This window comes from Malus domestica, chromosome 01, assembly GCF_042453785.1.
Source record: "Malus domestica chromosome 01, GDT2T_hap1".
Taxonomy (NCBI): domain Eukaryota; kingdom Viridiplantae; phylum Streptophyta; class Magnoliopsida; order Rosales; family Rosaceae; genus Malus; species Malus domestica.
The window spans coordinates 2502954-2575042 of record NC_091661.1 but is presented as its reverse complement, the minus strand read 5'-3'; the positions used below and the strand labels follow the sequence as shown (position 1 = coordinate 2575042).

Genomic DNA, 72089 nt, shown 5'->3' with positions numbered 1-72089 from the left:
ATGCACACTCGGCATAACCAGTGCATGATTTTGCTGGGCGCATCTTGTAACAGTAACGCCACTGATGGAAGGAAGGCTCACACAACCCACACTCCATCCAAATGATATAAAATCCAATCAAAGTATCCCAGAAACCAGGATTGAGTTGCCCAGGTGCATATCCGATCAAAGATAACATCTTTTGCAACCACGGATGTAAAGGTAGTCTCACCCCTAAAGTCAGTAATATCTGGGTGTAGAACATAACATGACCCTGGGGAGGCTCAGAAGGCCATTCTTCATCATGTACCAAACGTATCCCTACACTACGAGGGATATTACATGACTGCCTTAGCGCCTCAACCTGCTTCTCATTATCTAACAAGTTATTCTTTAGATGGTCTGCTGTGAACTCAGAGCGAACTATGGGTATGGCATCAAAAACAACCCCCTCACCCAACGCCATGGAGGAAGAACTAGCAATAGCTAAAGTTTGACGGTTGGGAAGATCATCCAATGTTTCTCTAGTACCGGACTCTAACAAAGACCCTGAAGACTCCGACATTGCAGACTCAGACTTAGAGCTAAAGCTAGAAGAGCCCTCATCACTAGAACTTCCAGGCTCTGACATCTACAATAAGAAGAAACAAATTCTATCACTACATGCATGATCAAAACATAAGGAAGTTCCTATATTACCCACATGAAGATGGTGCAAAGCGATGCCGGAACCCTTCTCAATCAGAAAGCAATCCGTCTTCCACAGTCACTACAAAACAAGCAAATGAAGACCGTGTCAAGCGCCAAAAAAAAAAAAAAAAAAAAAAAAAAAAAAAAAACAAAAACAGCTTCATCCAAAAAAGCTTCACCCGAAAAGCTTCACCTCCAAAGCTTCACCCACAAAGCTTCACCTCAAAAGCTTCACCCACAAAGCTTCACCCAAAAAAGCTTCACCCACAAAGCTTCACCCAAAAAAAGCTTCACCCGAAAAGCTTCACCTCCAAAGCTTCACCCACAAAGCTTCACCTCAAAAGCTTCACCCACAAAGCTTCACCCAAAAAAGCTTCACCCACAAAGCTTCACCCAAAAAAAGCTTCACCCGAAAAGCTTCACCTCCAAAGCTTCACCCACAAAGCTTCACCTAAAAAGCTTCACCTACAAAGCTTCACCTAAAAAAGCTTCACCTAGAAAGCTTCATCTACAAAGCTTCATCTACAAAGCTTCACCATCAAAGCTTCACCTAGAAAGCTTCAACACCAAAGCTTCACCTACAAAGCTTCAACACAAAACCTTGCTCCAAATAAACAAATTTTGTTCACACAACCTAAACATTTTTTGTTTTACACCCACAAGGGCCCAAAATCTTCCTTCTTATTTATTCACTTATATATGTTCCCAAACATATTATGATAGATCAAATAATAATTCAAAGTCCAAAATTTAGTTATGGACAAAAATACAAGCAATTCACCAGTACTGAAGTTACTACAAAAACTGGAATCTTCCCCAGCCTAGAAATCCAACAAAGCTTCGCCTCCTTTTCCCTATCAAATTTTTGCAGCTGCTGCTTCTCTCCAATGGAGCTGAATTTTGGACACCCTCTAGTTCTTGAGCAGATGAACAACTTTCAAGAAGGAACCATTTCTGTTTGAGCCACGGAAATTAAAGTGTTGAAGCTCCAAGCATGACAGTCGGATTCTTGCAGATTTCGAAGCTGCTGTGATGTTTCGAAGATCTGGAAATATTTAACCATTAGTTCATTCTGAATTTTTGATATGTTATGAAAGAGACGATGAGGAACAACTTCAATGAAGAAAGCATGCTGATCTGAACAATAGAAAATAGAGTTTCAAAGCTCACAACAAATCTGACGGGTTGACAGAAAAATAATAACCAGTCATTCATCATACCTGGATTTCTGGAGTTATACTTCTCCGAGGGATCTCAAATTTGGATATGTTGAAGTTCACAAGCTGAGGAACAACTTCAATGAAGAAAGCATGCTGATCTGAACAATAGAAAATAGAGTTTCAAAGCTCACAACAAATCTGACGGGTTGACAGAAAAATAATAACCAGTCATTCATCATACCTGGATTTCTGGAGTTATACTTCTCCGAGGGATCTCAAATTTGGATATGTTGAAGTTCACAAGCTGAGGAACAACTTCAATGAAGAAAGCATGCTGATCTGAGCAAGAGAAAATAGAGTTTCAAAGCTCACAACAAATCTGACGGGTTGACAGAAAAATAATAACCAGTCATTCATCATACCTGAATTTCTTGAGTTATACAGCTCCGAGGGATCTCAAATTTGGATATGTTGTAGTTCACAAGCTGAGGAACAACTTCAATGAAGAAAGCATGCTGATCTGAGCAAGAGAAAATAGAGTTTCAAAGCTCACAACAAATCTGACGGGTTGACAGAAAAATAATAACCAGTCACTCATCATACCTGGATTTCTGGAGTTATACTGCTCCGAGGGACCTCAAATTTGGATATGTTGTAGTTCACAAGTTAAGGAACAACTTCGATGAAGAAAGTATGTTGATCTGAGCAAGAGAAAATGGAGTTTTTGAAGCTCACAACAAGTCTGACGCGTTGATATACAAATGACGAACAATCACTCATCATACCTGAATTTCTGGAGTTGTACTGCTCCGATGGATCTCCAATTCGGATATGTTGTAGTTCACGAGCTAAGGAACAACTTTCATGAAGATGGTTTTGCGATCTGAGCCACAGAAAATGATGTTATATTGAAGAAAAGCTAAAGGAAGACTAAAGCAAAGCAAAAGAGAAGCTAAAGGAAGACAAAATCATGGCACATGATAATGAGTCATACCCTACCCCTCATTCAGCTCCATTCGAATACACCCATGTAAATGACACAAGAAAAAGGGAGGGAGTAAAAAATAAAAAAAATAAAAAAATAAAAAAAATAAAAAATAAAAAATAAAAAATAAAAAATAAAAAATAAAAAAAAAAAAAAAAGTTCCTAGGCCTCCACTTCTTTGGGCCTAACACATCTTCATAACAAAAAACAATATATGAAGAGAGAGCCCTGGGTTACCACTTCGAAAAGAAACAAGTGAAGTTTTCCTACTCATGACATTGACTACTAGCTAGACACCTCATTCGGCAACTCTCTTCGCCTGAAGACTTGGGGGACTCCCACCATATGCTACTGCACCTTGATACTCGGCAGTCTCACAACCACTCAGTGACTTGGATTTTTCAAGTCTCCAACCGAGAAGTTTTCCTCACTCGGGAAATTAAGGGAACACTACCTCAAACTACATGCTCCACTCACAAAGCTTCAACAATACAGGTTTCAACAAAAGCAAAAAATTCAAAGAACTTTATGAAAAAGGCTTTGGTGTATTTAACACAATATGTTGAAATGAAGCAAAGCTTATTTATTAATATTTTCGATAAGCCACAAATATGTACATATACATGAGTCAAAATAAACAAACAAAAGGGAGCCTTCACAAAGGTTGCTTAGGGGAAGTCTCAGCAGTCGGTAGAGCCCCAGAAAGAGAAAGCACCGGAGGGTGGTTATCCGGAGCCTCAGTACTTGACAAAACCCCAGAAGGAGGAGGCATTGGAGGTTCATCATTTGAAGCTTCATTACCAGGTACAGCCCCAGAGGACGAAGGCAATAAATGCCTTTGGAACAAACCCACAAACCGCTGATGATCAAGTAAAACCTTACCATCAGATTCCTTCATCTGGTCAAGCTTCCTCTTCATGTTTGTAGCATAGTCATGGGCGAGCCGGTGCAACTGCTTATTCTCATGCTTGAGCCCTCTAATCTCCTGTTTGAGACTTATCACTTCAGCAGCCAATGATTCAACTTGGCGGGTTCTAGCAAATAGGCGTTGGGCCATATTAGACACAGAACCTGCACACTGAACACTAAGAGCCAGAGAGTCCTTAACAGCCAACTCATCAGACCGTTTGGAAAGTAGTCTGTTATCTTTGGGAGTGAGAAGGTTCCTGGCCACCACTGCAGCGGTCATATCATTCTTCATCACAGAATCCCCAACGGTAAGAGGACCAGTAGGGGATATGAAGGATGGGCGCCATATGTTGTCTGGAGAAGGCGTGGCTGTCTCTTCTCCAAGGTTCAAGTCAAAACGACGGTCGGAGGGTCCAGACATTTTCAAATGTGTTGAAGAAGGAAGAGGTCAGACAAATCAAGATCTTAGAAGTGCAAGAAATGAGCTTCTACTGGTAGAGATTCAAGTGTGCTGTGGAACTTAATGCCAGCCTCTATAAAAATCTGCACTCGACGGAGCTTCAGAAATCGAAGAGGCGTTTGCTTTCTCAAAAGCTGGGCTGCTCAGAGACCACGAGGGCCGATCTCAGAAATCGAAGAAGCACCTGCTTTTGCAGCCTCGTCAGCACCTGTCACATGCACAATCAACTTTGCGGAAATTACGGGCAATCTGTCGAAGATTTCTAGTGAAGCAGAAAGCACGTGAATCTTACTGATCAATCACCGCTCTCCATATGCACCATCAACTCCTCGGGTACCACATATAACTTTGTCAAAGATCTCTAACAAAGTTTAGGCACGAGAATTTCGAAGTGCCAGCTACCCTACTATTACCCATAAGGGTAAAGGAACAGCACCACTGCTTGACAACTGGAAAGTCCCTATGTGTGTCGACCTCCGTGTTTTGTGGCAAGACAGGTTGGCAAGAACGACCAACCTTTACTCACATTCGAGAAAAGACTCCCAACATAATTACTTTCTCAAAAACTGGAGTAGCACCGCTTTCCGAATCTCGAGAGTCAGATCCTCGACGGGATTGCTTGTTCGAAAACCGAAGAGGCACAACTCTCAGAACTTCGAGAGCCAGATTTCCTTAGATAAAGCTTGTCTGTAATCTCCACACGTAATATCAGCTTTCCAGATACCACATACCACTTTTTCAAAATGCTCTGACAAAATTAAAACACGTGAAGCTGGCAGCTCCCACTACATTGCTGTGACCAAGAAGGGTAAAGGAATAGCATTACTACTTGTTATTGGGAAATCCCTATATACATTGACCTCCCTCCTCAACGGACAGGCAAACCTGCAAAAATGCTCAACCCTTTCTCACATTCGAAAAGGCACCCTCAACATAACCTCTCGAAATACTCAGCTTTATTTCCCCCCGATAATACCTCAGCAAATAAGCCACACCAAGAACAAGAGTATCTCATATCATCAGGGTCGAAAGCAAGAGTATCCCATATCATGCTTTCTCCCTGTCTTTGTCTTTGTCCTTGTCCACACCTGCAGGACAAGGAGAAAGAGAGCAGTCAGTCGGAACCTGAAATCAAACCTCCAATTTGGAACTGACTGCCTGGAGCCTTTGCCTGGTTGCTTACTTAGCATTGCTCTCGAGTACTCATCCTCAACTGCTGTCAAGGTCACGAATTCCACCGGCAAATACCTCATGACAGTTGATCAGATATTGGCTCTTTACACTGAAGCTGCCAAGCGTGGATGAGTCACTATGAAGGAATGTTCTGAAGGACCATTTAAATGCAAAGGTTGCACACCACTTCTGCCATGCAAAAGATTGAAGCAGAAGGTTCAACGGTGAGCTGAAACAGATCACTACAGCACGACACCTTTCCATACCACATTCATTATTCCGTCAACAGCAAAAGTATCCCATATCATCAAGGTCGAACGTACTCTAGATTTGATGGACTTGTTTTGACCCTCAAATTTTTGAGTCGGCCTTATACTCTGAAGGGCACCAGAAAACCCTCCAGCACAGTTCAAGAATAAGCCTGTGGAAAGTTACTTCTTCAAAAGCAAAAGTATCTCATATCATCTCTTATCCATTTGCTTCTCCTTATCCTGGCAGTTGAATGAGAGACAAGGAGAATGAGAACAATCAACCGGAAGCCGACGTCAAACCTCTGATCCTGGGTTGCTTACTTGGAAGTTTGACTGCTTACCTTGTCTGTCACCTCTTTCGGCAGATCTCCTAGCTCGGCGACTTGGGGGACTCCTACTATAGGGTTTGTATCACACTTGACTAAGCCCGAAACTACAACTAAGCTTCAAGTGAAATTGATACATTACCTTGTGCGTCAACATCAGCTAAGGACACCATTCCCGGATGGAGGAAAGGTATTTCCAGAGAAGGGCAGATGAAGATCAGACCACACTTCGGTACTTAGAAGTTTCGTGATTACTCAAGGGATTGGATCTTGCAAGTCCCCAACCGAGGAGTTTCCCTCACTCGGGAACTTAGGGGAGCACTGTTTGTACCATACTTGACCAATCCCGAAACTACCGAGCACCGGCCAACGCTATACTGTCAAGGACCCAGAAGAGTTCCCCTCCGACCAGGAGGCCAATCACTACTCGACACGTGTCAAGATTAGAAGCCAATCAGAGCGCAGCACGTGTCAACATCAAGAACCAATCATAACATGACACATGTCAATGTGACAAAGCTACAAGTTTTTCTATAAATAGGGGTCATTCCCCCACAATATTGCCTAATGCCATTTTGTGTTAAATCATTCACAAGAACTCACTAAATTGAGAGCTTGATCCTTTGTACTTGTGTAAGCCCTTCACTACTAATAAGAACTCCTCTACTCCGTGGACGTAGCCAATCTGGGTGAACCACGTACATCCTGTGTTTGCTTCTCTGTCTCTATTCATTTACGTACTTATCCTCACTAGTGACCGAAGCAACCAAGCGAAGGTCACAAAACCTGACACTTTCTGTTGTACCAAAGTCTTCGCTGATTTTGTGCATCAACAGAGCTGATTCCTTATCTTCTTTGTCTTGGATTTATTTCCTTCATCTTTTCAGCACATTCCTAGCCTCTTGAACTTCAAATTCGTCCATCCCTCTTGCTCCATTCATAAGCTATCCATTTGATGCCCAAAACTGCCTCAAAATGCTCCAAATTGCACTTTCTTGCCAACTTTGTCATATGGACCTACAAACACACGAAAATAGCTTAAAACACTATAATAAACACAAACAAACTATGAAAATGCAAGAAAACAAGCTAACTAAGTCGCATAAATATGCTTCTATCAGTAGGTCTAGTTAGGGGGGTAGTAATATGGGTTGTTAGGTCTTAATGTAGTTGGAAGTAAAGTGTCATTGTTTGCTTTACTGCTGTGAAATGTTGAAATTTTATTTGGCTTATGTGGTACATATTACTTGTGTTGTGATTACTCAGTAGAAGTGGAAGACCCGTATTAAAAAAATAATAATGATAAAAAAAAATCTTTAATTGGTTAGTGTTTTCTTCACCAGTGTGTCCAACTATACTATAGTTTTCCTAACTGTCGAGTGATGGACATGGTTTTGGTTTAGAATTAAATTGAAATGTTGAGATGATTGTAAAAGAAAAAGCTGGCAATCTGCGTGATATTCTACCTACTTAAGTAGTTGACCGCTACTGCATTCAAATGAGTGAGTAAGCTATCTGTTAGCTTGAGTTCGTGCTAATCAAGTTGGAAGCTGGAATGGGTTTGCCACAAGGTGGAATAGGTGTCACACCACTAAATCCAAAGCGATTTGGCTTTACACGTTGCTCTTTGTAGGAAAGATCTTATTCCGTTCTGGTAAGTCTATCCATTCCACTCTCGCATTTCCCCTAGTATAAATAAAGACCAGGGTTTCAACTGCATGCTAAACTCAGAAACAGAGAGAGAGGTTTCATCGAAATCTATGGCGTCTAAATCATGAAACAATCACGAATACATATGTTGTAAACCTGTAGCTCACAAAGCTTTGGTAATTATTTTCATATCCCCTGTATTTTGTTAGTGGCTATACTATGACTTTCTTAATATGTTGTTAATGTTATGCAGTATTGTGATTGACAACTTAATTTTTACAAATGTTTCTTTCCACATCTTAATCCATTTGGTTTTATGCACTACATATTTGTGTTGACAGTTTTCATACGAAAGCTGAAAGGGTTGTGTGATATCAATTGATCTATCAACTGATTCATTTTAAAAAGAAAATCTATTTTGACATAATACCCTTGATAAGTTTATGAAATATCCCCAGTTTTTCCCTACATTTTCTATAGCTATTTTCATGTCTATCCATCATGTTGTTTTTAATTTTATATAATGGTTTATCTGTCATGGATTTGTGAGCTTCCATGTTAGTTATCAAGCTGCATACATTTATGCTATATATGGTTTCAATTATATATGAAGTAAAGCATGTATTTAGTGCTGGAAATGATTATATATGTTGGATATACATACATACGCATGTACGTATATATACATATGTGTTTCATTAGAGGCATTTCTATGGTAATGTTCCTTTTGTTATGAGTATTTTGTTTTAGATTAACCAAAATAACTTTTCAATTGAGTACTGTACTTCATTTCACTGGTTGATTACCATTGTTTCCGTCATGTTAGTTCGTTGGGATTCAACCAATTAGCTGGAGTACGAGATTACCAATCATCATTGTCTTTAGGTAGTGCATGGTGTTCAATGATCTCATGACTCCTATGGTGGTGGTTACTAAATTAAACCATATCTTGAGATAAAGTGTATGAATACTCGTACTAATCTATTTGCTTGGTTCGCAAACATCACCTCTCTTATGAGATGGACTATCTTGAAGTTTTTGGTTGAAGATTGTCCTAGAATTAAGAGTTAAAGGTTGTCTGAGATACAAGTGACTCTCTTAAATGTAGGTTCAAAGTCAGAGTTTGGACTACTGGAAGTAGTCATTTATTCGATAAAGTTTCGTTGAAGAAACAAATTCACATGTGATCCATGTTATTCATTGAATTTTCATGGATTAATTCTATGGTGGTGATTGGAGCACAAGTTTCTGTTAGGGTCCATTAGATGACTTAGGAGTATTTCTATGTTTGCATAGTTTTGCAAACACCACATTTCTTTCAGAAAAGAATTAGTTGGGAACCGTCCTAAATTTATAAGATGGGGGATGTCTTAGAACTTTGATGTAAGAGACTCTCTTAGACAGGAGTTTAAAATTAAGGTTTAGATTTACTGAAGTATTTATTAGTTCGATTATGTTAAGGAGAGGAAACCAACTCACATGTGACTCACTCCTACTCAGAAAGGTAATAGTTAAGTGACATTCTCATTCCTACATGAGTTGGTATTATATACATGGTGATTCATTCCTATACAACTGGGGTTGTATGATGAACTACTTTGTTTATACCATATTTAGGGCCTCCGTATTTAGATCTCGTACAAATACTCGGGGGACTTAAATGTAATTATGTAATAAAGGAATAAGCAAATATGTAATAAGTGAGGAGCCCTTATTTAATAAAAGGACCCATCACCCTCACAATTAGAAGAGGCCAATTCCTAGGCCCTCTCATCCTCAGAAGCTCTCTCTCACAATCCTTTCAGAAATACAATAATCAGTGTGGACGTAGCCCAAACATTGGGGTGAACCACGATACATCTTGTGTTATTTACACTTTCTTGCAGATTCACAGTCGGATTTACGTTGTTCCAAGACCTCCGGTTTTGTGCATCAACATTTGGCGCCTTCTGTGGGAATCGATACGAAAATTTGTGTCGGTTCTCTTTCATTTTTTCACCTCCACCATGAATCTGCAAAATCTGGAAGAACCCAAAAACCTCACTCTTTGAGCTTTTCCAAAAAAAAAAAAAAAACTGTCGCAGACCTCCAACCACCTCTCTCTCCTCTCTCAGCCAGTTACACACTGAAACCAAAAACAAAGAAAGAAACAAATCCACTCAATAAATGTGAAAAATCGCCATGAAAATGAAGGCAAAGAGCTCCAGAGCAAAGTTGGGCTTACCCACCGTCTTCCTCCTCTGCTCCCTCTTCTTCTTCGCCGGTTTATTCATCTCCACCCTCCTCTCCCATGCCTCCGTCCCTCGCTTAATCTCCAGAACTCTGGAATCCGAAGACAACAAAGATCAAAATCCAAATTCCCATCTCAATTTTTCCGAGAAACAAACAGAAAATTCTCTCCCTAAAACTAACACTCAGAAACAACAGAAAGCGGGGAAAATGCTAGATCCGAGAACTGATATGCTGTCGCCACCCTCCTCCCCTACCAACTCCTCCGTCTCCTCCTCCGATCTCGACACCGAGTCTACAGGCTCCTTCTTTCACGATCGGAGCACGACGTTAGGAACACTAATGGGAGTGAGCTTCCCCGCCATCACCTTCAGAGTTCCGAGCCAGCATCGCCACGACCCCCAAATCGAAAACATCAACAACATCGGTAGTACTAGCGGAAGCAGCTCCGGGAAGACGAAGAAGCCGAAAAAGAAGAGCACCGCCGCTTCGTTGGCGGTGGGTGTGCGGGCGGGGCGACGGAAGAGGTGGTGGCGCCTCTGCCAAGATGACGGCACCAAGCCGGCTTCGCTTGGGGAGTTTCTTGAGGTGGAGAGGAGGTTCGGATATGCTGCATTTTACTATACGGTCGCGGAACTGGAAGGCGTCATGGTGGGCCAGCCTAGAAATGGACGGCTGTTGTTCGTCAACGGGAGGGTTCTTCTGCCATCGAATGTTGATGATGGGATTAGGACTTCATCGACGGCTGGGGTTTTCTCTAGATTGCTAGTTTCACTCACTGCCATCTGTGGTGGCGGTGTAGCATTGATGAAAAGAGGAAGTGATCAGCAACAAGCAGGTGCTACTGAAAGACTATATGACCGGCTTCCCCAAAGAATCTGACATGCAACTCGCCGCCGCCACCACCAAGCTCAAGCTTCCAGAAAGTTCAAAAGGGGTTCTGGTGAAGAACCTCTACTTGTCCTGCGACCCTTATATTAGAAACTGCATGACCAAGTGTGAACTTGTTGCCAGTTTTATGGATTCTTTCAAACTCGGTTCGCCTATAGTCGGATATGGAGCCAAAGTTTTGGAATCCGGAGATCCCAAGTTTAAGCAAGGCGACTTCATTTAGGGAATAATCGGGTGGGAAGAGTACAGTGTTATCACTGCAATAGAGTCTTTGTTTAAGATTTAGCACACTGATGTGCCTCTCTCTTACAACTACAGCTTTGAGAAGCCCCAATTTTCAGCAACCCAGAAGCCCAAATCAACGTCACAATTCATTTCTTGCTCAGATCGAAGGTGCAGTCTTAGATCTCAATCGGATTCTGTTGGTTCCATGCAGAATAACCAGTGTTCGTACACCTTCCAACATGGAGATGGCAGTGAGACATCAGGCTATTACGTATCAGGGCAAGGTGTTGGGGTAGTCGCCGACCCAGATCCCATCTCCTGCGAATACCACAAGCACTAGTGGAAAACTAGGCAAAAGATAAGATTCATGTGCTCATAATAATGCATTATTCCGCTTTGGCGTTGTCTGCCATCTACCAAAAGAGAAAAGAGAAAGTAAAAGCAAAAGTAGAAAGCAAAAGAAGATAAAAAGAAGCAAACATAATTGCGGTGGTGATGGCATGCAAAAAAAAAAAGAATTATGGGCGTGACCCATTGAGCAAAGGGTCGGATTTATTTTTGAATGATGTAATTTATTTTCATATCTTTCGGAGACATCTGTATAAACCCCATCAGAGGGTAATTAAAAAAAAAATGGCAAGCCCAAAATAATGGGCTGGAATGTTATGTGGAGGGCGAAGGCCCATATGCCCAAAAGAGCCAGGCCCGCTATTATCACCAACCAGGTGATCAAAAGTACGCTCAGTACTCCAAAATTATTCAGCAGCCTGCCGCTATTATCACCAACCAGGTGCTCAAAAGTACACCCAGTACTTCAAATTATACATGAGCATTACTCATGTCAATCATACATAAACATTCATGAGCAATACTCATATCAATCATACATAAACATTCATGAGCATCACTCATGTCAACATCCATGAGCATCACTCATATCAATCAACATAAACATTCATGAGCATCACTCATGTCAATCAACTTCAAAAGCTTCATTTACAGAGCTCTAGCTTCAAAAGCTTCATTTACAAGAGCTTTAGCTTCAAAAGCTTCATTTACAGAGCTCCAACTTCAAAAGCTTCATTTACAAAAGCTCTAGCTTCAAAAGCTTCATTTACAGAGCTCTAGCTTCAAAAGCTCAATTTACAAAAGCTCTAGCTTCGAAAGCTTCATTTACGGAGCTCTAGCTTCAAGAGCTCCAACTTCAAAAGCTTCATTTACAAAGCTCCAGCTTCAAAAGCTTCACTTGCAAAGCTTCACCTACAAAGCTTCAATGCAGGGTATACAAATACTGCCTCCGAACAACCGCCACTTCGGCTTATACATGGATTCAATTTGAAGTCTCCTGCCAACAGACTCTATTGACCGAAGACTTGGGGGACTACACTATACACCATATATTGGGCCTCAACTGAGCCTCATAAAAAAATACTCGAGGGACTTAGCCCATTATTTATGTACTGAGGAGCGAGCCCTTATTCTATAAAAGGGACTCCCTCACTTTCATTAGAGAGCACCCATTATTCATGTATTGAGGAGTGAGCCCTTATTCTATAAAAGGGACTCCCTCACCATCTTTAGAGAGCATTAACTCTAGCCCATTATTCATGTATTGAGGAGCGAGCCATATTCTATAAAAGGGACTCCCTCACCATCATTAGAGAGCATCGCCGCCTACTGAGCAACCGCCTCGCTGCGAGTATTAACTCTAGCCCATATTTATGTATTGAGGAGAAAACCCTTATTCTATAAAAGCGACTCCCTCAACTTCCAACGCCGCAAGCCGAGCCAACCAAGGTAGCACAAGCCACAAGCCAAGCAGCCTTGCAACATATGCTACTTCTAGTTGAGCATCATTTTAGATTGGGTACCGTCTCATATCAAGTATCAGTTCTAGATGACATCTAGTTACTTCGGCCCACACATGGACTAAATTTCAAGTCTCCAGCCAAAAGACTCCATTGACCGAAAACTTGGAGGACTACTGTTTATACCATATTTAGGGCCTTCGTATTTAGATCTCGTACAAATACTCGGGGACTTAAATGTAATTATGTAATAAAGGAAGGGGCAAATATGTAATAAGTGAGGAGCCTTTATTCTATAAAAGGACCCCTCATCCTCACAATTATAAGAGGCCAATTCCTAGGCCCTCTCACCCTCAGAAGCTCTCTCTCACAATCCTCTCAGAAATACAATAATCAGTGTGGACGTAGCCCAAACATTGGGGTGAACCACGATACATCTTGTGTTATTTACACTTTCTTACAGATTCACAGTCGGATTTACGTTGTTCCAAAACCTCCGGTTTTGTGCATCAACATACTTAAATGTCATTCCTACACAATTTTGGATTGTGTGATGAGTATATTATATTTCATTCCTACACAACTTTTGGTTGTGTGATGAATATATTGAACTTTATTCCTACACAATTATTGGTTGTGTGATAAGTTTGATTAATCTCATTCCTACATAGCTTTGAGCTATGTGATGAATTTGACAAAGAACTTCATTCCTACATGACTTACGGTTGTGTGGTGAGACCAATAATCCTCATTCCTATATAGCTTTAGGCTATATGATGAGTAAAACGAAGTCACGAATGTCGTGTGGTGAGAATAAAAGAATTAAATAGTGGAGCTGAGTGATGGGTCACATTTCTGAATGTTGTTATACTAGGAATCCATTAGGTATACTACTTGAAGTACTATTTCGTTTGGAAACTACATTTAGATCAAGGAAATCGATTCACTCAAATCCAATTAGTGGTGTTGGGGTTTGGTTAGACCGCTTGTTACGTACCAGTGTTTTTCCTGAGATTGAGGCAACTAGTGTTGGGATTGTGAGTTGAGCTTTGGGATTGAGCTTTTGGTTTCGTGATAATTGTGTGAGTAATTGGTTTTTGAAAATAATTTTGTTAGTACAGAAGAAAATGATTTCGCTCAAATGCAAATTTTGTGTTTCATTTCAAAACTTTCATCCGCTCGTTTTGAAAAAGAAAAAGATATGGCCCTTATATTTTTAATTGAAGGGTTATGTTCAATTTTATTGTTGCTTGAAAAGAAAACTTATGTTTTGGCATATTTCCGTTTTACTATTCAGTGGACTTTACAATATTAAAACTATATGTAAAGGGAATAATTTCTAGAGTTGGAAGGCAAAATACATAGAGAATTGCAATCCACTTGAAACGGAAGGGTAATCTCTATGCAACCACTCTGGTTGGATATTCTCTTAGTTTTCTTCAACTACTATTATATATTGAGTAAGGTCTTACAAATTTCAAGGACGAAATTTCTTTTAAGGAGGGTAGATTGTGAGGACCTGGATTTTAAAAAATAAATATATATACTTCTGTGTTGTGTATACTTATTAATTTCAAAAAGTTTTGTATTACTTCTTATTTAATTGTTAATTCCTTTATTTCATTTTTCTATACTCTAATTTACTATTATTTTCAACCAAATCAGTTTAGTACACCATTACGGTAGTATTTGAACTATATATTCATATTATTCATTTTCTTTCCTTTTACATTATTTTATTAAGCTGTTTGTTCTGTTCTAATTGGACCAAAACCATAGCCAATTAAAGGGCTTTTACATCATTCCTATCGATAGCTTTTAGGCGGTGTAAGTTTGCTTGGTCTGATCTCACCTTCCTCTGTTCCGACTTCCCTCTCCTATAAATAGAATGTTCTTGCTTCGGTTTTCTTCGCTGGCTAGATGAAACGTTTCCTATCGGGGTCTACTCTCTGTCAGAAGCTTATCACAGTTGTGGTTTCTTGTGTTATTATCTTGGAGCAATGCTTTGGAATCCAGGTAGGGGAAATACGGCAGACCTTTACGAAGATTGACTTTATTAAATTTCGTGAAGCATTATATTATTATTGGTATTGATCTTGTTGGTTGATTAATATGATCTGGTTTACTAATTGGACAAATACTGCTCTTGCGTGTTTACTTGTTATTGGTTACAGAATTATTGGTGACGTTATATTCGCTGAGAATATGTTGTGGTACATGTGAATGATGAAATGAGATTATTTGTGCATTACTCATGTATGAGAATAGTTGGAAGTTCGGGGTTGAGAAAGGAACTGGAAATGAGGGTAGTTGGAAAGGATCTTTTGTGTAGTTGAGCCAAACTCTTAGTGGGTACCAAGTCTCAGGTGAGCCCACAGTGCACAGTTTCTTTGAGGGTAATTCGGGATTGGCGACGAAGGGTTTTGGCAAGATGACTAACAAAAGGGGAAATTGGGAAGATTGAGTTACAGGGGGTTAATTTGTATATTAGAACATTCAAACCACCACTGTAGAGGTAAAATCACTGTATGGAACGTGCAGGTCCGCGTGTTTTATTATATGAATTAACGGGTAGAGATGAAGAGTATTGTATCGCATTCATGCATTGTTGATGATAATGATTTGGTACTTGATTACATGACTTTATGACACGTAATTCAATATTGTCAATTTACTGTGATAAGGTTATGTCCCTACTGAGCTGTTAAAGCTCACCCTTCTATTGTTATGCAGGTTCACAAACTAAACAATCTAAGAGGGTAGATGGGATGAGATTGGATTAAGTGTGAGGATAGAATTTTGTATTTATTTATTTTAGCCTTGTAAAGAATTATTGAGTTATTTTAAATAAGAAGAATTTTATTTTTCACTTCGTTATTTCAGTTTTATTTTAATTAGTTAGCTTTTATCTCACGTTTCGAATTCGGAGTTATTTTTCCTATTGACCTCGGGTCCGGGGCGTGACACTCACCCCGCTACGCTCTCCCACAAAAGTAACCTTAAGTAATCCAGGACGATGAAAAGTGAATGCCTTTCCATAACAATCTATCTTGGCACGATTGTAGTGTAACCAACCAGTGCCCAAAATCACATCAAAATCAACAATGTATAACGGAATAAGGTTAGCTGGCATAACGACATCCTCTACCATCACTTGACATCCTGGATATACACGATCAACATAACATCTCTCCCCTTTAGGCATAGAAAACTTTAAATCATATCCTAGAGGTGTAGGATGAGGTTGCGTCACTTGAGCAAATGTATGAGAAACAACAGAATGCGTAGCACCACAATCAATTAATACTTTAGCAAAATGACCAAGAATGTTCAACGTACCCATGATTAAATCAGGATTGTTCTGAGCATCCTGCAGTGTCATGCTATGGATACGTCCTGGGTTTTGCTGTTGTCCACCACGACCTCTATTAGCATGAATACCTCGTCCTTGTCTTGGCTGACCCGATTGACTCGAAGATCCTGCACTGCTAGCAGCAATCTCTACTTGCTGGGGCTGTCCCCCTAGTACCACTAGGATCCACCTGCTGAATGTGGCTGGTATGGCATAAACCTCCCTGATACTGTGGGTAACCACCCTGATAATGAGGGTCTTGAAAATACTGATACTGCCCTGAAGTATAAGGAGCGGCGTCGCCCTGATAATGATAAGCACCTCCACGACCAATTTAGGCATAACCACTAGGTCCTGAAACTTGTTGGGTTGGCGCAGGTGGTGGTAAGGAAGGCTGTTGAGGCCTTTGCTGATTCTAAGGGCAATGTACAACCCTATGCCCCATATTTCCACAAGTATAACATCCACTACTGCCTCTCCTACACTCCCCAAAATGCCTATTATTACATCTGCGGCATAAAGGAGCACGTGAACCACCAAAATCCCTCTGTCTTTGAAATCTAGGGCTAGAAAATCTACCACCTCTCCTCTGTACATTAGAGCTCAAACCTCCACTAGAAGAGCTGGAACTGGCACCACTTCTCTTAAAACTCTGGGTCTTACGAGGCCCCTGAGAAGATTGACCTTTACCTTTATCATACTTTCTTTGATTTCCATCTTTTTCTTCTTCATTCTCACTCTCACTGGGCATATTTTCTGAATCCTTAATCTGCAGTAAAACCTCATAAAACTCCTGGTAAGTGGCACAGGGAGTTGATGTCGCGATAGAACATCACTTCTTTTTAGTGCCCAACCTAAAACGACGAAGCATCTCAACCGGATTCACAGCAACCTCCGGATCATAACGAGACAAATCGGTAAATCTCATGTAATATTCATTCGTCGTCATATTTCCTTGTTTCAGATGTGTAAACTCTTGTTTCTTGCGAGCTATATACTCTGGAGGAACGAATCTTTTCTGAAACAATTGCTTAAACATTTCCCAATCAGCTGCTACCTCTGGTGGCATCTGATAAGACTCTTGTCTCCACCAGGATGCAGGCTGCTCTCCTAAAAACCAGGTGGTCATCTTAACCCATCTATCAGGATGAAGGCTCCTCTAACTCTGCATCACAAGAAAAGTATTCTCGACATGATTAAGCCACTTCTTCGCTTCCTCATGTCCTTCATTATCCATGAAATGATTCAGCTTCAGATTATACACAGTCTCAAGAGGTATCATTTGGGGAGGACGGAGCGAAGACTGAATGGCATTAGCTATAGCTTCCCCTAACTGAGCAATATTAGGGAAACTAAGCTCAGCTGAGTGACGTGGCTCTCTACGAGGCGGCATAATTCTGACAGAAGACATCACAATGATTAGAATATTCATGAGATATACAGGACTGCTAAACCTAGTCTCTGAAACCAAATTGACACACCCCAACCGAGATCGAGGCATGCTGGCCGTCACATAAGGGTGACGTAGCCATGTGCACAGTGCAGAAGCAATAATGATATACGAATAAATGAAAACCAACTCATAAGAGTACTAGTTAAGACAAGTGCTAGAATATGTGTGAATACACAATCAGAGCGTAAGTAGCCTAAGTTCAGTCCAGAAGACAAATACTAATTAAACGACACCCAAAGATGCCCTACATTTGTGATAGTCTGTCAGAACCTCCAATCAATCCTCGTGAGCCACCAATGAACAAGCTTATCTAAAACTTGGAGGGGGGCAAAACAGAAAGTGTGAGTGGGTACAAACAAAGCTTTTCAAAATCATTTCATTTATCAATCTAACCGGAGTCACCGTAAGTGACCTATACGGCACTACACTGCACACGAGTCGGAACCACTGTAATGGTCTATACGATAAGATTGAGTGTAATATAATTATGCTCATTGCTAAGTTCTCATTATAGTTGTGCAATAAAACGCGAGTCACCTACAAGTCGGAACCACCTATAGTGGTCTATACGACAAAATTGTGCACCTAAATTGGATCCAATGTGAGCATATGGTGCGGGAGGTGACATCATAAACAGGCATGTACCATATCTCCGGCTAAATCACAATCACCCGGGGTGCAGGTTTATGAGCTCTCAATCACATCTCACATTATCAATATCTCATATAACAAAACATAACTCACCTGGTAGTTACCTAAGCGTCCACAGCACCAATTCATATTATGCATCATATACTAATTCATATGCTGAATATAAATTTAGATACATGGCATTTCAAAGCATACTTTCATTTAAACACATTTTCTGGAAAAATATCAAGTATATAAATAGATACTGAAAACCAAAAGCCCACTCATTGGTATGTCGAAGGGTCGTAACCATCGAGTCGCCCTTGACTGCGCTCGTCCTCACGAACATCCCTAGATTTTTATAAAAAATTTCCAATGTCCCATGCGCCGGCTAAGGCACTGCCAGACATGCCCCCACACGCGACCAACCCTGACGGAATCCTTAACCGCCGTTAGGGAATATTTCGCTAAAACTTAGAATATTCCGTTAAAATTAACCTGACGCCGTTAGCTGCCGTTAAGAATATTATGTCAACTCTTATGGAATATTCTTCTTTCTTCTCCGGTGAACCTCGCCGGTCACCGTCGTCGCCGAAAACTGGAAAATGTTTAAACCTTCATTTCTCTTCCATTTCTCAACCAAATTTCATGAAATCTTAACCAAAATAAAGCTTAGGACTAGAAGAACACAATCTTACCAATTTCAAGCTCCAAAAATCACAAGATCTCGCTAGAGAAAGAGTGATAATTCCGACCAAATTCAAACTCGCCAAACTCGACTTCCCGACATCCAAAACACCTCATTTTTCTTCTCTGAGATTCGTGAAGACGTTCTAAAGCTTCCTAAAGGCTTAGAATCTTCTAAAAACTTCATATTTACGTGTGCATGAACAGTACCTCGAATATGGGTTCTCGGGTTCTCAGGAAAACGAGGGTTTCACGTCTAAAGAAAGGTATTGTTGTGATCCTTAGCTTGCCAAGAACTCAAAGACAGTAACTTTAGCTTCGATCTGTGAGTGATCAAGAGGTTTTGAAACTGGTCTGTACGTTGTACGGAAAATGGAAAGAAAACCTAGAGGAAGGAGATAGAGAGAGTGTCAATGGGGAGAGAGAAAGGGAGAGTGTGTGTGTCCACGTGGGTCACCAACCAAAACCAACAAAATCTTCCTTCTAATTGGGTCCAATTAGTTAGGAATAGAACTAATTGGTCCTCAAGCTTAAGTTTAACTCACACTCCACAATAAAACTCAACATCCAAGGGTATATAAGTAATTTCACACCATCGAAAAATAAATATTTCGAGATGGGCTGTCATAACATCGTAACATCCCACATCGCTCAAGAGAGTGGATCATGTAAGCCTTATATGTATATTCACATCTCTACCTAGCACGAGGCATTTTGGGAACTCACTGGCTTCGGGTTCCATCAGAACTCCGAAGTTAAGCGAGTTCGGGTGAGAGCATTCCAAGGATGGGTGACCCACTGGGAAGTTCTCATGTGAGTTCCCAGAAACAAAACCGTGAGGGCGTGGTCGAGGCCAAAAGCGGACAATATCGTGCTACGAGGGAGTCGAGCCCAGGATGTGGTGGGGGCCCGGGCCAGGATGTGACAATTTGGTATCAGAGCCAATCCCTGGCCAGAAGCGTGCCGACGAGGACCTCGGGCCCCTAAGGAGGTGGATTGTAACATCCCACATCGCCCAGGGGAGTAGATCCTGTAAGCCTTATATGTATATTCACATCTCTACCTAGCACGAGGCCTTTTGGGAACTCACTGGCTTCGGGTTCCATCATAACTCCGAAGTTAAGCAAGTTCGGGTGAGAGCATTACCAAGATGGGTGACCCATTGGGAAGTTCTCATGTGAGTTCCTAGAAAAAAAAACCATGAGGGTGTGGTTAGAGCCCAAAGCAGACAATATCGTGGTACGGCGGAGTGAAGCCCAAGATGTGGTGGGGGCCCGGGCCAAGATGTGACATTTAGCCATTTATTTTATATATGTAAAATTTAACACAAACCATGTTCTATATCGAACAAAACTTAGATCAATGCTATTGACTATAGTGCATGGCTTATATAGCTAATTATATATATTATGTTAATACTTTACATTATAGGTTAAATAACTCAAGAATATTGTCTTCTAAACAGTTTTCGTAACCAAAAATACTTAACAAATATTATATTACCTTCACTGGTAACATGGATTGGCACACCCCGACCTGAATCGAGGCATGTTGGCCGTCACGTGAGGGTGACGTAGTCATGTGCATAGTGCGGAAGCAAAAATGATATGGAGAAATACGAGTGAATAAAAACCAAACTACTAAAGGTACTAGCTAAGATAAGGTCCAAGTGAGAGATTTAGTGTGAAATACACAATCAGAGCATAAAGCCTAAGTGCAGTCCGGCTGGACAAGTACTAATATACAACACCCAAGGGTGATCCTACATTTGTGATGTTCTGTCAGAATCACCGTCGAAATCCCTGTGAGCCACCAAAGCACTTCTACCTAAAACCATGAGGGGCGCAAAACATAAAGTGAGAGTGGGCAAAACCCAAGCTTTTCAAAATCATTTCATTTATCAAAAGCGTTAACCCCTCGCCATAAAACTTGTATAATTTCCTAGAAAATAATATATGCTATAACAAAAATTATGCTCAGGATGAAAATCCATAGAAATACACCATGCCAAAGTATCTCAATGAAATGTCATAAGTAATCCAGTTAAAATATATCAATGCTAAATATCATATCAGCCGGATCCACCTAACATTACCTGCACGGCTAAGTATATAGCTCATAACCAATCTTAATCATATTAAATCCTGCACAAGAGTCGGAACCAACTAATGTGGTCTGTACGACAAGACTAGGTGTAAAATAAATATGCTCTAGTGCTATGATCACGTGAAGGCTGTGCGAATGATCTCGGGTCACCTACGAGTCGGAACCATCTATAATGGTCTATACGACAAGCCTGTGCACCTAACTTGGATCAAAGGTGAGCATATGGTGTGGGAGGTGAACATCACGTGAAGGACTGTGCCCTAACTCTGGGTGGGAGCACTAACACCGGAGTGCAGGCTTATAAGATCTCAATACATCACATCATATCCCGCATAACTGAAGCAATCTTATATCTTTAATTTATGAACTTACCTGGCACTTACCTGTGCGTCCGCAAGACCAATCATAAATATAAGCAACTATTAATGCATAAATAAAATAGGCAGATACTTTGCATGGCATTTCAAAAGGTATAATCATTCAATTTCATTTTCTGGAAAAAATCTCAAGTATATAGGTATATATGGAAAACCAAAAGCCAACTCACTGATATGTCAAAGGGTCGTAGCCCCCAAGCCTCGATTGATGTTTCTTATCCTCCAGATAGGTCTCACCTATATGCAAAATAACTAAATAAATGTTATTTAAAGCACATACACAAAACTAGGAAATAACTTCTCATACATTGCTCAAATAGGGTATTTGAATATACCACCATGACCTACTCAACCTCAGGAACATCCCCATATTTTTAGAAAATTTTTCCGAGCACCCACACGCCCTCACGCGCCGGCCAAGGCACAGCCAAATGCGCGGCTCATGCTCAAGCACGTGCCTGGCACACCAAACCGATTCCCTAACGGCATTAGGGAATATTCCGTTAAATATAAGCATATATAGTTAATTATACCTGACGCCGTTAGCATATTCCGTCAAAGTTGATGAAATATTCTCCTCCTTCAACCTTGGTTCGCCGGAGACCGTCACCAGTGTCGCTGCAATCGCCGGAAACTGGAAAAATCTTAGAACTTCAATATCTTCTTCATTTCTCAACCAAAATTCATGAAATTTGTACCAAAATGAAGCTTACAATGAGTACAACAAAACCTTATCAATTTTAAGCCCTAAAATCCACAGAATCTTGCCAGAGAAACCTCGATAATCCGGCCAAAATTGAAACTAGTCAAACTAAGCTTCCCGACGTCCAAAACACTCCAACTTTCTTCCCCAAGCTTCGTGGAGACGTCCTAAAGCTTCCTAGAATCTTAAAACTCTTTGAAAAGTCCACGATCACGACTGTATGAGCAGTGCTCAAATAGATTTCTGGGTTCTCGGGTTTTTTAAGGATTCACGTCCAACCATCACCACCATTCGACTCCTAAGCTTGCAATGAGTCCAAAAACACCAATCACAAGCTCAATCTGTGATATTTGTAAGGGTTTTGAGGGTTGTCCGTACAGTTTGTATGGAAATGGAAAGAAAATCCAAGAGAGGGAAGAGAGAGAAAGGTCAACAGGAGTGGTGTGTGTGTGTGAGGGTGTGGTCTAGCTTGTCACCAACCAAAACCAACAAAAGTCTAACTTCTAATTGAGTCCAAAAACTTAGGAACTTAACATATTGGTCCCCTTCCAAAAACATGTCACACATAACACATCTCAACGTCCAAGGGCAATATAAACCTTTCACACTGTCGATAAAATAATTCGGGGCAGGCTGTGACATGGATTAGTAGTACAAGTTTTTGTTGGAAATGTGCCCTAAAACCAATCATGTGATGATACTTTACGGACATTTCACATGTTAAACTAATCTAGTTTAATATAAAGGGCAAAGATTATTGTTTGAGCCGTCTCATATAAATGTTATATGCTTAAACGATAAAGTCCAAGGAATATGTGATTGGAAGAATGTAATCTAATGAAGTTAGATTCATGAGACCATTCTTTCGTAGACACATCCTAAATGTTCCTGATCATAGGATTGCCAATTGGGCATTGACAGTCCGTCAAGATCGGTACGTGCTATGTCTTCTCTCAGGGAGAGTGACTAGTCTCGAGTCATTGGTGTGTGTGACATCAAGACAAGTACGTAGGTGCTCAGTAGAGAATGAGTTCACTGAACGTGATCAACGAAGAGTTCTCATACTCATGTCACATGAGAACTCATGTTTGGGATAATGCAAATTAGTCCTTTGACCTGAGGCATCACAGTTGTCTTGTGGTTAAGTCCTTGATCTTTGATTATGTCAAAGTCACCCCATCGGGGTGTCCACGACATCGTTGGGGTTAAGCCACTTAGCCATGGAGGCAAGTGAATGCGCAACAAGGGATCTCTAACCTTCAAACTGTTTGAGGGAGAATACTCTATGATATGATTTAGAATCTCTGGCCAGAGTATGAATGAGATTTAGAAAAGTCGTTCTAAATCACATTCAAGGTAATCATATAAGCACACGAATCACATTGGATAGTAGACATGAATAAATAAACTATCAAACCAAACAATGTGGTCAAGAGTATTAGATTAGAGAAAGACCGTATTGCATTTGTAATCCCAAACTGAATAGGTTTTCTCTACCTCTTCTGATTAGCTTGGGTAACCATGATATGCTGCAAGGTGTCACTCATGGTTTGTGGAAGCCCTAAACGTGTGTAATCACTAAAGGGAGAATTGAAAGTAAGTTTCAATTCACAATCGATTTGAAATGGTTTTAATCGCCCACTGCCTCGCTAAAAGGAACCTAATGGATCGCACACCATAAGAGGTGGAGATTGGAGATTAAACGGAGATGAGTAAGAATGATTAAATGGTTTAATCATTTATTTATGGCAAGGATTAATTAATATGTTAATTAATCAAACGAATAAGTTCGTTAAAGACCTCGGGATAGGTTTTGGACCTTAAGGCCCAATGGGCTTCGAACGTCAAGCCCATTGACTTAAGTTGTATGACAACTTAATGAATAATGATTCACTAAGACCCAAAAGCCCAAACAACACCCCATGGCCGGCCATTTAGAGGAAGGGTAGTGAACTTGCTTTAATTACAAGTTTGCCACTCAAATGAATAAATGTATAAATATGACTTTATAGCCTTTTATTCATTAGGGTTTCTTTTAGAGAAAATTGGTGAGAACTTGTCTCTCCATTTTCTCTCTAGGAGGCCGGCCCCTTGGGGGGTGCATCTTGCAATCCCACTACTCCAAGGTCACTCATTTCTTCTCCAATCTCTCCTTGGTGAAGAGACTTAGAGGTTCCCTACTTTGGGAACTTGGAGAAACCTATTCTTCCATCCAAAAATATAGATTTAAGATGCAAGGAATGAAGGCCCTCTCTTTGGGTGATTAGCCTTTGCTTATGCAAAGAGGAATCTACAAAGGTATAAATCTCAACTCACTTTGTTTTGAGTTGATTAATGGTTCACCAATCTACTAGGCTTTGAATTTCTTGGTTATAGTTTTGTTTTTAAGTGCATGCAAGCATGATTCCGCCTTTAATTGTTAATTGCATGCTTATTGATGTTGCTTAAATGAACTTGTTTTCACAAAATTTTCCTTCAGTTTTCCCAAAAGATTAGGAATATAAATAACAATTCCCCTCAGCCCCACTCACTTAATTCAACCCAAGACCTGTTCCTCAAACATGTTGTGACTTGCCATTTCAGCTAATCCCTCTCTTTTGTTAGCATTGTTACTGTAATTTATATATCGTATATTCCAATTTTGTTGTTCTTTAAAACTAATTTTCTTGCTTTTTCATTCTATATCAATTAAAAATATCATTCGTAAATTATTATTTCAATTATTGGAATGGTATAAGGACTTTAAAAAATTAAAATACGGAAATGTATGATGAATGTACCTATAACGGTGTTCAATTGTTAAAAAAAATTATGACAATTTTTTTTTTAAATTTTCAAGTTGTTAAAAAACATGTAGATGGGTGAAAAAGAGGTAATGGTGAAAAAAGAAAAGATAAACGTGACACACCCCGACCTGGAAAGGTCGAAGCATGCTGGCCGTCACCATGAGGTGACGTAACCATAAGGGTAAGTGATGCAAAAAGTGAATAAAATTAAAACTATTTAGAACTAAACAGTGAAAGAGTGCGCAATTCATGGGTTGAAGCCACTACAATTATTTAGAGCATAATAGACAGGGAGACTACGAAAGAGTAGTCAAAGCAACCAAAGTACTCTTATTACATAATAGTGATAAGTTCATACGTCTAAACAGAAGGAAATGTCAGAACTGCCGTGATTCCTCGAGTGCCACGCAGAGTACAGCTATCTAGGTCCTGGAGGGGCAAAAAACAAAGTTGAGTGGGTCAGCAAAACAATGCTTACAAGAAAACCTTTATCTTTGAATATACTAACCCCTCGCCGTAAAACAAGTATAGTTTCCTCAAAACATACTACGTAAGTATGAAATCCAATATATCAGTCATATAACCAGAAATATGCCAAGTAAATGATGTATCATATGCCACAATAATAATCATGTGATAATCAATATAACTAAGTGCTCATCCATCTAAGCTGACACACAAGTTCGAACAGATGGTTTCTGACACGAACAGGACTGGGTGTAATCAATATGTTCTAGTACTACGATCACATGAAGACTGGTGCAAAAGCACATCACATACTAGTCGGATCGCCTAATGCAATCTACCCGACAAGACTGGCACCTAAACTTGGATCCAAGGTGAGCGAACGGTGCGAATGTGAACATACACGTGAAGGATTGGCCCTGGCCCTGGGACGAGTACTAACACCGGGTGCAGCAAGATGAGCATGTACACAAGTACGTATGAATGCCATGACAGTAATATCACAACCATATAGCAGCATTTATCACAATTTATATCACAATAATGATACTAGGCAAGATAAGCGTAAAAGTGAAGTAAATACACATTTATGGAAACTATAAAATATATATAGGTATAAAACAACTGCCCATTCACAAGTACGTCGCTGGGTCGTAGCCCCCGAGCCTAGCTTGGCCTCGAAAATCCTCGGAATAAGTTTCCCCTATATGTGAAATAACTAAATAATATTAATTAAAGCACATAACGGAAACCTAAATAAAATCCCCATAGTTTGCTCAAACCTAGGGTATAAATATATGATATCGATGTACTCGACGACACAAACGCACAAACGTCAACCATGCACCGGCCGGAGGCCGGACGAGCCCCCACGCGCCGCCCAAAGTGGCGGTCCACGCACGCCCACGCGCCCCCGCGAGTACATTGTACTTGCCTTCTTCTCGAAAATCTGCAGTTTTGCAAATTTTTGGCCCAACTTCCAGAGCCCATAACGAGCTCGATTCTCAACCAAATTCACTTATACAAAAGCCAAATTAAAGCTAGGAATGTGATCTACCGATCCCAATTTACATAAAGTTCGAATATGGTCTGAGTTAATCGGAAATTTGGCTTGAAAGTGGCCAAACGACCACAGTTACAAATTTTCTAGAAACTGAAATTTTCTTCCTAACTTCCAAAGTTGATTTCTAACTCGTTACTTAACCAAACTGAGTGATTCAAAAGCCATTTTGAATTTAGGAATGTAGAGAACAAGTTTGTACCTAGAAGAAGTCCAGTTGTGGTCGAGGTTGACCAGAAAAATGGTTTGAAAGTGACCAAATGGCCACGGTTCTTGAGTGAAAAATGACAGGTTCTCCTTCTTCCAGAGTTTCTGGGTAAAACCACACGTTCAAAACACAAATAAAGAATCAATAACAACCCATAGAAGTGAAATGAAGGTTCTAAGGCTTGCTCAAGGCTTACCCAAGTCATGCATGGCCTCAAAATTGATATGTCGAACTCGCCGAGTCGACCTTCCGAGTTGGTGAGTCAAAACTCGTCCACACCAGATTTCAAGGACATGGTTGTGATCGTGGGACTGAGATAAGCCTGATGATGTAGTTTGTTTGTTCGATCTACAAGCTTTGGAGCTCACTCATGGAGTTGCAGAGGAAGAGAGAGTTCACGGGAGAGAGAGAAAGAAGAGAGAGAGGTTTTCAAATTTTCTTTGCTTTTTCTGATAGAGAGGGACAGAACATACAAAAAAGATGGGATAGGTGAGACTGAATGATGAAGGAAGGGTGCACGGGTAGGATTTAAAAAGGAAACCAAGGATAGGTTTTTAAATTTCCTACAGTAAAAAGGAAATCGAAATCTATCCGAAGTAGATATTTTACACTTTAAAATTTACGCATAATGCGATAGTGAGAAATAAAAAGGAAAGCGATAAGAATAAGTCCATGTCACTTTCCAATAAGGGCATAATCGTCAATACACATACTCGAGGAGAAATTACATAGGAAAATTAGGGACAGGTCGTCACAAACGGGTTAAAAAGGGTAAATGGGTAAACGGGTATTAAACGGTTACGGTTAAATGAGTATGTGGTTATAGGTATGATTAATCGTTTATAAATGGTTATGGGTATGGGTATAACCGTTTAGGCAATTACCCAATGGGTAAACGGTTATGCGGATATGAGCATAAACAGTTATGGGTAAATAACCGCGGTTACCCGCCCGCCATAACCGTTACCCATCCCTAATAGTCCCATGTCTCCTTTGTTGTTTCTTTCTTTTAACTAAAGTACAATTTAGGGTAAATTACATTTTACAATCTCAGATTTGGGTGCAGTTGCAACCTCATACAATATCTTTAAAACATGTCAATCTCATACCTTTAGTTGTTATTTATTTCAATTTCATACAACTGTTTCTTAATCCGTTAAAATTTATGTTAAGTGATGATGTGGCAAGCTTGGAGGCATCATTTTGTTGATATGGCTGTCTCATATATGTCACTCATGAGAAAAATAAAAATAAAATTCTTTTAAAAATGTTAATTTAAGAAAAAAAATCTTTAAATGCTAATTTTCTTTCTAAAAATGTTACCCTAATTTCCCCTCTGTCATCCCCCTTCACCACCCAGCCGCAGCCACATGACCACACCTCCTGCTAATCCACCCCGACCACCACCCCCCAATAGCCAGCTGCCTCCCATCTAGCCTCTACTGAACAGCCACCACTGCAACGACAAGTCAACCCAGCAACCAACATTGGGAAAGTATGGCAGGCCAAGAAGGAGCTTGGGGGATATCGCAAGGAGGAGGATTGACACCGGCATTGGTTGGTGGAAAGGAAGAAACACATTTCTTTTTATTGTTTTTGTTTTATTTTTATATAAAATATTTAAAAAAAATTGAAATAATCTTCTAATATATAGATTATTAATAATTTATTTATGCACTGTCATAAATTTGCTCCAAGTCAGCAAATTGGGGCCTCCAAGCTTGCCACATCATTACTTAACAGAAAATTTAACGAATTAACTAATGATTGTATGAAATTGAAATAAATAACAACTAAAGGTATGAGATTGAAATGTTTAAAAGATGTTGTATAAGGTTGCAACTGCACCCAAACCTGATGTGGTAAAATATAATTTACCCTACAATTTATGTAGCAATAAAAAATTCTTATCACCATGTGACGACTCGTCCCTAATTTTCCATGTAATTTTCTCCCCGAGTGTGTAATATGACATTTATGCCCTTTTTGGCAAAAGTGGAACTTGACGTGGATGTGGTTATTTGGCTTTTAAATTATTTTTCTCGATATTGTAATTAATTAGCACTCGTTGTTACGAATGCGTGATGGGTTAGACTCGAATCGGAGTTGTAACGAAAAAGTTATGTTTAGTAGTGTGTTAACAATGGGTAGATTTGTAGACTTGCGTGCTAATTATTCTATGTAGGAAACTACTGTTTTTGATAAGGCGCGTTAGATTTCGTCTGATTTCAAATTGTACAAAACCTTATCATTTTTATCTTTAAAAACCTGTCTCGTGCCCTTTCTCCCTCACCAACCAATCAGTCACTCTCCTCACTTCCCTCACCCAATCAGACAGCTACCTTCTCTCTTCTTCTTTTTGTCCAATCAAAAGCTCTCTCTCTCTCTCTCTCTCTCTCTCTCTCTCTCTCTCTCTCTCTCTCTCTCTCTCTCTCTCTCTCTTCTCTCTTCTTCTTCTCTCCCTTATCTGTCACTCTCTCCTCCCTGCAACAACCTTACACCATCAAAAAACTTCACAAATCGAACCTTAAACCACCACCATTAAACTCCTCTCATCCTCACGAGTCTATTCGTACAAACCGATCTTCAAATGGACAAGTTTTGAGCTTCCAACTCGGAGCTCCGACTGAGGTGGAGGTTCCCTGTCACTTTCGAGGCATTTTTAGGCCATTTCCGTCCACTTTTTGGACTTTTAAAAGGTATAGACTTGTTCTACCATTCATAAGCTTCATTTCCATATAAAGTACGTCAAAAATGGTTGAGAATTGAAGAAGATATGAAGTTTTAAAAATTTTCCAGAATCCGGTGAAAATTCTCTAGTTTCCGGTGAACCAGACGGTGTCGGACGGCAGAGGACAACCGGAGAAGAAGGAGAATATTTCGTTAAAGTTAACGGAATATTCTGACGCCATTAGGTAACACCATTAATAGTCAACGGAATATTCCTCTGTCATCTGTCAACATGTCAGGCTCGTGGCCTGCACATGGGAGCGCATGTGGTGGCGTGTGCTTGATGTGTACGAGTCCGTGACATCAAGTAGAATGTTTTCGTATATTTAAACCCTCCGTTTGAGCAAACTATGGAGGATTTTCCTAGCCTTTTAGTGTATGTCATAATTAATTAATTAGTAAAGTTATTTCACATATAGGTGAGACTTACCCCAAGGAGTTACGAGGACAAACAAGGCTAGGAGGCTACGATCCATCGACGTATCAATGAGTGGGCATTTTTTTTTATATATTATATATAAATTTTATAGTTTCCACATGTGCTTTTGGATTGATTTTACGCTATCATGCCATGTACTATTTAATTTTAAAAATGCCATATTATTATTGAGATTTTTTTATATTGTCATAGCTTGTTCACATACATTGTACTTGCTCATCATGCATGCTTGTGTTGGAAATGTGCCCTAAAGCCAATCATATGATGATACTTTACGGACATTTCACATGTTAAACTAATCTAGTTTAAATATAAAGGGCAAACATTATTGTTTGAGCCGTCTCATATAAATGTTATATGCTTAAACAATAAGTCCAAGGAATATGTGATTGGGAGAATGTGATCTAAAGAAGTTAGATTCATGAGACCATTCTTTCGTAGACACATCCTAAACGTTCCTGATCATAGGATTGCCAATTGGGCATTGACAGTCCGTTAAGATCAGTATGTCCTGTGTCTTCTCTCAGGGAGAGTAACTAGTCTCGAGTCATTGGTGTGTGTGACATCAAGACAAGTACGTAGGTGCTCAATAGAGAATGAGTTCACTGAACACGATCAACGAAGAGTTCTCATATTCATGTCACATGAGAACTCATGGTTGGGATAATGCAAAGTAGTCATTTGACCTGAGGCATCACGTTTGTCTTGTGGTTAAGTACTTGATCTTTGATTATGTCAAAGTCACTCCATTAGGAGGGTGTCCACGGCATCGTTGGGGTTAAGCCACTTAGCTATGGAGGCAAGTGAATGCGCAACAAGGGATCTCTAACCTTCAAACCGTTTGAGGGAGAATACTTTATGATATGATTTAGAACCTCTGGCCAGAGTATGAATGAGATTTAGGAAGTCGTTCCAAATCACATTCAAGGTAATCATATAAGCACACGAATCACATTGGATAGTAGACATGAATAAATAAACTATCAAACCAAACAATGTGATCAAGAGTATTGTATTAGAGAAAGACCGTATTGCATTTGTAATCCTAAACTGAATAGGTTCTCTACCTCTTCTGATTAGCTTGGGTAACCATGATATGCTGCTAGGTGTCACTCATGGTTTGTGGAAGCCCTAAACGTGTGTAATCACTAAAGGGAGAATTGAAAGTAAGTTTCAATTCACAATCGATGTGAAATGGTTTTAATCGCCCACTGCCTCGTTAAAAGGAACCTAATGGATCGTACACCGTGTAAGGTGGAGATTGAAGAAAAAATGGAGATGAGTAAGAATAATTAAATGGTTTAATTATTTATGGCAAGGATTAATTAATATGTTAATTAATCAAACGAATAAAGTTCGTTAAAAGACCACGGGTTAGTTTTGGGCCTCAAGGCCCAATGGGCTTCGAACATCAAGCCCATTGACTTAAGTTGTATGACAACTTAATTCATAAAGGCCCAAAAGCCCAATAAAACCCTTATGGCCGGCCATGTTAGAGAGAATGGCCTTTTTGGTTCTTTAGGTCACTTATTTGAAGTGACTATATAAAGGACTTTATAGCCTAAATTCATTAAGGGTTTTCTTTTAGGAAATTGGAGAGAACACAATGCTCTCTTTTCTCTCTAAAGAGGGCGGCCCCCTTGGAGGGTGTATCTAGCAATCCCACTACTCCAAGGTCACTCATTTCTTCATCAATCTTACCTTGGTGTGGATACTTAGAGGTTCTCAATTTTGGGAACTTGGAGAACCATATTCTTCCATCCAAATCCATAGATTTTAGATGCAAGGAATGAAGGCCCTCTCTTTGGGTGATTAGCCTTTGCTTATGCAAAGAGGAATCTACAAAGGTATATATTTCTCAACTCACTTTGATTTGAGTTGAGTCTGGGTTCACCAATCTACTAGGCTTTGAATTTCATGATTAATGTTTTGTTTTTGAATGCATGCAAGCATGATTCCGCCTTTAATTGTTAATTGCATGCTATAGATGTTATTCAAATGAACATGTTTTAACAAAATCATCCTTCAGCTTGCACCGGTGTAGTACTCGCCCAGGCTTCATGTGTATGTTCAGATCGCACCGCATGCTCACCTTGGATCCATTGTAGGTGCCAGTCCTGTCGTACAGGTTGCAATAGGCAACTCCAACTCGTATGTGATGCGCCTAGCTCCAGTCTTCACGTGATTGTAGTATTAAAGCGTATATTATGATTACACCCAGTCATGTTCATGGCATAACTTATCTACATGAGCTCATGTGTTAGCAGAGATTGATGAGCACCTCATTTTATTATTCTACTGTTGAGATATTGTGATTTGGTGTATTTATGGATTTATTGTTGATTTGCATTTGATATCATACTTATACATAGTATGATTTTCTGGAAACTATACATATTTTACAGCGAGGGGTTAGTATGTTTAGAAAATAAATGTGTTATTAAACCTTTGTTTTTGCCCACTCACCCTTTTGTTTTTCGCCCCTCCAGGACTTAGATAGCTGAATTCTCTATGGCATACGAGGAATCTCTGGCGGTTCTGACATATCCATAAATAAATGTAGGGGACTTTGTGTATTAAGTACTTTAATTAGTTCTGACTGCACTACTTTTGTCGTACTGTCATCTATGCTCTGAATAGTTGTGTTTTATGGGTTCTTCCCACTACTACACACTCTCTACTTTAGATTAAATAAATGTTAGCTTTGGTTTTAAATTTATCCATACCTTTCTTATGCATCACTTTTCTTTTTGTTTACTTCACTTTCGGGTGACGGCCAGCATGCCTCGACTCCGATCGGGGTGTGTCACACCACAAGACACAATGTCCCCAAACCCTAGGAAATGCCAAGCTGACATTATGTGTATATTTTGGTTTTAACCAAAAAAAAGAAAAAAAAAGAGACATCATATTTGCTTGTCATAGAGAGACAATGCATCATAATACTAGATTAAAAAAATTTGGATTATTCAGAATTGGAATTAGCTCAGAATTTTCATAAAAGAATTTAGATGTTAGAATTCGTACTTCTTTTTTTTTTTTTTTTTTTTTTTTGTCGAAAGGTAGATATTATGAAATTCAAATAGAAACGTTAACATCCGATGCTAAAGTGTTAAACAGAAACTTTGGCTCGAGAGAATCCCAGCTATGGGAGCCCCCGATACAAGATACAAACAAAGCCAGTAGATGTGCTTCCCTATTACAACTTGGGGGGAGCAAAAATAAACTCTACTGACCTCAATTGCATTTGCAAACATTTATATCATAAAGAAGACCTTCAATAACAGCATACGATTGATTTTTACCTTGGAGAATATCCACAAGAACCTTTGAATCTGTTTACACCTGGATAACATCAAAGCCTCTCTCCACATAACCAAGTAAGATTGCACGTAATGCCTCTGCTTCCGCCATCAGACTAGACACATGCAACATTTCCTACAACCCCAGCCGCTCTAAAAATCCCCGCACAATCCCTTACCACCCAACCGAATCCTCCCCGTCCCGTTTCTTTTATCCAAGCGCCATCCCAATTAATCTTAATCTTGCGAAAAGGAGGACAACCCAAGTAGACGGCAATTCCACTTCCACCCTTTCACACCGCCGCACTCCAACCGTCCGTGAACCATCAATTCTCGGTATATCTTCCAACTCCTTCCATTGTTGTTGAAGCATCCTAACAGCATCAATAGGCCCACAATTTTGTTTTCAAAGGCTAAGCTATTCCTACACTTTCGTAGCCTCCATAATCCACAAACTACCCATCGCATTAATTTGTCCTGATCTTGCTCTTCTTGGTATTTGTTGACTAACCATTTCCATTTTTCAGTGAAATTGTCACCGGGTATCAGAGAAGAATCCAATTGTATGGGACTCCCAAACCAAAAGACCCTTGCATATTGATTCTTCCGTTTCCTCAGCATCACCACAATGAGGACAAACAGTATCCAGCCGAATCCGCCGACAATGCAAAATAACAGAACCGCTACAATATTTTTGCAACACCGCCAGATGAAATGCTTTAAGTTTTTGCGTACCTCCAAACGCCAAATAGATGTCCGTAGTTTGTCTTTCTGTTGCCCAATACTTGCTTCCCCAACGCCCTTCCTTCCAAGATCACCATTCCGACTGAGTTGTTGTGCAACCCAATATCCAGACTTGAAACCGAATACACCCCATTCTTTGTATAGTGGCAAATCGATTTATCCGGATAACCAAACTTACTAAGACGTATACCCAAAATAATATGAGCATCTTCACTTCCAAAACATCTACCAACAACCTCACTATTGACTATTCCATACTCCACGCCGTTGAGAATTAAATCCACCACCATCTCCGGAAGTTCCTCATGGCGTGATGAAGGTCTAATGTCCGGGGAGTAGGCAACCATGGATCATGCAAACTCGAATAGTTTTTCCATCCCCCATGCCCCAACGGAGATGTGCCTTTAATACCTTTCTCCCTTGTAAAATCCCCTTCCAACCGCATGATGTACTACGTCCCGTCGGTGCCTCCATGAACGAGGTTTGGAGAAAATATTTAGCCTTGATAATTTTAGCAAGAAGCGATTCCGTGTCCGATATGATTCTCCATCCAATCTTAGCATAGCCAAATTAAAAGATAAAACCATCCAAACTTTACATTAACGATTCCATGTGCCATTTTGTTCCAGGCAATCCAATGCATCCCCTTCTTAGTTTTTTGATCTCTCAACCAGAACTTTGCAATGACCAAAATGATGTGAAATGTCCAAAATGAAACTTGTCACAACTCGTATTTTAAAATAATGTATTTTGTTTATGAAAGATGTGAAATAACCAAAATGCCCTTTGTTACGTGTCTTGAATAAATATGTAGCTTTGAGTTAAATTTCAATTTCTCATATTTTTTTATTTTATTAAATTAGTTTTCGTATTAACGAGTGCATGGGCGAAAGAGGAATCATACATTTTTTTTTTGTCAAACGATAAATTTTGTTAAATTAGAGTTAGGAGAGTTGAGTTACGAATTAAATTGGTTGAAGGTAAAATGGTCATTTCAATTTGGAAATTGTTAAGTGAGACTTAACCACTCCGGCTCTCTTTCTCACTCATTTCTTCCATAGTCTCTCTCGTGGGGTAGTTTATTAGACTGTGTTTCCCTAAAAATTTCAGATGAAATGAATGAGTCTTTATTGGCAGAGGTCTCGAGTGACGAGGTCAGAGTTGCTGCCATGCAGATGGGCAGTTTAAAAGCTCCGGGCCCAGACGGCTTTCCGGGAATCTTTTACCAAACTAATTGGGACACCGTTGTTACGGAGGTGAATGACTTAATTGGGGATATGATGAATGGAACGGACATCCCAGGGGGAATCAACGCTACACACTTGGTTCTGATTCCGAAGGTTCTTAAACCGGAATCTGTGGAGCAATTTCGTCCCATTAGCCTCTGCAACTATTCTTACAAGGTGCTTTCCAAGGTTTTGGCAAATCGTCTCAAAGTGGTTATCCCGGATTTGATTTCTCCTTCCCAAAATGCTTTTGTGGCGGAGAGGCAAATTCAAGACAATATTGGAATTGCTCATGAGCTTTTTCATTTCCTAAAGGCTAGAAAAGCTAGGAGCCAATTTGAATTGGGAATAAAGTTGGATATGCAAAAGGCCTATGATAGGGTGGAGTGGGACTTTTTAATGGCAGTAATGGAGAAGATGGGGTTCGATGAAAGATGGCGAAAGTTGATTTTGGGCTGTGTATCGTCGGTGAATTTCTCCATCTTGCTAAATGGTCAACCGGGATCAAAGTTTGCTCCTTCTCGCGGGCTTCGGCAAGGCGATCCTCTATCCCCTTACCTGTTCCTTCTGGTTAGTGAAGTTCTTTCTCTTCTTATCCAACAGGCTTGTGAGAGGAAGTGGATAAAGGGGGTGCAGATGAACCCGTCGGGTCCAAGTATTTCCCATATTCTATTTGCTGATGATACTCTGATCTTTATTAAGGCTGAGGAAGTGAACCGTAGGAATCTAATTCAGCTGATTGATAATTTTTGCGCGGCTTCTGGCCAGCAGGTGAATAAGTCTAAATCTAGTGTGTGTTTTGGTTCTAATGTCCCTGAGGAGATCTCTCGACATCTATCTAATATTCTCGGTTTTGAGAGGGTGGGTGATCCGGGGATGTATCTCAGGGTTCTTGCTATATGGGGAAGATCTAAAAAACCGGGTTGGCCTATGTTAAAGGTAGGCTTTTGGATAAGCTGCAAGGTTGGAAAAAATCCACTCTCTCACAAGCCGCCCGGGAGATCCTGATTAAGGCGGTGGCACAAGCCATTCCGGCTTATCCTATGAATTTGTTCAAATTTCCTGTTTCTTTTTGTAATGAAATGGATGCCTTGATAACTAAATTCTGGTGGGGTTAAAAACTTGGTGAAAATCGGATCCATTGGATTTCCAGGGAGAGATTGGGCCAGTCTAAGGAGGAAGGGGGTCTCGGCCTAAGGAGCTTTTCGTGTTTCAATGACGCTCTGTTGGCCAAACAGTGTTGGAGATTGATTTTTGAACCTAACACCTTATGGGCTCTTGTTCTTAAGGCCCGTTATTTTCCTAATTGCTCTTTCCTCGATGCTAAGAAGGGTGGGAGAGCTTCTTGGGTTTGGGCTAGCCTCCTAGCTGGAAGAGAGATTCTTGGGGAAGGTGCTCATTGGCAGATCATGGACGGAAATGACACGAGGGTTTGGGTGGATAGATGGCTCCCCCCCATTCCTTTAGGGAGACCGTCCCCATTGGGGTCAATTCAAGTTTCGAAAAATCTAAAGGTGAAGTCTCTTATTTGTCCTGTGAGCGGGGAATGGGACTTGGATTTTTTAAAACCTTTCTTGGCGGATTCTGAAGTTGAGGCAATATTGGATTTGCACACTGGTGATCCGACGCTTAAGGACAGATTGGTTTGGCCTCATGAAAAAAGGGGGTCTTATTCTGTCGAATCAGGTTATTATTGGAGCCTCAATCGATCTATTGATCGCAGCCAACAATCTATCAAGTTGGCCTCCATTCCTTCTACCTTATGGAAGACTGTATGGAAGTTGAAGGTTCTTCCAAAAATTTGAACTTTCATGTGGCAGACCCTGCATGTGGCTTTAGCTACAATGAAGAATTTATATATTCGAAGATCTTCCCCTTCTCCCATATGCCCTCTGTGTAACTCCCTTGATGAGTCCATAGAACATCTCTTTCTTTTTTGTCCATAGGTGGAGGTGGTTTGGCTTGGAGGAATGCTGAATCTGAGACCTAACCGGCAGCATGTTTCGAGCTGGGCTAGTTGGCTCATGCAAATGGGTGAGGCTGAGAATGGGTCAGCGGAGGTGAGGATTAATATGATTTCATATATTGCTTTTACATGCTGGCATATTTGGAAATCTAGATGTGAATTTCAGTTCAACAATCAGGTTATCTACCCCAGCAGGGTGGTTGCTGCTGTCTCCCGATCGGTCTCGGCTTACCAGGAGACAATCTTTAGGCAGAGTTCCCTCTCTTTGCTCAACCAATCGAGTTTGGGTGATGGAGCTCAGTGGTCTCCTCCGAATCAAGGTGTTATCAAAATTAACGTGGATGCCAGCTGGGAGGCAAAGACGGGGGTGGGTTTCACGGGGGTAGTGGCGAGGGATGAGCATGGTCGATTTTTGGCTACTTCTAGGCACAAGATTATGGCTACTGGTGCTACTATGGTGGAAGCATTGGCCATTATGCATGGGTGTAATCTGGGGGTGAGCAACGGATGGAATTCGATATGTGTTGAATCAGACTCTTTCGATGCAATCTCTTGTTTGAGGGATCCGGCAAAGAAGGGCAATTGGGATGCTTTTCCAATTCTCAGGAAGTGCTTTAGATTGGGAAGGGCTTTTCAAGCTTGCCGCTGGTCTTGGGTTCCAAGACTGGCCAACTTGGTCGCGGACTGTTTGGCGTCGCACAATTGTAAGGAAGTATGTGATCAAGTTTGGGTCAATAGACCCCCATCTTCCCTGGTCCATGTTTTATGTAATGATGGCCTTCCTTGCCCTCCGTAGTTGCTTTTTGTTAGTTTGAGAAGGGATGCTTTAGCATTTGGTGCGGCGTCATGGTTTCCTTGTACCTTCTTATTCTCCTTTATGTTGTAGTGCTGTTTGTTTGTTAACCACTTTGGTTGGCTTTCTTGTTCCTGTTTGGCATCTTTGCCGGATATGAATTTCTAATTTCCAAAAAAAAAAAACCCTCTTTAACTCTGCAACTCTCTCTAACTCACTGAGAACCACCTCTCACAATCACCACTTTCTCGTCCAAATCTCAACTAGAAACCACCTTATTTAGCCCTGGTTTGGTACTGAGGTGATTTAAAAAAAGTGGGTATCAAAAAAAATTGGGAGAGTTTTTGGTGTTTGGTAAACACTCAAAATCAGCTTTATTTCAAAGTTTTGGATGAAAATAAGCCCAAAACCTAAAGTTGCAAAAAGAAGCTTCAAAAAGCCAGCTTATTGAAAAACACAGATGAACAATAAAATCTTTAATGAAATTTTCAATTTGCCAACATTGCCCTCCTTTCTCCTGCCTTCCTCACACTTTCAGCACGCCTCTTGCAGAACCAAAAAACTTTCAACATGCCTTCTTGCAAAACCAGAAAACTTCTATCCTAGCGATCTCCCTTGTTCTCCAGGTCGTGTTCTCCCGCTCGGCATCCTTCCTCTGGTAAACTTCTCTTGTCTAAAATTTTGTTATTTATTTGTTTGGATTTTTAAATTTGGGGATGGGAGATTGAGAGTGAAAGAGGGGTGGGAAGAGCATAGGGATGAGTGTATGGGTGTCGGGAAAAAATTGAGTCTTACATGCTTGCTCAACACTCCTACAGGTCCGATTCGTTGTGGGAGGCTATAAGGAAAGATATTACAAATACAAATTGCAGAAGGTCCAGAGGATATTGAAAGCAAAAGGAAGGAAGTAGCATGTCTAACTGCCATGGTTCTTTTTTCCCATTTCAAAAAATTGCTGCTTTCATTCCATAAAGTTTTTGTAAAAGCTACAAATACTTTTGATGAGATTTAGCGTTATTATACCGGGTTTACTTCCATTGAAGTTTATTTTGTCCCTGTTTATTTCAGAGACCTTTGTTCTTTTTTAAAGCTTTCCCATACTTGAAAATTTCAATTGCTGATATATTGGTTAAACTTGCAGGAATGCCCGCGCTCTGCCGCGGGATTTGAAACCGTCTCTACCATCAACCAAAATAATTCTATAATTTAAACCATCCAAACTTGTTTAACATAGTTTTTTGTCTATCATTATATATTTCCTCTCACAATTTTTATGGAATAAAAATCTAAACATTAAAAAATTTAAACAAATTTTTGCAAATAATCTTTGCATTTAAGCACGTTCAAAACCAGTGGCTCTTTCAAATTATATATATACTAAAAGAGAAAACGAACTGAAACACTGTTCATAATACAGTGTGATTCCGTTTTTGCCGCTGTTTCTTTTTTGTTATTCCACCTTTGCCGGTTTGCTACGCTGTGGGAACAAAATGGTGACGCGTGGTTCTTCCTTCTTGATGTTTCGACTTGCTTCTTTCTCGCATTGCTCTCACCGACTCACTTCCGTCAAATCTTTCTCTCGCAGACGAACCCAGCTCGACTTATCTTCCACCTCTTCCTTCGCCGAAGCAACTAAAAACCAAAAACCTACTTGCGGCTTCTTCCTCCCGATTTCGGAGCTTCTCTCTCTTCCACTCTCTCTCTCTCTCTCTCTCTCTCTCTCTCTCTTCCTCCCGATTTCGGAGCTTCTCTCTCTTCCACACACACACACTCTCTCTCTCCCCTCCATTGAAGCACCTCCATACACAGGTATCGTTTCTCCCGTAATTATATATTTAATTATTTGAAAGTTAGTTCTTCTGTGTAAAATTCTTGAGCTTTTGCTTACCTGCAATTTTCAATTTTCTACGATATAGGGTTTTTGGATGATTTCATGATTTAGCGATCCGCGCATTTTCCATAACCCTCTTTACGGAAAGTAAGCAATTTATCCTGCTTTAGATTTTGCCAAAGAAATTTATAATCTGGTGATTTTCTAGGGATCCAGGGATGGAAAAAGCTGAGAAAGCAGGGAAGAAGGTTGGAAAAGCAGGGCTCTTTCATTTGCTTCCAGAATTTCGTCCCCTTATCGCAGTGTAGCTCTTGCTGCAATCTTCGTTTTCAGCCCTATTTCGGGAACCTGTTCTTGGCAAAAACGACATCGTCGTAGAAGCAGCTTGAAGCTCCACCAGGTTTCGAGGCAAGATTTTCTCTGTATAATCTCACCAAACAATTATCAAATTATTATTGTTATTCTTTTGTTTGGAATTTGACTATTGTGATTAATTTAGATTTTTGAGGAAACGGGAGGGTTTAATTTTACAATTTAATTGTTTTCCACTAATATGATTGAATGGTAAATTAGTTGTATATATATTCAAAACAAAAAAAAAAATCTGAATCTATCGCTCTCGAACTTGCTCACCCGGGGTTTTTTTTTTTTTTTAGGTTTTTGTTTGTGGCTCTCGAACTCGCCTGATCCACAAATTCGGCTTTGACCTTTATATCTCCTCCTTGGCTTCTGTTTATGTCTCTGACCTGATCAACTTCAATTGAGCTTGAGTAAGCAGTCCACGCTTGCCTTCTTTTACGTCCCAAGGATAATTGGTATCAAATATTTGCATTTTCATTGTTTGAAGTAGGAGACACCATTTTTTTCCTTGATTTTGTTTTTTCTAAAACTTAATGGTTCTGATTTCAATCCTCCTGCAGAAGATTGAGAAACAGAAGGTTGGAGGATTGGATGATCAAGTATTAACCCATTTTGAAAGAAAAGGTAAACCATGAAAATCCCAAAGTGATATCCCATGACCTACAACTATTTTCTTATCGGTCAAATCATTATTGGAAGCCTACTCGGAGTCTCCATCTCTTGGAAGGTAATTCTAGTGTTGTTATTAATTTTTTTGAATTATTTGATATGGGTTTTGTTTATTTGTGGAGTTAGATGCCTATTTATTGAAATTTTTTCTTTACTGTTGATTTTAGGAATTGATTGATAGGTTTGGTTTCTGGATTCTCTTTCTTTGTTGAATTTTTGATGATTTTAATTCTTAAAAGTTTGGGTTTTGTTTATTGATTGCAGTGTTGTATTAACTTGCTTTTGTTTATTGATTGTAGAGTTGTATTAATTTGCGTTTGGTTGGAAGGGCTACAGAGATTTGATTCAAATTGGTGGATTTGGGTAAGAAAGAAACCTAAATCTTTTCTTCCAGTTTTTAAGAGCTAAATGGACATGCTCTGTTTGAAATACGTATTTAGATTTTTAAGAGCTGATTGGTACTTAAAGATTTTTATCATAAATTATTGTATTCTCTTGCAAAGAAGTTCATTTTTGACACTTACGTAAACTTTAACACCACTTCACTAGATAACTCAATTTCAATTAGAGAAAGACGAAGAGAAGAACTGGATTCATATCTGAGGATTTGGCATCACTTTGAAAGAATTGCTGAAAAAAGAAGAGTTCAGCAATGAATACTTTGAGGTTTGTAATTCTATGTTTCAGGTAAATTGGAGATTTTGAATTAAGTTCGCTCAATATATTCTATGTTTCTAATCTCTCATTTGTTTACCCAATTCTACTTTTGGATTTGATTCTTGACAGACGGGATGTTGTGATGATGTGTAATAATTTTAGTATTCTTTTTTTTTTTTTTTGAATTTGGGAAATCAAATTATCCAATGGAAATAAACTGTTACTTTACAGTATGTCATCAACTTTAGAATGATAACTATGAATGCCTAAGTTATGATTAATGCCTCTATTAGTTCATTCGAATTTGATGTTATCTCATTTGGTCAAGAAGTATATACAACTGTCTTAATACTTAAGATAAATTAAGTACATTGGATAGCATCAATCTCTCTCTTTTTTTTCTAATTACTTTTTTTTTAAATTTATTTTCCACCTCAATTTTTCTGCCATGCCACGTTCATTTGGTTTTTTTTTTTTTTTTCAAAGTTTGTAGGAACTAGCTGAAACTGAAAACCTCCACATAATGAAGATGAAAATGAGCCGGAAACAGTGAAGTAGGAAAATCAAGATTCTGTAACATGTTCATAGTCTATTGAACTATTTCTAATAATCAACATTTAATTTTTTGATCATTGTACTGTGTTGCTCATTTATCTTCTCAAACAGCAGACATGTAAATATTGATTTATTCAAAACTTATTTATATATTAGTAGTATTGTCTTGAACGGTGTTCTTAAAACCCGCAGCAAAGCGCGGGCATTCGTGCTTGTTTTTTCTAAACAAAGAAAAGGAAAAGTGTTCATCACTGATATTGTGCATCCAATGTACTGGTTTCTTGTCCACCTTCTCCTAACCCTTTTATCAATAACACATCTCATTATGTCCCTTAGAGACTCAAAACCCAATTCCAACGGCCATTTAACACCTACTAATATCAATTCCTAACAAAATAAATACAAACGCAAAATCAGCTGCGCTTTCAAATATTTTAAAGGGAAAGTCGGAAAATATTATCAAGAAAGATGCAAACAAAGTATATTCATCACTGATATTGAAGAGAAAACGAAGTGTATTAGTATATTCATCTTTCCCCATTCCTTGTAAAGTTGAGGAATTTTTTCTTAACATCTGAACAAAAAGTAAAATAACGCTAACACACTTAATTACAGCACAAATAAGCTTGTGAACAAATTATCATTTCCAAACTGCCAAGAGAGTTTACGAATCATAAATCTATGTAGAAGTTGAAATTCAATCCAAAATAAACTTTAGGCACATCATCAAAAAACCAGCAGCACAACTACCCAATTGAAAAATGCCTATTTCACAAAACATTTAATGAATATTTTACTTCAGAAATTTATGCAAACCACAATTGAACACACCGATCTCTATATAATTCAGGAACCAATCAAAACAGCTGAATACACATGGTAAAATAAATGTTTCATTTTGATTTTGTATTCTATCAACTTTACATTAACGAAATACATTTAGGGATTAGTACTGCAATGACATTGCTCCATCATCAATTACAAATCTTTTGAGAACAAATAAACATAGTGAGAGCTCGTACCCGAAGTGAGGCATATGATCACACCCTCCTCAAGTGCCTAAGAGTAACTGAATGGCGGGGCAGCCCCTACAGAATGTTTTTTAATCGATTCGGTAGTTAACACTGGCCAAATGCACAATACATATCTTAGAAACTATTGTCAGTTAACTTCTAAAGAAGTTAGAGCAAAAATTACCTCCAATCTTTGTTTCTCTTGTACTTTGGTATTGTGGGGTTGACTTGTAAACGGTAATAGAACTCATGTAAGCCAAATAATAAAAAGCCTTTTTTTAGTTAACTAAAAAGCACTTGTAAACTGAGTGAGATATCTGGTAACCAAAAAATGAATATTGGAAAGCAGACATAAACAAACTTCAATCACAATTACTTTAATACATTTGGATATTGAGGAAAATTAGATTTATTCAATTTCGATATAAAGAAAATTAATTAATGCAGGTACAACATTTGTTCCTCAATGACATGAGAAGTACTCAAAACAAACATTGTTTTCTTTTTGTCTTTAGGCAATCTCTGCAAATCGCAATGAGTTCTCTAACTCATATACATTGATAATCATATTAACTAATTAACTTACTAACCCCTCCCGTTAATTTCACACTTATGCTCCAAACAGATTTTGTAACTAATATCCCAAAAAGGGGGGAAAAAGGGAATAAAAAAACCTTTGTATGGTATACTGCAGTGTTATCTGTGTAAGCGAAGTTAAGCCTTGAAAGGCCAGCAACCTCCTTGTATACTTGGAAACCTCTTGCAGATTTTATGGCTCCAGAAGAAAATAGATCATGCAACATTAATATCATTAAGACTAAAGTATTTTTCCGAAGTGAATACACATGAAAAGTATCAAAAAGAGAGAAAGGAGAAAAAATTATATAAATAAGAACTGCACACCTGTCCTATAATTTGGCCAGGCGGGCATTTTGTTACCGAGGCAAAATTCTCAATAGCCCAAGCATCAGCCTATCAGATGAAGAAATATTCATAAGGGAAAAAGTAAGCTTAAACAGGATTTCATATATATGAACTCACTCTTTAATTACTTGTCCTATTACCAAATAGCTATTGGAAATGGTTTGAGTTATAAAACCTGACTCTAAACAGGCCTGATTCTTATCAAATAACTCTTGAAAATTTGATATGCAAAAACTGAAACAAAGAAATAGATCCCAATCTCATCCCACAACGAACAATGAACCAAAGTTACATGAACAAAAACAATGTCAACATTTCAAGCTGTGCAAAACTAAACCCATTTAGGAAAGCACAAAGTCATACATCCGATCCTGTCTCATTCAAAATTCCAATACTCGATTCTAAAGAATAAAGGAAGCAATAGCACTCAAAATCAATAATTGTAAAGAATACCGAGGGCAATAGCATTCAAAATCAATAGTTCGCAAGTCTCCAACCAGCATAGCAAAATGCAAAGAGAGCAAGTCTCCAACTCTCCAACCAACGTAACAAAATGTCAAAAATCAAAATGCCTTATGGCATTAGTACAACATAAAGTTCAAAATATTAGCAATAAATTTAAAAATTCCTCATCTAATATCATTGAGGGCATAAGTTGGAAGATAAGACAAAAAACAAAAAAGGGTTGATGCAGGCAGTATAAAAAGCATAAGAAAGGAAAGATACCCAAAATCCATCACAAATCATAGTGAAAATTTGTGTTATAGCAACCTTAAATTCAAAAAATTTCTCTAGTTTTCCATGTTTTCTCATCAAACAAACAACAAATTCATATAAAATCAGAAAAGTAAAATTACCAGCAGTAGCGTGCTCCAGGGCTCGAATGATGGCGTTCCTCCACCAACAACAGCGTCGAGATTGTTTTCTGAGGCAAGGATTACACAGGAAGTCCACAAAATTCATGGACATCTGCAAGAAAACAAAACCACCGAAAGTCAGAGATTTCCAAAACCGAAAAGAAATGAGAGAGAGAGAGAGAGAGAGAGAGAGAGAGAGATATTGGAGTACTGTAAGTGTATAAACATATTGGGAAAAAATTACACGGCAATTACTACAATCTGAATAAAAATTCCACTGTTTATTACACAGTGCTTTGGAATTGTGTAAGTAGAGAAAGAATTGGAGTTCTTACATAGTGTTGGCGAACTGAATATCAGCTTCAAGCACCTTGAGAGATTCATTGAAGGACTTCGTTTAACATTTATCAAATGTCAGTAAATTCTGTAACGTACATGGAAAAATCCAGAAAATTAGAGATGAACAAAAATAAGTGAATCAGACGATCGTAATTTTGAAGTATCATCTATTTGCTAATACGACATTTTTCCATCAAAACGACATAAACCCCAAAGAAAAAATGGAAATTGGGAATGACCCATAATCTGAAAATTTACAAAAATTAACAGAAACGGATGAAATATGAGAGAAAGAATTGGAGTTCTTACAAAGTGTTGATGAACTATCAGAGAAAAAAATCGATTTTCCTGATCGTTTTTACTCTTTTCTCATCCCTCCCATCAAAAATCCTAAACACTCATTCACTCCACCCACCTCAAATCCTCTCTCTTTGAATATAGCAAAATTATATGACCCTTTCTCTCTCTACAATCTGAAGAAAAATCTGATCAAAATTTATAAAGTTGGTTTTTGGTTTTGTAAAAGTGTGGAAAGTTAGAAGGGAATTTGTAGAGAGAAGAAGGGTAACCTTTTCAGTAGATGGGAAGCAAAGCCATATATGTCACTCGGTTCGTTCAGAACCAACGATCATCCACACAAAACTTTGACTTACACAAAAACCGATTCAAAAAACCAAAACAGATACCCAAAATTATAACCAAACAATCAAAACCCACAATAAAAAAAATCATATAACAATGCTTTCACAGAAAAATCTCTAAAAAACCCCACAAACCCCAAAAAAAAAATCATGCAAAAATCTCACCACAGGGTAAGTCTAAAAATGTCAATTTTCATGCCACGAAATTGTGATACATCACAATCTAAAATCACACATACACATATCATACATACACATACATCAGAGGGGAGGAAGCAAATAATTTCAACAAACGCGAAGGAATTCCTTACCTGGGAAAGGTTTGGCCCAATGATGTGTACCAACCAGACTTTGCACATCCACAAACTGAAAAATATTGCGCCAATGAGATGCAAATATTTCAAGAAACCTACCAAGGAAATCAGACCATGCATGTGTTAGGTTTATCATTTGTCTGTCAAAATGCGCAGCAGAGACCAAAATCAAATAGATCGGTGTGTTTTACCTCTGGACTTTCCAGTTTCCAGACCGATTTGCAGTGGTGGACTGCAAACGAAGTTGCAGGCCTCCTTGATTTTCTTTTGCTTAACGGGAGAAAAGGAGGCTCTGGGTTTGTTGGGGAGATGATCGAAGCCTATAATTTTGAAAACAAATATAGACGAAGCTCTCGAGTTATAGAAATGGAGGGCAGGTTTGTGTGGTTTTGGAAAGCAAGAGTCGATGCTATTACAGAGATGGGCTTAGTTTTCGGGTTCTGGCTGCCAGAAAGGGGAAAATGAAGGTCAGTTGTGTTTCTGTCTCTCTCTCCCACCCCTCTCAATCTCTCAATCACTGACACCAACCTTGATTTGAGGAGAAAAAATCAACCCTAACCCCACTTTTTGGCGGCCTCACTCCTCTCTCTCCCTTCCCCTCCCTGCCATCCCACGCCCCTCTCCCTGAAAACCCTCCACACACACAGTGACAGAAATGTAAATAATGCAAAATCGAGGGCCCATTTTAGAATTATACTGGTAAAACCGTAAATATATCGAAATATGTTCAGAGACAAACTTACCCTCCGACCTTTTGATAATTACCCTCCAACCAGCCCCATTTGGCTGTGGCATTGTGGTAAATAGCGTGAAATCGAGTAGCAAAGTTTTGACTGTAGAGTCAAATCATTCCTCAATTTTAGAATAGACTAGCAAAAATGCCCGCGCGTTGCTGTGGGACTTGAATGCACCAGCCTTAACCACATGAATAAGACATTTAACCTGAAAAAAAAAAATAAAAATCAACATAATCATGAACAAACAAAAGGGATAGATAAGTGAAAGGTGTCGGTAAGATGAGCAATTCGACTTTTATATAGATTCAACCGAGCTGATTACAAAAGATACAGTTGCAAAAAAATGCTCTATTTCTTGAGAAATAGAAGCAACATGCAATTAACACTTATATTGCCCTTCAAGTTAAGATGGCAAAATATGTCTTGCAGGCCAGGCACGTGTTTTAACAGCTAAACAAAAAAGAAAAAAAAAGTGTGTTGTTCTTGTTTTAGAAGCTAATCATTCAAGCACTAATGTATGGATTAATGTAAAATATCTGAGATCCTATTTGGTTTTTTTTACTGATGCTTCAACATCATCCCCCTAATTCATATCACATCCATAGGTACCTGAGAACGCTTATTCCCACCACCATTGCATTGTTACTTTAATAAATGGATCCTTTTCGATACTCTCACGTCATCGGATCTCAATACAGAAAAGGGCCAAATATTTTTTAGGTTCAAAACAATGCAAATGCCATTACAATAGCACTAACCCTTCTTAATTTTCGACACCGCAATCCTCCTAACTCAATAAGTAACAGTCTAATTCTTTCTTAGCCAATACTAAGCCGAAATTTGTCAATTCCATAACCGACATAGAAAACAACTCCAAATTCTCATTTCCAAACTGAATTTTTTAGGTAACTCATAAATAAAAATGCATTATTATATAATAATATACAACACAATTTATCAGTGATATTAACTCTTAGAAGATTGCATATTTGAGGCACAACTAAACCTGATTTAGAGGATTGCATGTACACAACTTTGGGATTTGCTATCCTCTTGTCAACTTTGTCATTGGTCATCTCATCAATAACCTGTTGATTTTACAGATCAAATTAATAAATTATAAGGTTGTATATAAAAGTTGACTAACTATGTTGATATAAACGGCAACTTTCACTCCAAATTTCTATTAAATCTAGAGAAATAATGTTGTAAGCATAAATCTATTTCTAATTTTTCCCATTAAATTACTTACATCTTTAGCAGCCTGGGCAAAACCATGTATAAGTATAAATAATAAATTATTTCGGATCAACAAAGTTTGTCCACACTTACAGCAATGCCAATGGAACCAAGTCCAAAAAGAACAACTGAAGATCCTTATTTCAGTTTTGTTGCATTCAAAGTGCCACTCAAACCTGATTTTGGAAAGAAAGTAATCAGCATCATATCGACTTTTGATACATAAGTGAAGACTGTAATGTTTTGAGTGTTGAATTTACCTGATTGTTCACAATGAAGAAGAAATATCACCAACCTTGGTATTGTATATTTCTGCCCAAAAAAAGTTTTCCAAAAAATATGACAGGTAGGATAATTAGGTATTTGTGTGTTGAATCATTACAATCATTTCTAAGTCAAACTAATATTCTATTTGGGTTGGAATCAATTGTATGCAAATGAAAGTATTATAACAAAATATAGATAATATAATGGAATGATTTCCTCACCATTTTAGTAAATAAAAGAAAAAATGCCCGCGCTCCGCCGCAGGTTTTGAAATCGTAACCCACAATTTAACAACCATTTCTAAATTATTCAGAAATTAATCCGAGAAAACTTCAAATTGAAGAAAAATGAGTTCTCAATCAGAGAAAACTTCAATTTCATGCAAGTTTTTTTGTTGTAATTTCAGAGCTTAACAATGCAAAGATTGGAATTTGCATTTGGTTCTAAGAAGATAAACTGATAAGCAAAATGAACTAAAAAAATATAATCTATTCCAATATGATTATCCGTTCTTGTTCAAAAAGACAAAACGAAGAATATATAAGCATCCAAACATCAGTTAAAACTAAACAATTAAAAGCAATAACACTAAACCATTTCATTAAAGACATAGATAACATATTTGGCTCTTTGTACCTAAAATAAAAAACATTTGCTTTCCTATATGCTCTGAAGTTTGCATAAATGTTTTTTACCTATGATCCATGTGAGGAGTAGAATTTCCAGTCACAATTGACAACCCAAGAGCTCTGTAAATCAAATATATAGGAAAATATCAATAAAAAGTGAATTACAGTTTCGAAAATCAGAAAGTAACATTTATTTGAAAAGATTCAGACTCATTTTGGATATAGATAAACAATGGCATGTTAAAAACCAAAATGATAAAGCATTAGACATTCAACATTTACGTAAAAAAATAATAATAATATACATGTTATCCATCAATGTTTTGGTAACAAATTCCCAAATTGCTCTCCATATTGCCCAAACCATTGAACCAAAACAGGACAAATTCACTGCAAAAATCCCAATTCTTCCTACTTTTGAATGAATCAAGCATGCCATTTTAAGACTTCGTAAAAAAGATTATATAAACCAACTAAAAATCCCATTTTTTCCTACTTTTGAATGAATCAAGCATGCCATTTCAAAACCAATGTAACTTTTGTTCTCAAAACAAATTCACAGAACACATAGACAGAGACACCAACTCAAATTGCAATTTCAAAACAAAAGTAACTTTTGTTCTTAAAACCAAGAACCACATAGAAGTCAAAAATCTAAATGAAGGAAAGTCTACCTTCTCAAGGTGTATTTCTTCACTTGGTATTGCACCCTCTCTAATCATCTCACATGGTACACCGCAATGCTTCCTGCAGTTAAGAAATCATCCAACTTCAATACACTATGAACCTACACCTAGTAATGTCATCGAGTACACCAAGAAACAAATTCACATCTCAGATTTTTTTACACCTAATTTGGCAGCTTAGAGAGCAACCATCAATAGTCCCATGATTTTGGAAAATTACACATAAAACGTTGTAAATTGTAGTGTGCAAATTATTTCTGAGTGATAGAGAATGGTGCCTAGCACAATAAAAGTAGTGTACTACAAAATAATAGAAAGGCAATACCTTTACACATTAATACTTATAATTTTCATTTTCTATGTAGTTTAGCATGTTTTTTGTTAGATGATCGACCTACACACACACATACGCATATGTACATAGATATATACAACATAGAAAATAAACACAACTAAGATAAGGACCACCATCAAAATTGAACGGAGAATGAAAATACATATCACCTTCTTTCCCATCTCTAATGTTATGTCATAAGTCCCTAAAGAAGCAACTGCCTAAAAGATGAAGAAAACCAGAAACTCGTAATAACCATAGCAAACAAACCCAGAAAAAGAAAGAAACAAATAAAATCATTCAGATTTTGTATACTGTTAGTTTCTTAAGTAGTCTTTACATATTCATTCAAGAGTATGCATGTATTAGAGCGCTTTAAGCAGAACGGCAGTGTAGTATTCAAAATTATATTCAAATGATCATTGAGGATTTTTTACAAATGAATCTTCCACTATTCTACTTAAAAAACCACATACTCAATACCAAGTGAAAATTGCATCGTTTTTATAAAACATTGAAAAACATATGAACTGATGCCCAACTTTGATTAATCTGACATTAATAGTTAAGTAATTCAACATTCAGAGCTGACAGGAGAGTATATAACAACATTGAAAAACATATGAACATGCCCACTTATTTGACATTGCAGTTGAATAATCTCATGTAAATTCGCATCAAAAGAACCCATAAATTTGACTAAGAATTCTCCAAAACCCACAATTTAAATGAAAAAAAACCCACAAAGTTAAACCAAAAATTCTATAAAATCATGAAAAATTTAATAAAATCCCATTACATTAATCACAAATTTGATCATTCAAATCTTCACATCCAATAAGTTTAGAAAGATACCTAGCTTCCTTGCAAAATCGTATCTCTACAGGCCAAGGCTCAAATTCCCTTGCTGCTGCCTTCATTCGATCATTCGATAAATCCTGATTCAAGCAGTCACATATATATATATATATATATATAATAAGTTGATGCACTCAATGGGCATGAACTTATCAGAAATTATGAAACCGATTGAACACATTTAGTGTAATGTCCACAATTAAATAATGAGCATGAAAATGACTAATAGGGGTAACACAAACTGCTCAACTTAGGAATTAAAGCATCTAATATTTAGAAAATAATTGACAATTTTCATGGTCAAATTAATAAGGAAAATCATAATTAAATAAACTCGATTGTTTCAACTGCTAATTCTGACGAAGCAACAGTAGTTCGACATATTGCTTCTAATAAAAATTATTATATATCAGTGCTGCAAATTAGCAAAATAATAATGCCTTTAGACTTTTTGAAAACATTTGATAGTGCCTTCAGGCTTAAATTCACCAATTTCATAACCTTCTCCATCAGTACCTTCACCTTCTCCGTCCCCCCCCCCATCACCTACTTCATCAACCCTCAATATCACCAAAATTCTAAATGACCATCCAGACTTCATAATAATTTTTTTATTTGGCCTAAAATAGGAAAAAACCCAAAACAGAACATATACAGAACTTTAGACATGAATATTTCAAGATATGAATTTGAGGTCTACTACACGTCATTAGACATGCATTTTGATATTTTCATGCATATACTTCTTGTCACAGCCCGTCCCGGAGATACATTTGACGGGAATGTGAAATGACGGATTTACCCTTAGTGGGTATTAAGGTAGTGGGTGACGTTATTTGGATTAATTTTATAAGTTGGATTAAATTTATTGGTTTGTAAATATTGTGATTAGGGATTAAATGGATGGTGAGGATTGGTTTTGGTTGGGCCACGCAGGACCTCTCTCCTTCTCTCCTTTCCCCGTGCCTCTTTCTCCCTCTCTCTCCTCCATCTCGACTCTCTCTCTCTAGCCCTCAAACGTACGGACCACACTCACAAACCTTACAAACGTCACGGATCGAAGCTATTAAGGTATGGTTCTTCATCCTTTTGACGTTCTGAGTTGAATGGTACTAGTTTTAGGAAGTGAAACCCTCGAAATCACGTGAAACCCGAATCTCCATTTTTGGTCACTGTTCATGCACTCGTAATATGTTGTGTTTCAGGGAATTCTAAGCTTATAGTGAGCTTAGTGAGGTCCCAAGGAAGCTCGGAGTGCTTCGTTGGAAGGATTTGGATGTCGGGATCACAAGGGTTAAGTTTGGCCGGTTTTGCTTGGATTTTTCCGGTGAGATTTAGTTGTTTTTGAAGCTTAAAAGTAGTATATTGTGATTCTACATGTTGAGGGCTTCAAATTGATATATTATACGAAGAAAATGGTTAAGAAACGAAGGAGAACGAAGCATTTGAAAATTCCCCAGTTTTCCGGCCACCGGAAAAACCAGTCCGGCGAACTCGCGAGGAAGAAGGTGCGCGTGGGCGCTCGTGGACCCGTGCCTTCCTTGGCGCGTGGGGGCGCGTGCCAAAGTAACAAATTATTTTAAAAATTTGTCGACGTCCGTGACGTCGAGTAGATCAATGTGGTATATTCATATACCCAATTTGAGCACCGTATGAGAAGTTATTAAGAATTGTTGGTTAGGTGCTTTAAATAACGTTTTATAGTTTTTGCATTTAGGTGAAAATGTGAATTGACGATCTGACCGTTGGATCGTAACCAAACTTTGATGCGTTGTAATACGTAATATTTGAGGATTATAGGACTTTACGGATTGGGAATCCGATTTGCGGATCTTCCGGAATTGGAGTTGTAAGTCCATAATATAGAATGTTAACCGTCACTTGGTTTTGTTAATTGACGGAGATCCGACCGTTGGATGGTAATGAAATTTTAGGATGTTGTCCTAGAGATAGATTGTGGACCTCTGGAAGTTATGGATTTAAAATCTGAGTGGCAGATCTTCCGGATCGAACTTCGTAGTGACGTATTTTATATAAGTTATATATTCTATCGATATGAATTCTGAGGTTGGATTTGATTATTGTTTTAGGCGCCGATCGTCATGACACCTTGGCGTATTGTGCTAGGGAGTTGTAGGGCGAACTCCAGGTGAGTGGGCAGTTTTGATTTCGTATTTTACCTATATACAACTGTTTTTCCCAGAAAATCCGTTTATGTGAAAATTATGAATCTATTTGCCATGCATGAAACTGTTGAGATATTTAGTTTGATAATTGATATATATATATATATATATATATATATATATATATGAAACGAAGCGGTGGACGCTCAGGTGAGTTTATTTATTTTTAGCTGAGTTATTTATCAGGGATTGCATTGAAAGCTCATGACCTGCACCTAGGTGATAGTGCTTATATTGTTATTCACCACACCGCACGCTCATCTTGGATCCAAGTAGGTGGATGTCGTATAGACCATGTGAGGGTTCCGACATGCTAGTCGTACAGATCACTAGATGTGATTCCGACTAGTGGGTGACCTTAGTTATGCGCGCTGATGATTGATGAGAGAAGCACTAGAGCGTATTTATACACCTGTCATCGTACAGACTACTATATGTAGTTCCGAGTGACGTGCAGAGTTGGACCTTACAGGTCACCGAGGTGACTCCGGTTGGATTGGATGTTGAGCTTTAGAATCAGCCGTACAGGACCACTTCAGGGTCTCCGGTTGATTTATTTTCACCTGATTTATATTGATGCATCTATATTATGTTTTTTGGACACTTGGCATGTCATATTTTTCTGAAAAGTGTTAAAGGATAGTGATTTGAGATATTTGCTTATATATATGTTTATATATATGCTATTTTCTGGGAAAGTATACAGGTTTTACAGCGAGGGGTTAGAAATGTTTTAAATGAAAGATTTTCGAAAAGCTTTGTTTTGCTGACCCACTCAATTTTGTTTTGCGCCCCTCCAGGTTCAAGTTAGCAGAGCTTTGGTGGCCACGAGGAACCCAACGGCGTTCTGACAGAATTCACAAAAGTAGGACTCACCCTCTGGGGTTTCCATTTTAGTAATTGTATTTTAAAAGCTTCCGAACTGTGTAAATGGTTATGTCACTCTCACGTGACGGCCAGCACGCCCTCTTTCGTGACGGAGTGTGTCACTTCTTGTACTCAATGCATTTCCAGAGGAGAAGAGAAGGAGACCATCTCTTTATTTATTCTGTTCCAAAATAGTAGCATATCTCTGGCTAGTTTCCTTGTACGAATTGTAGCCCCCTCATCAATTTAAGAGATCTACTGACCTTCAATTTCACCTACAAAGAATAAAAGAGTCGACAGTTCAGTATAAACATTACAAACGCCATCTGATGAAATCTAAACCTTACAGACGCCAGAAAAGGGTACAAATTTTAGAGAGACAACGCTGTCGAAATCTTACAGGAACAATCCTAGGTGGAGCAAATCTTTCAAAACCTACCTCATCCCTCCCTCACTCTCTCTGCAATTCCCAACCAACCCCATTCCTTCCTCACTCTATCTCTTTAATTCCCACTCTCCCATAACCCCATATTCAGCATCACCACTCAACCCATAATTCTATCTCTGCATTCCCACTCCCCCATGCCCCCAAATTCATCATTTTTTTCATCTAAATTACCATGAAAAAGTGTGATTAATAATCTTAACAACGTGCTCAAAATCAATCCCAAATTATCTGAAATGGCATACACTTCAAAACAAAAATTTAATTCTGCTACAGGACCTAATGGACGGCAGAAAATGGTAAGGGGAGACGGGTTAGGACAGTGGAAAATGGACCAGGTTTTTTTTTTATTCATTGAGTCCATCATTTTGTAAGTGGTCTGCCAACTCCTTAATTTAATAAGATTAGTTTAGGACTTTGTGAGCATGGGTGCTGCACGTTGATAACAAAACAATTTAAAAGTTGAGAAACCTTACCCACTCATCTATTGTATTAAACCTTAAAGATACCTCCCAATATAAACATAAATTAAATATAACTAAAAAAATACAGATAAAACAAACAATAATCAGCAAACAAAAACCCTAAACATTCAGATTTTTCAGATTCAGATGAAACCCAATTTCCACACAATAAATTCAAAATCCCATTAAAGAAAATCAAATGCTAAATCCAAAACCTGCATTCTCATAAAAAAAAATATCACTAAAAAGAAAAACCCAGAAAAGTTAAAAAAAAATTAAAAAAAAACTTTTATAAATAAAGTGAAATTTGACTCAAACCTACGAACATAATTACCCTCTTAACTTTTAATAATTACTCTCCAACCCAGACACAGATTTGGTGGCTGTGATGTAAATATGACAAAATCAAGGGGGAAAATTTTGACTGTAGCTAAGCTACAGTCAAATCCTTCCTCAATTTTAGAATAGACGAGAAAATATGTTCGCGCGTTGCTGCGGGGACTTGAATGTATTAGTCGCAACAGGCATAAATAGTTTTCACACAAAGCAATTAAAAAGACATAGCACCTAAGAATCAATGAAAAATTGGGACATCTTACTCATATGTGAGAGTCTCAATCCCTATTTCAAATCCCTATTGGACAAAAGTTCTAAAATTAAACTATATATCTAATTTACCAGAAAACTTTGTAAAATTGATAGTTTATCTGATATAAGCACTTAATTTTCCTATTTAAAATAGTTTACCCATTCTTGATAAGTAAAATATAGCTTAACCTTAATTTATTAACAGCTTAATGCAGTTCAAAAGTATTTCCTGTTGTGGCGAGAAGAAGCTATAGCCAACGCGCCTTAACTTTTAACTTTTTCCAGATGCGTATGTACAGTTTACCTACACCCTCATACCATGTGTCTTGAGCTGTTATATATCCTCCACTTGCAGCATTTTCACTCTTCTGCACGGGAACCTCGACAGCAAACGATTTCATCTGTTACTAGTTAATGGAGATGTCTTCTGCATGACTGGATTACAAAGGGAGAGAAAAATAGTATTAGAAAAACACATTATACTCAAAATCATCACTAAAGATATTTTCAAACAAATCACAATCCATTACACAAAGTGGATCCAACTCCAAGGCAAGACTAAGCAAACACACAAACTGTATAAAAACCCAATAAAAGTAGAAGTGTAACAATATTGTTGTGCATGTAGATTTATTCTCACAGATAACGAATATAAGAATTTGATGATCTTGTTACTCAAGCTCCAAGGACAAATGAAATAAAATTCAATGGTTAAAATTAATCCTTATGTAAATGTATTCCCCACATCTATATCATTCAAGTACAACGAAATTCAGTGGTTTCAACAAAAAAAAAATCTTGATTGACTTGAGTTCAGGACATTCAAGTACAATGTAATTGAAATTTGTGCAAGAGATTCCATGAAAACATAACATACAAACAAAACTTAATTGAAAGCAGAAAGAAAAACTTGTACATGAGAACTGATAAACACATTATACCATAAAATGGCTCTACTTGGTTCCTGTATTTTGACCTGGAAACAATTTTGGTCCCCTAGAAGTTGCCAATGGCACCCGAATTGTAACTGGAAAACAACTTAGACACATCTATGAAAAATTAAAACTCGAGGCACCAAAGTATGAGAACAAAGAAACCAAAATTGTTAAATTTACCCTTTTATATCATACATACCATTAAAAATTTGTTTAGAGATAAAAATGGTAGTCATAGTAAAGAATCCAACCTAACCAAAGAAAGTGGATTTCCTCACTTTCTAGTACTATTATATTTACCGTGCTTGAGACTATTCAAAGATGAAAAAAGTGGAAATTTCATGCAATATGAAAACAAATCCCTGATAGTTAATACTGCTTACCGTAGAAGCTAACAATCTTATTTCGTACGAAAAACATGAAGATCACTAAAAGACACCAGAATATAACTTTCATCAATGACATACTTTATGAGAATTTTGGATCCAAAAGTGGCTCCAATAAAATAAATTTAGGCTTGTATATACAATATATTAACATGTGAAAAAAACATGCATACCTAATGAAATAATGAGGAGAATGGCCTTTGACCATTTGTTGTCTTTGATACAACTCTTTTCATCCATACCTTCATGTTTGTATCCTTTGGAACATTAACATGAATAATTTCTAGGTGAATTTATGCATATTTCAATATCTAGAAAGTAAGGAACCATGGACGAACATCAGTTAAAATCCCAATTTTTAAATTGGTTGAATTGGGAAAGAACCATTACATTCACACGATGTTGAGACAAATAACCTTGAAAATAAAGCACTACACATAAAAGCAGCAAGAAACTAATGTAATTTTCAGCTTCTAACTCATCCATTTGATCAACATATTGATGGAACAAATGTAACTTTCAGTTTCTAACTCATTCATTTGATCAATATCATCCAAGTCAGAAAAGATAGAACATAAAAATGATTAGGATATATAAATAGGGGCTTCATCTGAGTCAATATCAGCCACCATTCCCCAAAAATTTGATGTGAGAACTCTGCCAAGCATCTATGAAGCCCCTTCGAAGAAAGACACTTGTTAAGGAACAAAATGGTGAAGAATACGAACGGTAAGTAGTGACAATCATCAACTCACCTACATATCCAGCACAGTAGCCAATGTCTTCCTCTCCTTTAGCAATATGCAAATCCTAATCTGCAAACAATAATTTGGAATCTTGAGATACCAAATCGACTTCAACAGGGTTTGAAGGTTGCATTTTTCATAAAATTTAAAAACTAAAAGCAACAACAATATTAATAAGTGAGCACTCACCAAAAAATAAAGGAATGGAAAGAGCGATGACATTGTCAGTGCTACAAAACGATCATCAAACAATAGATCAGGGTTAAAACATTTATAAAAAAGTTAGAAGACGGTGCAGATATAAACATTACTTAACAAAATTGATAAATGATTTCTAGTGTGACAAAGCAATCAAATTATAGGATCAGCTCTTCCACCTTCAAACACGCTCATCAACACCATATTAATTTTTACATTTTTAGGCAAGGGCAAACTACCAGAAACGAAAAGGACTTGTACCTTTTATCAAAGATCTACAGCCTTGGTTCCTCCGCCATTGCTTGTCTTCTCCGGTCTGGGTTTACTTTCTTGGCAGTCTCTTCCTTCCCTGGTAGTTTTTTGTCCAGCAAAGAGAAAAAAAATTAGGATTAAATTATAAACGCAAGGTTCCTTGATTCTTGAATAGATTAGCGAATAGTTAATTATGATTGGTTTTGGGTCCAAAGAAACCTTGTTAGGTGACGGTAAATCAATATGAAAGTAAACGATGTTGATTTCAAAATGGATACTGATGAGCTATTCATTGAAAGAACTATTAAATCTGTTAAATTACAGCATGAGAAGTCTAATATATACAAAAAGCCGCATAAGTAAATATATACCAACAGAAAAGTGGGCTAATCCAACCAATCTCACCAATGGACATTGTCACCCGAGCAATTGTCGGACTAAATCTTTGATGAAACAAAAAAATGCTGAGGAAAATGATCAATACCCAAAATTCCATTCTAAACAAATATATGGACCAATCTGAAGATGAATATAGAGCCTTGCCTTGTAAACCGTCTTGAAGCCAACCAATTACACAAATCTAAATAAGAGATGGTAGAAAAGGAATAAGAAAAAAAAAATTGTGCACATGAGTTATGCATCTTGCTTGAATGCTATTCATCAATGGTAATTCCCAAATCCAAGCAAACACCAAATCAAAACCCCAAAGCCAAGCAGGGCAACCACATATGTATTAAATTCACAATAAAAAATATGTAAAATTGAGCAAAATTTACCTCCATCGAGCAAAATTTAGCATCTTCCATTTTCACCATAGCAGGTGGACTCGTCTAAACCCTAGCTGAACCAAACCAAAATCAAGATTACTAAAGTTAATTCCAACTGTTGATTTCTATAAAATCATACCTCAAAAGCTAAAACAAAACAAAATTGAAGGGTTTTACATGGATTTGCGAATGCAAGAATTTGAATTTCCATAAACCCACCATTGTAAAACCCCCAAAATCCTGATATTTATACCCAAAAAATAAAGAAAATTTCCAAGACATAAAACCCTAAAAACCAAAAACCCACAAATCTGCCCTCCTTGAGGAACCATCCAAGATTCAGATTGGAGAAATCGCACAGAAAGGATTGGAGATCATCACATACCGACTTGGAGAGGCAACCTTCGGGTGAGAATGGTGATATTACATAGAAGATAAGGATAAAAAAAATAAAAAAAATAAAAGATTAGTGAGTAATGACATACCAATTACATGCCCAGAAGCCTCCCCAGTGCGAAAGCAAGTAAAAGCGAAACCATAATACAGGTTTCTTTGTGAAGATAACTTGTATGAAGAAAGGTAATCACTTTAAAACTTATTTCCATTAATAAACAACAACGTAAATTTTGCATGAAACACATTTCCAGTTTATTTAGAATGACACCAAGAGATTTACCCCATACGATTTACAGCCAAACATATAGCGTAAGATATAGAAAACATCTGTGTTTCTTATTCTGACTTGTATAAATGGTCTAAACTAAGAAATTATCAAATTTCTTGAGTTTTTTAAATTTTTAATAGGGCAGTAGCTTTCCTGGATGGAGCCCATTTCATCCAAGTTCTAATTATAATTGTTGTAATACAGAGTTTAGTGCAAAGGAGTTTGATGTATAACTATTAAAAATCACATAAAATTCGGTATCCATGTAAAGAGTTCACGTTTGCAGAAGAAGAGCCTAAAAAATAACTAACCTTGTCGACAGCATTACATTGTCATCTTGAGGCGCCCTGCTAATCTTACAGGCGGGTCTTGTTGCAAGCTCTTGAAGTCTCTCATCAGCCTCTTCCTTGTAGGAGTTGACATCGTTAATTTGTTACCACCTATATATCATCAAACCAATTTAATAGAACGTATTTTAAGATTAAGTATGCATTGAGTGCAAATCAATTTCATTTTTTTTTCCAGTACCCACCAAAACATCAAAAACCACTTGTCCACACCAAATTGCATATAAAAGATATTGAGGCAACTCAGATTGCGCAACGAAAACACATAGTTACCAATACAAATACTTCAAACTACGACATAGATAGCTTCAGCTTGGCTACATATAAACAAATTCAAAGCTCAAGCCTGAAATTGAGCTAAAAAACTGGAAATCTCACTTCAATTAAGCAACTTTTCAGATTTTTACAGCTTAAATATGCATGATAACAAAAAGAAGCATCCTTTCTTTACTAAACGGACACTAACAGAAAAACTCTAATTCATTATTTCGATTACAAATACATAGGTGACCAAATAGCTAATAAAGTTGGACAATTTGACCCCAATCCAACACAAAAATTGTTCTGGTTATACATGTGATACCCACCTAAAATATCAACTAATTCCAAATTAAAAATGGAAAATGAAATGAAGCAACATAAATTGAATACAATTTGGGGAAAATTTTCTCACCTGGAGCTCCGAATCTCCAAGGGGTCTCGATCCAAGCAGGCTCCAAATTGGGCCGAAGCCATTAGGTTTGGGGGGGAGAGGAACACGGAGCTACTGTGAGAGAGAGAGCTTGCATTGTCCTTTTCTTCCATCCAGCCACTGGATCGCAGTTCCTTCACAAAAAATTATATGCATGTGTTAGTTTTTCAAGTTCTAGTCTTGCAATCGACTAAAGAACACCATAATTGAAGAGGTCGAAGGGGTTTACCTTTGGATTCTTCTGCTTTCAGATGGAGTTGCTTAACGTATCAGACTTCTGAGCTTCTTCTTCTTCTATAAAAACATAAAACTCGACAAATTTCCATTCCCATTGAGTCCGATTCTGATGAATGTGCCTGAAACCATGGCTAAAAAGTTAAAAGCCAAGCTCCAATCCTTTCTCTTCTAAGAGAACTTCTCAACCAATACAAAGAACTGAGTAGGTGGTGATGGATGAAATAATTCAGAATTTTTTTTACATTTTTATTATTTTCCAAGTTTTTCACGGAGCCAAATTAAACCGACATGCTTAAAAAAATAGTTGATACCTGTAAGGCTGGAGACTGCTTTCAAGGCCTCTTGCTTTTCTTTGTCCTTATGTAAATCCAATTTCAGTACCACCTAGTGCAGAAAGAAAACAATTTTCAATTAACAAATTGTTTTGGAAGAGAAAATGGAAATTCATTCATACAAATGCCAATTTTAGAAATCTGAGCCACTGAGATTTGTTAATGTACTGATATCGTAATATAGCTAAGCATAGCTGCATGAGAGTATGACTGCTCTCTATTACTTGCCAGTTTTAGTGAGAGGAAAACAAAACAATTCTCTTCTCTATGCAAAAATCCCTACAAAATAAATACAAAGTTAAAAAATTCGAACATTGAGACATAATAGCTTGTATAAACGATGTTCAAAACATGAAAACTGACGACTAATTAAAGATATTTTACTTGTAGTTTTCTGAAAACAAATTCAATAAAAAACATAAAATTAATAACCACCCAGAAATTAATCAACGATTTATACAAAACTTAGAAAAATTACTAAAATTCATATAAAATTACATTAAAAATGTCATAAATTAAATGATGATTCAGATAAAATGGAATCACATCAAAAGAAAATTTAAATGAACAATACTCCAAAGAAAAGAAAATTGAAACGAAAAATTCTACAAAAACATGAAAAACTTAATAAAACCCGATTTAAACGAAGAACTCCATCTGAAGCAGATTTTCACATGCAAAAGTTCTAGAAGATGCCTAAGATGATAAGGAGTCATTTGAGACCATCAACTCAACCCCATTCGAACGCAATCACAAAATCAAAAAGGACAAAATGGGCAAACAAAAAAAATGAGGAAGTACCTACCTTGAGCTTGAAAGAGAGAGGAGGAAGAATGACGGTACCCTTCTTCTGCAGAATTTTGCCGATGTTGTTTTCGGCCATCGCCGCTAGCATTAGGAAGATCGACTCTCACATCCCAAGAACCCTAATTTATAAACTCCCAATCAAACGCAAAAAGGATAGAGGAAACCCAAATAAAGGGAAATTAGAGAAATTCATCATACCGTAAGACGCTTTCTGACGGCCAAATTCATAGACAACGGAGGCGGTTGTCGACCGTCACTGTACCACCATTTCGCGCCCGGCATGTTTGAGGCTTTCAACCGTCACTACTTGGTTTGTGGGCTTCACATCGAGAGATATAGGGAGCGGAGAGAAAGGAAGAGCAGTTCCCTCTGTGCAAGCCCATACTCACCAATCCCTCAATCAACTCTCTCCATTCTCTGTCCGTGAAGCATCAATAATCTGAAAACCCAGTTCGATTTTTCATTGCCCGGATGGAGAAAATTGAGGAATGAAAGAACAAATTAGGGGTAGCACTAAAGTTGAGAGAGATGGAGAGTTAGGAGAAAGGAAGAGTCTGAAAGAGAGTGAAAGAGAAATTACCAATCCCTGAAATCACTCTCCCAACCCCCAGATCCCTGAAATCACTCGTCTGAACGTGCAACAAAGCATAGTCCCATCGACCCCATTCCGGTTCAGAAACAAAGGAAATGAAAGTTCCCTTTTAACCAATGCTCGTTCAATCACCAACACCAACAATTGATATGAGGAGAAAAAATCAACCCTAACCCCCTTTTTAGCAGCCTCACTCCTCCTTCTCCCTTCCCCTCCTGCCATCCCACGCCTCTCTCCCTGAAACTCGTCCACAAATCCTCCTATATATATCTCTCTCAGCCTAATCTGTGAGTTTTGGCTGCAGCATAGCCACACCAAATTTAGATCAAACCCTAATTTCCAGAATAATGATAAAAATCGACAAAAAATATATACAGTTGGCACGTTACCATTGATTGGAGTTCTGGTAAGGAGTGCGGCGGCGAGGTAAGGTGATGTGTGCGATGGCGAGGGGAAGGTGAGGCTTGCAACGGTGAGGCGCCGAATCGACTTTGTCGTTGAAGAGCTCTGGAGCAAACTGGGTTTGTCATCGAAGAGATATCTGGAACAAAATCGGGTTTGCCACCATCCCCCCACCCTTTCTAAGGGGTGGTTTGGGAGTGAGGTTCTTAAAAAAAAAAGCACCCATGAAAAAAAGCTGTGGGGGTTTTAGGTGTTTGGTAAACTAAAAAAAAGGGCTTATTTTGGAAGCTGCTGTGAGAATAAGCTGAAATCAAAGGAAAAGCTGAAGCTGCTATTTGCAGCTTTGGAAAACTGGTTTTTTTTCAAAGCACACAAAGCTACAGTGCTCCTTTAATGAAAAGGCTCACTATCAGACTGTTTTTTTTTTTTTTTTTTTTCCAAAAGCACTTTTACAAAAAATTTACCAAACACTCTGCTGATTTATTTCACAGCCGCTTATTCTCACAGCACAATCGCTTATTCTCATAGCAGTTTTTTTTCAAAGCACAACAATACCAAACCAGCCCTAAGATGATCGACACGTGCACTCTGAAGGGTGGCAATTTCGTAAATAAATCAAAATTTTCAATCTGAAACTGAAGAGGTGGTGGCAATCTTGTAAATAAGTTGAAATGTGGTTCAAAACAATGTTCATTTGTACAGTGCAATTGAAAAGCCTTCTTTAGACTAAAGTAATAATGCTACACTGAAGGACTGCTCTGGGTTTTATTGTACTATTTTTCGAAGCCCCCATCATGGACATGGTAAGACATTTACATAATATGAACTTTGCATAGCTACTAGATACTGATATGAAAACTAATGATACTAAATTATTTCTCTGGAACATCCTTCCAGGTTTTATCCTTTCCATTACGGGCCATTTGCTTCAGACCTCAAGGGCCTCGGTCAGGTGAAAGCGAAGTTTAGAAAAAGGTTTCCCTTTTAAGCCTATTGATACTCTCATGGCTGTGTTACCTTCGAGAAGGTAATTCTACTATTTTCCTTATTGTTCCCTTGGTTTGCAAGTTTGGTCTTCCTAAGTTCTATAAAAGATAAGACAAATGTTCTCCTTTTTGTAGCGCTCATGCGCTTCCTAAAGATTATCAGAAATTAATGGTTGAAGAAAGTTCTAGCATTATTGACTTTTATCCTACTAGTAAGTCCTATTATGTAATATCAATAATGTTATATCCAAGGGATTTCCTAGAAGTTAACTACAAGCTTCTGTTTCATTTTTAGATTTGTGCGAAGGACACACAATTTGGTGCCATAAATTATGTCACTACCTAGCAAGGAAAGTTGGTCTATCAAGGTTGACACTGGTTTGAGGTAGTACAATTATTCCCATGTTTTATTCCTGGATTATGTTTGGGTTAATATTTGAACTTTGGGCTTTCAAGAAGAGAAGCCCAAAGAGGAGCTCAAGAAGGAGATTTCGCCCGAAGCCCAGCACTTGAGCCCAGATCATCCGTCCCAAAAGCCAGTTGGCACCCCCTATTAACGCAAAGGCTAGTTGCTTACAAGAAGTGACAATCGATGAGAATTTACCAACTCTAGGCCCAAAAGAACTTTATGGATGGCATAGCATGTAAATACCAATGGTTCCCTACCCTCCAAATTACTTTTGGGCAAGAACAGGAACATCACAAATAAAGTCAACTCATCTATAAAAGGGGGAAAAGGGCCCAGAGATAAGGACACTCAACCAATCAAACAAACGACCACAAGACGTTTAACCTTGCCCGACAAGGTGAAATCTTGCCCGACTCTCTTTGTTTTGTCTTTCAATTAATAGATCTAGAGCTATAATGTATTCCCTAGTTTATATTCAAGTTGTTTCTAGTCTTTTTATGATTCAAAGCCCCATCAGTTCCTAGATTTGGTTCACTTAGTGGTTTTATCAAGATTGAGATGAATTAAACCGATGACTTGATCAGATCTGGACCTTCACCCCTCGAGCATACAAGATAACTAAAAGTCCTTGATCTTAAGGCATAGAAAAGAACTTAATGTAGACTTAACTCATTTACAACAATCCTTCGATAAACAAGAAGTCAGAAATAACTTGGGACGCAAGTAATTGGCTTAAAACACACTTGTTCTACATCCGCCATATAGAGATGGCAATGCCACGCTTAAGCATTTAGTTGGTTTTGATTGCGAGCCTCAAAGCCTACACCTAAGGCCACATAAAGGCACCTTTCAAAACTAACTTTATTCTCCTCTTGCAATGGTGTGGCAAGCAGGAGCCCGACAATCAACCAAAATGCCAACTCCTCGGGGAACTGTGTGCTCGAGCCAAGAACGCCCACCAGCCAGATTTCCTGCCCGAACAGATTGTTTTCATCCTTCCAAATGTTAACTTTTCATGTTTTACGCTTTTCCAGTTTTGGAGCTAGTGGCACCATACGTCGTCATGATGCTGCCATAGGTGAAGGAGGAGATTACAAGCTTCAAGAAGACCATGTCATGCAAGTCAAAAACGCAAATGACTTGTATCTTTCGTTCTGCTCAATACGTTACTGTCATATATTATCGTCTCTTTAATTTAATCCTGTTGCAGTTGCGTGCTATACAAGCTTCCCGATAGTGATCCACATATGCCTCGTTTACTAGATGGCGTAGAGCATTCCAGTAAGGTATTAAATCGAACTGTTTTTCCACCTCTGATCCTATGGTTTTTTTTGGAACTTTTATTTATACGTTTCCAGATGCATCTTTTAGTTCAAAACTTAAGTGGCATCACTTTTCTTCATCAATATGTTATGTTATATATTATGCAACTTAATTAACGTGCGACAAGCTTAGATAGTTTCGGTAGTCGTTTCAATGAAATGACAATTTTTCTGTTCATATTCTTTTGCACAATCACCGAGGATGATCTTATGGAGGCAAAATTATGGCATGAATATCAGAAAAGCGCACCTACCACCACTTCCAGGTCAATTGGTTTATTGCTTCCGGTCTTCTCCGTTTGTTTCTCTTATTTATGTGTACTGCCTATTCTGTTTAACTTATTCGGTAGAGAACTAAATGCAATGCAGCACCCGGCTCCAGGAGAGGTTTCGGAGACAAGATAACATGGGAAATGGAGGCTTCCAGAACAATGCTAGATGCACTTCTAGCTCTACGGATTTAATACACAAATTTGCAGGTTCTGGATGGGGTTGTGGTAGAGGGAAAGAAGTTGCTAATCCTAATTCTGGAGAACGGTTTTATGCTCCTCGAGGAATACCTGGCGAAAGAGTAAGGTCATCTAGCTCAGATTCAGCCATGGGTTCCACAGACTACAAAAGAGTCTCTTTTCATGGGAGATCAGTCTCTAATGATAAGCGGAGGGAGGGCAGTTGGTTATCTTTCCGGAGATCGAGCACAAGGCTTTAAGGATTTGAAGATATTGGAGCCAAGCCAAGCTTGAAGGCCAAATGCAAGAGGACAACCAGCGAACAACGCTTTTTGGCCATCTAGAAATAGTTTCGGACATAACACAAACCATTCTTGTTCACAATTAAATCATAGTCATGGCTGCGGCAGAGGCCAACAGCAGGGTAGTCGCGGCAGAGGCCAACAGGAATATTGAAAACGTTACACACCTTTTTCTGCTAACGATTCATCACAAGCCGGTGGGAGATCACAGTTTGTTCCACGTAGTTCTGTCAATCAAAGAAGCGCCTGGTCATAGCTCGTTAAACCATAGCCTTTTGTTGCATTTCCGCCAAAACAGAGAAAAAGCACTTTTGTTTACAGTTTTCATCACTCTGAACTCTGGTTGCATTTCACAATTTAAGGGTGTAGAACATTTGGCAGTTGATTCTAGCTTTTCCTTAACATTTTCAGTTGTTTTCTGATGATTACTAAACGTCCATTATGACTTGTATGCAGAAGCAACTAATTGCAAACTCTGCACATACGCAATAGTTAACAACCGTAAATCCTCATTATTTTTAGGATTGTATTGGTGCCATAAATGGTAATCTTCATACTTATTATAACATTTTACATACTTTCTTTGTATAATTATTACAATACAAAACAAAATTTTCAATTTTCAGGAAAATATTACTTGGTAGATCATATAAAGGGTGAAAGATATCATCTCCCGAATTTTCGTAGGGGTGCCAAACCAACGGGTTATAAAGAGGTATTAAACCACATGCATTCTTCTCTTCGGAGCATCATTGAACGAACTTTTGGGGTATGGAAGAAAAGATGGGCAATTTTAAGGGATATGCCTCATTACCCATTCAATAAGCAAGTGAAGATTGTCATTGCTACAATAGCTCTTCATAACTACATAAGGAGGTATTCTGAACGTGATCGTCATTTTGATGACCCAAGGAACTTTTGTGAAGAGAGCGATAGTAGTGATGATAATGATGAAGAATACCAAATTATCAAATTGAAGGATCACATGAGATAGAAGCATTAAGAAATAGAATAGCGGCAAGTTTGATGAATGCATCTAATTAGACTACTTTCAAGTACATTAACAATATTGTACTAATGAATCCTATATATTCAGTCTAAAATATTTCAATTGAAGTAGTTTGTCATACTAATTAATATTTAAGATAAAGTTTATAAATATTTTTCTTTTAAAAATAAATTATATTTAGTAATTCACCTTTATTTGTTAAGAAAATTAAATTAATAGCACATCTAGTATTATACCCTTTTTAGTCATTTTACACAGTCATAGTTGTTTTACATAAAAGTTTACTAAATACTATAATATTGCTTTTTTTTTTCAAAAGCACTTTTAGAAAAAAGTTTACTAAACACTATGCTGCTTTATTTCACAGTTGCTTATTCTCACAACACAACAGAAGCATTTTTTTTTTCAAATCATAGCAGATTCTAGGCAGCTAGAGGAATTGAATGGATGGATTGCATGTGTAATCTGTAAGTTCTATTTGAGAGCAAACACTTTGTGATTTGTACAAAGACTTTCGGGATGACAAGGAGATTAGGATTAGCACATGTGGTAGACTTTTTGGAGTTGTATTACTTTGGTATTCAAGTCAGAAATGTTCTTAGATGAACTAGAACTCTTCTAGCTGATTTATGCATAAGTGATTTTCGGTGATAAGGTTTATCTTTGATAAGGTTTTCTTGATGGGAGGACTCTTAATCAAAGACCATCGTATACGGTATATAACTGAGGTCCCTGCACTCTTATTAAACACGCAAGTTTACAGAAATACTCTAGCCTCATTGAGTGAGCCTTGCTTTTGGTTAGTGTAGAGTTGCAGAAGAACTTTAATTTCTTGCCCTAGCTTGTGAGACAATGTCTTCCACAGGTTAGTGGTTAGTTTGATATTGAGTCAGTCCTAATATATAACTTAAGATAATAACTTACATTTGGTATATGAGCCCTCACATATCATCTGACCCCATGTGAAAGGCATCAAGAAATTTCATTTTGTCTTGCAGGTTATGGAACTATAATTGTATCATCAAGGAAAAAAAAATATAAAACACGTTCAAGGATGACTAAAGTTGTCCTTGATCATAAGGATATTATATTTTTCAATCGATACATGTACCAATGATGGTGCTTAAAAGTCAAGACATGATCACTGACCATCTAAAGATGATTTTTCTTTCATGCTTCAAATTTAAGCAGCATGTCATTTTATATAAATATTTGAATCAAATTAATATTATCAAACCACAAAGGCTTGTAATCTTAATTACAGAAATTCGAATATTGACTATAAAAGCGATGTGAATAAAGAAAGGTTGATGCGTAAAATAACTAAACACACAAATTAACCCTCTTGTTGACAATTGTAGTATGGATAAGTAGGGATCGTTCTTAAACTGGGGATTAGGAGGGATTGCTAAAACACTCTAAACTGACTCAAATCTGTAAAACAAAGTTTAAAAAATGAAACTAGACTCAAAGAATGCAAAACTAAACTCTAAAACACTTAAACGAACCAAAAGACTCAAAACAGCAAACAAACACTCAAAACTGCCTAAAAACCACTTTCTGGGTAGTTTTGGGACTCTAACACAACTTGGACGAATTTTGGTTTTCTAATGACCTAAAACACCTAAAAACATATTCTAAGACAAGTTCTAGTTAATATGACTCAAAGAAATAAGGTGGGATTGATTTTGGACGAAAATAATTAAATTAAAACAAGAACAATGAAAACAGATTCTTAGATAAGATTAGGTGATTTGATGAGATATGGGGTAACTAGGGGGATCTTCTCCACACATGAAACACTTGCATTCAAATTGATTTCCAATTGCTTCTTTCAATAAACTATGAATCTCAATGCCCTAGGTTAACTGTGATAGCACTTTTTTAACCTTCAAGTCTTCCTTACGTTATTGAATTGGATGGGAATGCACATGCAACAACTCAAAACATTCTCTAAAAGTTCCTTACGTGAAAAGCACAATAAATATACAATCAAAGATCATTAAGCTTCATGAAAACTATAAGCATTGACGAGGCAATTGTTACTATAAAAAGCATGAAACGTTTGCCAAGAATTCACTTAACACGATCGTTTATAAGCGACCTCCACTACTTGCAAATATAAGGTTGTAACTATTAGGTGAAACTTCCTTATATTTTAGCTTCAAATTCCTGCATGAAAACTAAGTTGGCCACCTTAATCAACACACAAAAATAAGTCATCAATTAAACGGTTAAGCAAATTGCATTCACAGTTCATGAAATAACAATTAGACGTAATCAATTCATCTTGCAAGTATCATCATGGTATTGAATAACCCCCTAGCCAAAAAGGTTTAGTTCCTCATGTTCACAAAACAAAGGAAAACATATTGATACATTGTAAATATAAGAAAGAGAACACCTAAATATTCCAACGATTCAATGTTGAACAGCTAGAACTTCCAAGTACTTCTTCTTCCTCTCCTTTGCTGCGATACAAGGTTGGGGTTGAGTTTAGGGGCTTATGGATGATGTAGAATGATGGGTTTATGTTTAGGATAGGTGTAGGGGTCGGCTAGGTATGTTTCTGGGCAAAAATTAGGGTGAATGGTGGTAGAATGGTGCGGCTGAGAGTGGTAGGGTGTTTCTGGCGTGAATGGTTATTCTATGGATGATTTGTGGCTGCACAAGGATGTTTATTTAAAAGGGATTTTAGGAATTCAAACCCTAGGTTAATTAGGTAATCAGAAATTAAGTTTAAAGCTTCTAGAATTAAGGAAATAAATCAGAAAACTAAAGGAAAATAGGTAAAGGGTGCGGCATTGGATTAGAATGGATTAGGAAAGTGATTTAAGGCAAGGAAATAGGAAAGAGCACTCTCCCTTGCACGGCAAGGAAGAGGGAAGGGGAACAAGGTGCGGCAAGGATTCAGTAAGGGTTCTAGGCTTTTGTTTTGTGTCCTAGAATGCTTAGGAAGTCTTCATAATTGCTGGAACTTTAGGGACATTTAGGAAAAATCAAACCAAAGTAGGAAACCTTGGCTTAACTTTCCTACTTCAAGTAGGAATCCTTGTGTTTCTAGGAATCCTCTTGTGATTAGGAATCCATCTTCAATTAGGAATCCTTCGTTGATTAGGAATCCTTCGTTGATTAGGAAACCTACTTCCTTCAAGTCTTCAATTTGTCCATTCCTTTTGCTTCAAGCATGTGATCACCATTCCAAGCTCAATTTTGCTTCAAAAGGCTCCAAAATGCATCTTCTTGCATCCATTGACCTTAAAACCTGAAAACACACAAAAGTGACTTTAAACACTAAAATAACTAAAGAAACACAACGTAAAAGCACGAGAACAAGCCAATTAAGTCGCATAAATATGCTCCTATCAAAGGTTTCACATGTTCATCAGTCTAAAGATGTTGAAAATGTGATTTATAGTTTGGGGTTAAAGATTGATACTCCTTACATCATGAATGTTTCCACAATGAATCCCAGCTCGATGAACTCAACACAGTTGAGCCTCTTACTTGTGTCAATTACAGAAAGTGGAAACAAATCTCGAAATTGTTCTGGGGGTCATGGACTGGGATCTGGCATTGAGAACTGAAGAGCCTCCAACACCTATTGATGACAGCACATCCAGTCAGAAATTCAAGTATGAAAAATGGCACAAATCCAATAGAATCGCCTTGTTGATCATCAAAATGAGCATGAAAAATGTGTTGAGAGGTGGCTTTCCTGATGCAACAAATGCAAAAGATTTTCTTAAGTTCATTGAGGCAAAGTATAGGGAGTCACCAAAAAATGAGACAGGTAATCTCATGAATGCTCTCACTACCATGAGATATGATGGGGTTCAAAGTGTGCGTGAATACATATTGAAAATGATGGATGTGGCTAGAAAACTCAATGCACTCGAGGTACCAATTTCTGATACTTTTTTGGTACATGTCATTATGAATTCTTTGCATGAGAATTATACACAACTCAAAGTCTATTATAATGGTCTGCGTGAGAAATGGGATGTGAATGAATTGATAGCTATTTGTGCTAGTGAAGAAGAACGAATGAAGAAAGAAAAGTTTGAGAAAGAGAGATATGAGCCTATGAACTTTGTCCAAAGTGCCACTAGGGCTACTAAACCTCATGTCCCCGATGTTGCCAAAAAGGATTCTACCAAGTCTGCTCCCTCTCCTAAAAGAAACTTCAAACTTAATAAACCTTCAGTTTTCAAGTGCTATTTTTGCAAAAAGGCAGGCCACATGAAGAAAAACTGTCCCAAATATAAGGTTTGGCTTGCCAAACAAGAAGCAAAGAAAGGTAAAAATGTTTTTGCTTGTTTTGAATCCAATTTAATCAATATACCTAGTATTGAATAGTGGCTTGACTCTATACATGTTACAAATTCATTGCAGGACTTCACAACAAGGAGAACACCAAATAAGGATGAAGTCAAGGTTTCAGTTGGCAATGGAAGAAGAGTTGAAGTCAAAGCATTAGGAAGTGCTAGGCTAAGGTTAGAATTTGGTTTTTATTTAGAGTTAGACAACGTTTTTTATGTTCCTTCCATGAAAAGGAAGTTGATTTCTATTTCAAAGCTAGTGTTATTAGGTTTTTATTTTATTATCAATAAAAGTGGCTTCAACATTTTTTATGAGTCTTCTCAAGTAGGCAATGCTTTCATGAGTGATGGCATGTTTCAACTTAAATTGAATCAAAATGAATGTGTTTTCAATGTACAAGATTACAAAACTAAAACTCAACAATCTTCAATACTATGGCACAAGAGACTCGCTCATATTTCTAAACAAAGAATGGAGCTGCTTATCAAAAATGAAATTTTACCTCCATTAAACTTCAACGATTTCGATTTTTGTGTGTATTGCATTAAAGGAAAAATGACAAACACTAGAAAAGAAGGATCAACTAGGAGTAAACAACCTTTAGAGATCATTCACACTGACATTTGTGGTGCTTTTCCCACCCAAACCTTGGAAGGAAACAAATATTTCATAACTTACATTAATGATTTCTCAAGATTTTTCTTCATTTA

The 72089-nt window shown here is 38.0% G+C and overlaps 4 protein-coding genes and 3 long non-coding RNA genes across 10 annotated transcripts in view; 4 read left to right on the top strand and 3 right to left on the bottom strand.

The window, feature by feature from the left end:
- The window catches only part of LOC114819761 (uncharacterized), a 2692-nt gene extending 1937 nt beyond the window's left edge, over window positions 1-755 (bottom strand). The window contains exon 1 of the mRNA XM_070822299.1: window positions 1-755. This exon is cut by the window's left edge and continues 381 nt beyond it. Within this exon, the coding sequence (XP_070678400.1) occupies window positions 1-610 (610 nt within the window). The 5' untranslated portion in view covers window positions 611-755.
- An 8645-nt stretch (window positions 756-9400) lies between these two features.
- Window positions 9401-11600, top strand: LOC108173175 (uncharacterized protein At3g17950-like). Its single transcript, XM_017331761.3, has one exon. The coding sequence runs from the start codon at window positions 9765-9767 to the stop codon at window positions 10692-10694; it is 930 nt and encodes a 309-aa protein (XP_017187250.2). The 5' UTR covers window positions 9401-9764; the 3' UTR covers window positions 10695-11600.
- A 23293-nt stretch (window positions 11601-34893) lies between these two features.
- On the top strand, window positions 34894-37766 carry LOC103415096 (uncharacterized). The gene is made up of 3 exons (XM_008353743.2): window positions 34894-35943; window positions 36294-36791; window positions 36951-37766. Exons 1-3 carry the CDS (start codon window positions 34894-34896, stop codon window positions 37764-37766), a joined length of 2364 nt encoding a protein of 787 aa, XP_008351965.2.
- Window positions 37767-39276: 1510 nt separating this feature from the next.
- Window positions 39277-42008, top strand: LOC114826529 (uncharacterized). 3 transcript variants are annotated; one of them, XR_011580829.1, is made up of 7 exons: window positions 39277-39572; window positions 39680-40002; window positions 40251-40364; window positions 40515-40681; window positions 40923-40986; window positions 41173-41289; window positions 41767-42008. It is a non-coding gene; the product is annotated as an uncharacterized lncRNA (long non-coding RNA). The 3 variants fall into 3 exon arrangements; XR_011580828.1 differs by having other exon boundaries at window positions 39278-39572; window positions 39803-40002; window positions 40251-40409; window positions 41767-42000; XR_003775367.2 differs by having other exon boundaries at window positions 39279-39572; window positions 39803-40002; window positions 41767-41987.
- A 1257-nt stretch (window positions 42009-43265) lies between these two features.
- Window positions 43266-55008, bottom strand: LOC103406060 (uncharacterized). Its single transcript, XR_011581277.1, has 15 exons — window positions 54127-55008; window positions 53892-54001; window positions 50671-50753; window positions 49986-50036; window positions 49470-49542; window positions 48862-48915; window positions 48160-48211; window positions 47993-48075; window positions 47667-47748; window positions 46675-46865; window positions 46115-46243; window positions 45921-46018; window positions 44965-45053; window positions 44630-44741; window positions 43266-43820 (listed from the first exon to the last, which is right to left on the bottom strand). It is a non-coding gene; the product is annotated as an uncharacterized lncRNA (long non-coding RNA).
- A 205-nt stretch (window positions 55009-55213) lies between these two features.
- On the bottom strand, window positions 55214-62750 carry LOC103429314 (uncharacterized). Of its 2 annotated transcripts, XR_011581273.1 has the most exons (13): window positions 62567-62750; window positions 61784-62024; window positions 61584-61704; window positions 60758-60830; window positions 60439-60565; window positions 60192-60343; window positions 59483-59611; window positions 58517-58581; window positions 57750-57837; window positions 57480-57520; window positions 57300-57359; window positions 56718-57212; window positions 55214-55658 (listed from the first exon to the last, which is right to left on the bottom strand). It is a non-coding gene; the product is annotated as an uncharacterized lncRNA (long non-coding RNA). The 2 variants fall into 2 exon arrangements; XR_011581271.1 differs by lacking the exons at window positions 55214-55658; window positions 56718-57212; window positions 57300-57359; ... (1 more) ...; window positions 57750-57837; window positions 62567-62750 and adding exons at window positions 58224-58320; window positions 62166-62378.
- Window positions 62751-70614: 7864 nt separating this feature from the next.
- Window positions 70615-71480, top strand: LOC139196290 (uncharacterized). The gene is made up of 2 exons (XM_070821981.1): window positions 70615-71356; window positions 71452-71480. Exons 1-2 carry the CDS (start codon window positions 70615-70617, stop codon window positions 71478-71480), a joined length of 771 nt encoding a protein of 256 aa, XP_070678082.1.
- Window positions 71481-72089: the final 609 nt, after the last annotated feature.

What these genes read in the sequence shown, in the direction of transcription:
- LOC139196290 (XM_070821981.1), top strand. Translation starts at nt 70,615, where the DNA reads ATGGACTGGGATCTGGCATTGAGAACTGAAGAGCCTCCAACACCTATT. An exon ending in CAAACAAGAAGCAAAGAAAG is followed by an intron (nt 71,357 to 71,451) that starts GTAAAAATGTTT and finishes AATTCATTGCAG; the next exon opens with GACTTCACAACAAGGAGAAC.
- LOC103415096 (XM_008353743.2), top strand. Translation starts at nt 34,894, where the DNA reads ATGAATGAGTCTTTATTGGCAGAGGTCTCGAGTGACGAGGTCAGAGTT. An exon ending in CGGGTTGGCCTATGTTAAAG is followed by an intron (nt 35,944 to 36,293) that starts GTAGGCTTTTGG and finishes CTTGTTCTTAAG; the next exon opens with GCCCGTTATTTTCCTAATTG. An exon ending in AGACTGTATGGAAGTTGAAG is followed by an intron (nt 36,792 to 36,950) that starts GTTCTTCCAAAA and finishes TTTTGTCCATAG; the next exon opens with GTGGAGGTGGTTTGGCTTGG.
- LOC108173175 (XM_017331761.3), top strand. Translation starts at nt 9,765, where the DNA reads ATGAAAATGAAGGCAAAGAGCTCCAGAGCAAAGTTGGGCTTACCCACC.